Source organism: the organism of the source record quoted next, unplaced genomic scaffold, assembly GCF_019419815.1.
Source record: "Pyrus x bretschneideri cultivar Hongxiangsu unplaced genomic scaffold, Pyrus_bretschneideri_v1 Contig145, whole genome shotgun sequence".
Classification (NCBI taxonomy): Eukaryota; Viridiplantae; Streptophyta; class Magnoliopsida; order Rosales; family Rosaceae; genus Pyrus; species Pyrus x bretschneideri.
Genome location: NW_025999441.1, coordinates 1 through 65,900, shown reverse-complemented (window position 1 = coordinate 65,900; position 65,900 = coordinate 1). Strand labels below are relative to the sequence as shown.

Below are 65,900 nucleotides of genomic sequence, written 5' to 3'. Positions count from 1 at the left end.
TTGTCGCACTAGAGCTTATATTATTATTACACCCAGTCCCTTCGTATAAGTTGCATTAGGCAACTCCGACTTATGTGCTAGCATAGATTGATGAGCATCACTTCAGTTGTAAAGGCTGCATTAGGCGACTTCAACTTGTGTGCTAGCATAGATCGATAAGCATCTGATTTTATTATGCTATTGTTGAGATATTGTGATGGGCATATTTTTTGAATTTATTGTTGATTTACATTTGATTTCATACTTATACGTAGTATGATTTTTTGGAAACTATACTTGTTTTACGACGAGTGATTACAATGTTTTCAGAAACATTTTTATAAAACTTTATTTTCAGGCTCACTCATCCTTGTTTTTCGCCCCTCTATGTTTTAGTAGCTGAACTTTCTTATCGACGAGGAATTTTGACAAATCTTGGTGTAAACGATTACCTTTGAGGGTATAATTCTCACCCGATTTTACTGTATTGTACTTATGCTCCGACCTCATATGTGAAATAGGTTCATTCTCGCTCACAGCACACTCTTATACTTAGGCACTTTTAGGTTTAAATTTATTCACATTTTCCACATCACTACACTTTATGGCTTCTACACTTTATGGCTTTGTTACCTTCTAGATGTCAACCAACACAGCTCGATTCGGAGTCAAAATGGACATTTCGGGTCAAGATGTGTCACCATTTCTATGGCTTATCTAGATTAAAGAAAGTCAGATGCATAGAGATATGAGGTATATGTCTCCTATGGCCAACAGAAGATTGTAGGGAGTTTTAACGAAAATGGCTTCGTACTATTCATTCTGAATCAAAATGACATTTTGTGTATGAAAAGTTCATAATGGATCAAGCTCTTTTCTTTATTTACTCTTATGCCATTTTTGTTATTATAGTAAGGTCCACAATGATTTTGACATTTTTCTCTGGAAATACATTATTTTACATGATGCTATTCAACTTATGCTAATTTGCTATCAGATCTTCATGCTTCCATCATATTGTCGATGTTATGCAGCTTTTCTTCTGTTAAATTTTTTTCAGTACTGTTCGTCGCCTTCTACTAGCTCTGCATCTCTTTCTTTATCTTCTTTCACTTTGCAGTACATTTCTGCTATTTCTTCTTTGAAATTTTGAGGCTTCCAATAAGGTTGATGGCTGATCCTTATCTTACTGTAAATATACATTTCTTCTTCTTCTGCTACTAATATCATATAATACCTAAAATCTTCAAACTTATCTAAGTCTAGTATTTGGATTCCATGAAATTTTAGAATATTTTTGTATAAAGGAGTCTAGTTATGTAAGGAGATAGTGGATAATCTAAAGGACTCTTCATTAATCATTGCTATATGCCTAATTTTCTCCTTATTCATATGTACATACCAATCTGGAGGACTACTAATAAAACTTATGCAAATTTCTTTCCATCTTTCTAGATAATCTTCTGGCACTTTTAAAAGTTTTTCAAGAAAATAATTCTAGTTAGGAGACATGGTTAATAAATATTTTATCAAGATAGCCAAACTCTAATAGTAAGGTTGGGGTAACTTTTATCACATTATGCTTTTCTTGATACTCTTAACTAAAATGTCATAGTCTATAATCTCTCATGTTAATCATGATCACAGCTATGCTAACATCTGGTTTACAAATACAACTTTCTGTACTATCACAAAGACATGATGGATACATCTTTGTAATAATATCCATCCCCGGTTTTGGATCAAAGATGAACTGATACAAAGCACATTGTAATTGTAATTATAACTCTATCATGAATTGTTGCTTTTGAAATTTCTTCTAATAAGATATCATCTATTTTTAAGGCTAAAGATATATTCCTAAGAAAACTTTCATATCTTTCTTACTTTTCTTTGTTACTCAGATGCTGATACTACTCATTATTTTGGTGTTGCTCCATTTCAATGTCTTCATCTAAGAGCTCAATCTTAATCTCTTTTATGGGCTCATTAGCCTCTTGTTCTATGGATTCAATAACCTATTTTTCTTTATTTTTATGTTGATCAATTTCTAAACCTATTTTCAATTCTCTTTTCAGAATGTCACTTGTCTTTTGCTGCATTCTAAGAGATTGGAGTTATTGGTTCATTTTGAACTTACTGAGTAATGACTCATGATCTCTAGAAATGGCTTGGAGTTTGTACTCAAGAGAATAAGTATGCTGCTGGCTTTGATGAAAATTAAAATTAAAGCTATCAAACTCTTGTTCTAAGGCTCTAAGTAATTTTTCATGACCTAACCTTGTGCTTGGTTGTTTGATTTGAATGTTCCAAAAATTATCTAAGAGAACCTGTTGCTTATCAGAAAACCCTCGCACGCTTAACCTATACCTTAGGGTTGGATTTCTGATTCCTTCAACAATATTGCCATTAAAGTTGAAAGTGGGTACTGGTGGTGATGCTGGTTTGCTTATGCTATTTTGGAATCCACTGAATGGTGGAGTTTGATAGTGCATCATCATGCTCCTGAAAGGTGTTATTTTGCCTTGTGGTCTTGTGCTATTTGAGGATGATGGTCCACGATATTTCATTCATGTTCAACAAATTAATCTTGATAAGATATCGGCTATTGTATTGTCATTACCTTTTATATGTTCAAAAATTGGTTTAAAATCATTTTCTGTAATTGAATCAACAAAATTAACCCATCTTGGGACTGCCTGTTTATTAGCATGTATCTTGTTATAATGAGAAACTATATTTTGACAATCTGTTCTAATCATAAATACTTCATTATGTAAAAATAAAGAGAATGCTCCAAGTGAGTTAATTATTTCTAAATTTTCTAAATATGTTGATGGTAATCTTGACTGTACATCACTAAATTTTCCTTATGAATATCTACAAACTTGTTCGTAAGACTTTGGAGACTCCTTATGCTTTTTCTAGTATAGTATATCTACCCATCCTAATGATGAAACATTTATTTCGACTACTTTATAACTATCATCTAATGGTAATGTTAATGGCTTAAGTTTAGTAATTTCTTCTTTTATATTTTGAACTAATTTAATATCTTTACTATTAAAATACGTTTGTCATGTTTCCTAGTTTTGCTATGTAATACTGCTATTTTTCTTCTTAAATCAGAGATAAAATTTCTTACATAATTTAACAATCCTAAAAATGCTTGTAATTGTTTCTTATCTTCTAACTTATCCAGAAATTCTAAAACTTTTTTAGTTATATGATCTTGTAATTGTATTATGCCTAACTTGATATACATTCCTAAAAATTCTATATTTTGATTTTATAATACTATTTTATTTTTGCTAATCACAATTCCATTATTAATAAATTCTTGTAAAACTATCTCTAAATGCTTCCTATGTTCATTTCTATTTTTACTATGTATTAAAATATCATCTACATATATCATCTACATAAACACTTCAAAATTTATCATATTTCTTGAAAATTTTGTCAATCTTTCTTTGAAAGATCGGTGAAGTATTTTTAACTCCAAATAGAATAACAAGGCACTCAAAATGTCCTTCTGGACAAGTAAAAGCTATCCACTCAATTGATTCTTTTGCTAATCGTATTTGCCAAAATCTTGATTTACAATCAAATTTACTAAAATATTTACTCTCTTGAATTTTATGTATAAACTCATTCTTATTTGGTAACTTATAACTATCTTCATATGTATTATCATTTAATCTCTTGTAATTATAAACTATTCTAGCCATACCTCTTTTTAGTTTTGAATGTTCTTACAATAAATGTTGATGATCTATGTCTATACTTAGAGGGTCTAATTACTTTTAAATTTAAAAACTCTTTAATTTGCTGTTCAAACAATTATTTATCTATAAGGCATATCAGCTGTCTTTACGGTTAAATCTGGATTAATTATATTTAATTTTGCTAGTATCTTATTTCTATTCCAATGTAACTGTGGATCTTCTCCTATAATTCTAGTTTGTTCTACTAATTGTAATAATTCTTTTAAACTCTTTGGTTTATTTAACTGTAATATCGAATATTCATGTTCAAATATTTCTTCATCAAACTCTTCTATATTATTATGCTCATCATCTTCTTTTGAGTTTTCCAAATAATAACTATCTTAACTACTAGATTCTTCTATACTTATGCTTTTGTATGCTTCTACAGTATTACTTTGATCAGTTATTGTAATACCTTTTTTGAAAACTGTTATGCTAGGGTTCATAAATAAAAAAAACCTTGTTAACTTCTCAAAAAGTTTAATCCTAAAATAAATGGATATGATCCTACTGGTAAAACAAATGTTAGTAGTAAATTAAATTGTTGTTTTTCTACTTTAATGGACTTATTATTAATGCAATGTGTTAAGTAAACTGGTCTCTCATCAAATTGTGTTATTCTCACAGGTTTTATTAATTTTTGTCTATATTTTTCTGGTACTAACTCTTCTCTTATGATACTCTTTGTACTCTCTGTATCTATCATAGCTGTTGTTTGTATCTTATGTTATTCTGTTAATTCTATTTCACAATTTATGGTAATTAAAGAACTAATTTTTGGCTTTTCTATACTATAAACAATATTACCTAATATTTCAGTATTTTCTTGTGATTCTGCTGAATTAATTTCTAGTAACTTATTATTATAACACTTTTCGCACAATATTGAATATGTATTATAGTACTTATTTACAACTAACTTACTACACTTATGACATTTTTCTGACCAACCTAAATTAATGTATTTATATTCTTCTTCATGTTACTCTTCTATGAATGCACACATATGCTCTTTTAAATCACTATTTGTACTACTTGAATCTTCCGAGTCTGAATCTATCATATTTATACTTTCTATACTATAAATACTTTCATTATCACTTAAATCATCTAAGTTATATATTGACTATATATCTTTATCTTCTTATAACTTCAACGACTCCATTAAATGTACTTTTTCTGTCGGCTGTTTACCTAATTTTATTTATGTCTAATATGTCAAACTTCTCCATATGAATAACATTTACAACTACTCTTATCTTTTGATGCTTTATATTTTCTAATCTAAGGTCTGCCACTTCTTTTCCTAAATTGTTTTGGAATATATTTTCTCTTTCCATATGTTCTTGAAGGTCTTATGCTGAAATTCTTATGCTGTTTGTATTGTTTGTATGACTTATATTTCTTTTTGTATATTTTCTTATACTTATTCTTTTTATAATAACCATATTGTTGTGGTAAATCTATATTTTTACAACTCATGTAAAATTGTTTTCTAATTTGTCTCTTAACTTTTATTTGGTTACACTCATGTCTAAGTATATCATATATATGTTGAATTCTAAGTCCTATTGCAATATCATTTTTCTTTGGATGCTTTTGCCATTCATTCAAATCTTTTCTCCTATTGGTCATTTTATTTTTGTCATATAAGTATCTAATAAATTAATATCACTAATTCTACCTGATCTTCCTAAATATTTAAAGAAATCTGTTGTATGCTCATCTATATATTGTAAATCACAAATTTGTAATTGTTCTAAATTTCTAATTTCCTTTATTTGTTCTTGTTCACTTTTGCCATCTAACCTATTATATCTAAAAATTCTTGTTTAATTAAAGTAACAAAACTATCTATATTAAAATGTGTTTTAGCTGCCTGATGTTGTTCTAGATTTAGGACTTTCCATGACTATAAATAATAAAAAACTAAACCATCCAAAGTATACTCAAAGTAATCTAACATATTTTGTGAATTACTAAAATCTATCATTAATGTTGCATGCACACAACCATTTTCCCATTTTCCCATCTCTCAATCGTTCTTTCCCAATCTTGTGAATCTACATTATCTAAATTTAATATATTACTAGCTATATTAATTTGTTCTAACCCTCTCAAATATGGAATCCTATTTTTTCTAGGTGGTTTTATCATACTTTCTTCTATGTAATCTACTTTTGCTTTTTCATTATATTATTCATTTGTTGATCTTAAAAATTGTTGGTTAGTTCTACTTGCGTGTCCTGGTTTTTCTACTCTTGATGTACTACTTTCTTCTGCTGAGTTACATTCTTTTTTCAATTCTAATAAATTATTATATTCTTTTGATTCTAAAATATGTTCTACTCCTATTTCTAAAATTAAAATTTTCATCTCTTCATCTGAAATTCTGTGTAGTCCTAAATCATATGTCTTATATTTTTCTAAGTATTGTTCTTCATCTAAATGATCAATATCTTCTATAAGCTTATCTACAATATGATCAAAATTTTGCTCAACTAAATTAATATCTAAATTATCAAAAGCCATATGAATACTCTCATTTTCGATCTCACTTTCATCCTCTTCTATTTTTTCTAGTTGCTTGTAATTACTAAACCTAATTATTGCTTCACTTGTACTAGTTTCATATATTTGTACTTTATTTGGTTGTCTATTTCTTGCTACTTGTAAATTAGGTAATATCCACTGAGTTCCTTCTAAAAAGCTATTATCTACGGGTTTTGCTTCTATCATATTTACATTTTTACCACCAAATGTTTGAACTAAATTTTGAAATTCTAAATTAAACTTATGATTATATTTATCAGACACTTTACCAATATACATTAAGCTAATACACAAATTTTTATACTCTCCTTTCATATTATAATTTTTTGTTCTTATGTTTACTTTAATATATTTACTAAACTCATTAATTGTCATAACATAATTTGGCAAGCTTGAATCTGCTAAGTTTGAACTTAAATCTAGTTTAGTTGTTGCTATTGCTGCTTGTTGGTGATTATCACATCTATCATCATATATGTATACTAATGTTTTTTTGCCTACTTGTGCTCTGGTTAATCTTGCTATTCCAATTAATATTGTTCTTATATGAATTTGACTAAAATATGATTTTCTCAAATGAGTAACTGTTTTTTTACTAATTAAGTTAAGTGTAACTTCTTTATCAATACAACCAACTTCATGTTGATTAATGCTACTTACAATTCTGCTTCTATTTTCAAATAAACCTAATTGATACAAATTATATTTATTTTTCTGTGTTCTCTCAAAACCTCTTCGAATAAATTCTTGTACTTCTTCTTTATTTGGATAAATATTTTCAGCTCTAACTTCTTTTCCTTTTTTCCTAAAGAGTTCCATTTTCTATTATCAAAAGGATTTAGCTTAGACCTTCTAATATTATTATTTGCACTTAAAGTTAAATTTTCTAATTTATCCAGCAAAGATGCGTTATGTAAATTTGATTTATTTCTACTATTTGTTCTTCAACTTGATCTATTTTTTTAGCCAAACTTAAAACTAATTGAATAATTAAATTATTTTGTCTAATGAGAATATTACTACTGGCTACTTGTGTTGAAAAATCTGTTAAATCAACTGGTTCTTTATCTAACTTACTAATTTCTTTCAAAGCTTGGATATATTTTCTGCTAGTTCTAGAATCAGTCATTAAACTAATAATTTATCTATTTTATTATGTAACTTATGTACTTGTTCACTCAACTCCTTTTGCGCTATTTAAATTTTTTGAACTTCTAATTTTAATTGTTCAACTATTTCTAGTGATCTAAGTTCTACTTGCTTAGGCTTACTATCTATGAGGTCAATAAGCTCTTTTATCTCTCTTTTGCAAGAAAACCTTTGAATATTTTTATTATTGTTTTCTAGCTGAACTGTAATATAATCTAAATTTTGTCTAATTGTTTTTATGGAATTTTTCTGAAAATGATCTAACAACTGGTTTAACAAATGATTATGTTTATTATTTTCTAATTTTATATTTTCTACTTGACTAATAATAAGATCTACAATACTATTGGCTTGTGGATTTTCTTCACTATGCAAAATATGATTATGCTTTCTTAATGAAAAATAACAAACTAAACTATTTAAGTCTAAGATTATTTTTCTTTTTTGAGGTTCACTAATTTCTAAATTAAGATAATCTATCATAAACTACAGTCTAAGATTATTTAACTCTCTTTCTTCTCTTAAGGTCTCTAAAACTTGATATGTTGTTTTTTTTTGCTTTTAAAACTTCGTGTTGCACTGTTGTATTATTATATTTACGAATAAATGAAGGATGTTCAAGATAACCAAGATAAAACTTCTGCTTCTTCAAAGTCCTGCTAATTCTTTTGGATATATATGCTAATCTTCTCTTTATGCTATTTATAGTTGGGTGTCTGGGACAATAAATACCTGGTGGTTGTGGTTGACAAGGTTTACAAGAACAATAATATATGTTGTTCATACAAAATAAACAAGTGTGATATCAGTTGTGTTAATGACTTCTGTCCTCAAAGTACTTTACTATTATGATTATACTATTAAAATGCTAAACTTGGTTTTGATACCAGATTCACGAAGCAAGCCTGATTAAATAGTCGGATGACCATTATAACAACTGAACGTAAAACCTTACACATGAAACTTGACATGTTTCAACATGACGATCACTCACAGTACAAGTATAAGGCCTTAACGACTGAACTCAGAGGTACGAAGAACTCAGAGGTACCCTGGTTAAGGTCCAGTTATTTGTATGGCAAACATTCAATATAACAGAGTGCTCGAACAAAGTATGATCGTCAGTTTAGAAAGTTAATAATATAACTACAATAATGTTTTCCTTCTAGAAGTCTAATTAAACACACTAAAGAAAGAAAATAAAGCTTACTTAAGACTTGGAGATTGCTTGAATATGTACACTTGAACTTTTATTAATATATAGAATGTTTACAAAGATAGTTGTTTACAAAGAAAGTGTTTACAAGGATGCTATGAAGACTACGGATGCTTGAGAGTATGAAGATGGTGTGAATATATGGTGAGAGTAGGGTGTTCAGGTGTTGGGGTGCTGAGGTATTTTTTTTCAATGCATGGAACTCCACTTATATATACTGAATGAGGATACAACGGTATAAAAATTACAAATGGATGGTGTGGACATCTCCTTGGTACTTGTCACTTTGCTTCTACTATTGCTGAAAATATCAACACTTTTCTAAAATGTATCTGACTCTTGCTTTGTTTGATAAATGCACGTGAATTAGCTTGTCTCCTTTTGCTTTGCATGTGAACTTGCTTGTCTTTTGTTTTGCATGTGAACCCCCTGTATAGTTTTTTATCCTGGAGCTTTTATATTTGCTTTGATGAAAAGCATGTGACTTCTGATGGATATTGGGAATTGGGATACTTTTGATTTTTTCTGTCTTAAGGTTTTCAAGGGCAACATTGCCATTTTTGAAATTATTTGTCCTTAAGGTTAAATGAAAGTTTTCTAGGGTGTTTCCGTTAGTTTTCCCAAGATTGTATTCCTTCTAACCCTTTCGAAATCTATGGACCAAAAACAATCGTTATCACAAGTCTTGTAAATCCAAATTACATAAGCTTGTCTGTAAATCCAAATTACATAAGCTTGTCGATGAAATCAGTTCTACGTTTTGCATTATACAGACTATTTATTTATTTAAAATAGTCTAAGGAACATCTTCACTTCACAGATTTTACATAAATATGTTTGTATTTATTCAGTGATTTTCTTGTCCATCTCAGTTGTGAAACTGCACTCAACAAGGGCATACAGCTCTCCCAAAAGATGACGATTCCTCTTCCAGAATCTCGATGACAGAACCAAATGAGGGTATTTCCGAAGGATTATTACTTGTACAATCCTCTATCAACCTGCATACGTTAACATACACCAGAACTTACATACCCAGTATTGTCAAACAATGAAATGTCACGTATAAATATAATAAAAATAATAGCCTAAATGTCGCAAATCCCTCACTCGAACATAACCTGAATGTATTAGCTTAAATATAAAACTAAAACAGATAGTGATGAGAGATTACAAAGATAAAGCCAACTCACATATGTAAACACGCAGATAATAAAGCTTGTTATGACGACTGAATGTCAAAACTGGTGCTTCACATTTTAGCAAGACGGAAATGATAATGAAAATGTACACTTACTCATGAATTCTGTTTGTACATCGACTTAAGTGGAATTTCGGCTTAAAATCAACAGGTTCCTCATTTTTGGTGTCAGAGTTCGTGCTGTTCATGAAGTGCCTTCCTTCTAGCATCTGTAGATTACGAATCAAACTCGCAATGATGTTAAATTATTATTATTATTTATTATTTATTTATTTTTTGAGAAGCTACTTGATAAACAATAAACACGAAATATTAGTCCAGACTCTACACAGAAACTTTACATTCTCAAGCTTGCCAATGTAAAAAATAAAAAAAATAAAAAAATAAATTATTGAACTTTGTAACGATGGATTAAAACAATGTTAATTGAATTTGTATAATGAAAAACTTCTGATCTCTATGTGCTTGGTAAACACAGATACTAATGGGTTTACATTTACAAATACATATGCTGCAAAGATACTAGTTAATGGATAACTGACGAGATATAACTATCATACTAGAGTATTATTGTCTGAGAAATTGTGAGTTAGAGTTGGCATATAGCATAACTAAAAGGGCGACCCCAAGACAAGAAGACTCCCCACTTATATCTTGAATTTTGCTCTGAAATAATTAAAATTCTAAAAGTTACATGGTTTTAGTACCAGTACTTATATTAGATTTGCCTACATTTCCTGTCAAAACTAAACATGCTATATATTTTTTTTTTAGGCAGAGTGATTCAACTTATATTCTTTGAAGTATGATATTTTTGGATTACGGGAAACTCATTTCAAGAAAATGTCTTGCCAAATAAAATAACAAATCCAAACAGAAACATATGCCAATATAAATACCAAGTCCAAATATTAAAAACACGCACCTGATAAAATATGAAACCAAATGTACGAACATCTTTCTTGGTGTCGTCTATTAGGTTTTCGATGTTACGGGGATTGCTTCTTTTCCCTGTGAATTGAAATTGATCAGAAACACAACAAAAAAACTTTAAACAAAGTAAAATGGAATTTGACGTTCCTGTACAACCATTTTGATCTGGGTTAATTGGCTCGTACAACATTTGAACCCAATACTCGCCGATCTTCAAGTGTCCACCTTCGTCCTGCAACAAGTTTCTACCCCAAGGAGACAAAACAGGATTAGTAACGTTATCATATATGATTGCCTATAATAGCACACCAGGCAAATAAATCGTGGCACTTTTTGAAGGCATTAACCTTTTCTTTCTTTCTAATTTTTGTCTTCAACATTGTAAATTCGATTCTTGGAAACTGTTTATAAAATTGGGAATCTTAAACAACTAAGGGAGATAGGAATAGATGTTTTCTCTTGGATTGTCAAGCTTATATATTTTGATTATATTGGTGGCATAATACAACATGAGCAATAGTTGAGTTTGAGGAAAGGGCATACCTGGTACCCAAATGGTTGTGAACTATTGGGCAGGGCTTGTGTTGGTGAAGATAGTTCATTCCCCTGCCAATTTGTATGCGTATCATATTCTGGAATTCTATACTATATATTCTTAACAGCATGTAAGCTACAAAGCAACAGCTTTCTGAGGTGCAGAGACTGAATAACAAAGCATGCATATCAAAACACTTGGACGATCGACGTGATTTAAACCTTTGCTAAATGGAGAAAACGTGGCTCCCTTTGTGTAAATGAAGCAAATATGCATGTATGTTGCACATTGGATAGAAAGAATTGCAACGTGTGTAAGGACATGAACTCCTTCACATGATATACTAGTTATTACTGAAAAACAGCACAATCAATTACCTAGCAATATCAAGTGCGTAGCGAAAAGCAGTAGGCAAATCAAGTCGAGCTTTTTGCCTCAAAATGTTTTCCAGGTTACCCTGTAATAGCACCAAAGTTATAAATTGTGAAAAAAAAAAAAAAAAGAAAGAAAAGAAAAAAGAAAGACGCGAATAAGAAAGATAAATTGACCATCCATAGCAGCTTCACATTTCAGTACAGAGTCACAGACACGTGAATAACAAATGGTCTAGAAAAGAATATGCAAGAACAATGAGTTCGCTAACATAAAATAACCAATATACACTAAAATCGCTTTTTAATTTCACTTCTTAGTTAATACAACTCAGTAGATGGTTTTCTTTCTAAATATACTAGAAAAAGCATAATTTATTGAGATAACTGAACGACAATAAGTATGTCCTTTTCCTTTTAGTAGTGCTCTTACTTAAACAAAAGAATCAAAATTGCAGTGAAGCAAATATCAGGATTTTTATGGTGTATGTCAATATATAAAATAGAACAAAACCACATACAATCTAAAAATAGCGTATAATTGATAGCGGTATGTACTTTTGGTAGATACTCAGTAATCAGAACCATCTCTTCCTGCTGCACTATTGAACCAAGAAATTGCAAAATATTGGGATGTCTAAGTTCTCGCAGGAGAGTGTTATCCTTAGCAGAGAGGATCCTGTGTCAAGATTGGAGCAGCAAGCTATTATTACCTAAAGATTGTTCAAACTTTCGTCCTAAATTAAATGAAACAAATAATACACCTTGAAACTCATAAAGAAAAAGCCCATATATCAAACATACATTTTTACAGGATTGCATATTTGTCTCTTGACAACAGTTTTAACGACCCATGTTCCACGCCATTTGACCCTTTCAGATTCACCAAATGAACCCTGCAAGATTAATGGATTTTTAATAGTTACCAAAACCATTTGATACTACACCCATTTTGACATATTAGTTGCTTATCTATTGAACTTAACAAAAAAGGTTGTCTTTATTTCCCTACACTATGGTATATACCTGCCTAATTGTTGATGAATGCTCTGTGTTTAGTTCTGACATGTCAAACTTTACATCATTTGAATCTTCTTCATGTCGAACAGTCTGTAGAAATGCATGAAGATAGGTCAGCTGCTAAATATTATACATATATAGGGTGTCAATTTACTCCTCCAACGGAGGAATTTTGGACTTAAAACAATTCAAACACGCAAGTATAGGCCTTATCATTTGCTAATATTCGTAGTATGAAACCTTTTTTTTTTGTTTGCGATAGTATGAAACTTTGCTCATATTAAATATTTCCTCAAATAGACCTGTAAAGAGAAACCAATTGTAGCAATAACAGACTACTTGTTCCACAGACTGAACATAAAAGCTATTGATGCAAGTTCCAGTCTTGTGCAATGTTATCGATTGTTTACCCTGGACCAGTTCAAATCCCAGTATTGCACTGCAAAGCTTGCAGCAAAGGAATCGTGCAATGTTGATATTACCTCTAATGTAAAAATAATATATATGATAAGCAACTTGGGCACGAATCACTCGAGAATCCTGATCCTAGAAGCTAATCAGATATTAGGCTTCACTCTACATCTGTGTTGTAAAGTGATATCTCAATTACCATTAGTTGATCATTGGTAAAGTCATTGCCACCATTTACTTCAAGAATCCTGCATATATCTCGATGTCCATAGAGTCTCGCATCTGTCAGGGGCTTGACATCACGAAAAGAAAAAAAGAAGAACATGAAATGTAATTAGTAGCTATTAAATGTAACAATTTAGTCCAAGAGAATTGTCGAACATAATTGTTAACACTAAACAACTATCAGAAAACAAGTCCAGAAACATGTCACCAAAAGTATAAAATTTAAACAATCCAAAAAATTTCTAATTAACTGGTGATTTGGGCAGACCACCCCAGAATTGATATATCTACAGCAGAAAGTGTGACAAGTTCAGCATGAAAATTATTAATTACCATTCCGAGCGACTCCAAGGTAACAAGACTCCCTCTTTGCGAGGGTCGAGGAACGTCTATTGTACGTAGTCTTACGAGGCTGTTCCATGACTCAACCCTTGACCTTTTGGTCACAAGGAGCAACCTTTCCGTTGCACTAAGTCTTACCCACCATGACACATATTCCAGAAATTCTCAAAAATCACTTTATATTAAACAAAATAAACAGGCAGACAATTAAAGAGTTGTTCTTACAGTCCGTTTCCATCGGTCTTTGAGGTTAACATTGGCCTTGTAACACACAAGAAGCTCAACAATGGGGGTGTGACCTTCGCTCGCGGCGAGATGGAGCGCGGTCCTGTTGTCGTAGTCTTGGACATCAGGAGATATGCCCTGGATCAACATCTGGTTCAATCCAACCCTGTCGCCTCTGGAAGCGAAACTCAAGAACTTGCCTATCGTCTGCATATCGAAATCATCCGAAGAATCGGCACGCAGAATATCGCGCATGGTCTTCATTGATTTGATTCAAAATTGGAAAACCAATTCAAGAATCCAAACAGAAAGTAGGAAACTGAATGTCCAAATATTCCTGAGCTGCGGAATTTGAGGAACCAAACAGGGGGAGAGCAAGAGGGTGTGATGAAAGGGGGAGAGAGAGAGAGGGACGTATACAGATAGCATCTTTTCCGAGTGGCGTTTATTGATGGAGGAAAATGGGGCGGGTGTGCCGATGAGGGAGGCTTCGGGCTTAACGACCTCTTTGATCTTTCCGCTATTTGAATCTCTCTGCTTTTGTAATAGGCGTTGAGCGCCAATTTAAATTTCATTTTATGGAAAAGGATCCCCGTTGGATCATTTTTCTGGGATCCGAGATATTATAATCATTTTCGTTCTTTGTATATTGTGTGATAAAAAAAATTATTTAATATTTAAAATTAAATATAAATAGTACTTAACGAAAACTGACCGCACGATATACGATGAACGGACATGATTACGAGATCCTCCGGATCCCCAGGAAAAGGATCCTCACAGGATCCTTTTCCTCATTTTATGCCACTTAATACTACCCAGGGTGGGCACAATCCGGTTCTACTTCCAAAGCGGAATCTAAATCGAAAAATATCATGAGGGAAGAGAGAAAGCTCGAGAGGGGAAGAGAGATTCGGGAGAGGATTCTAGAAGATTAGGGAAGGGGACACGTGTCAGCTCGGGATGGTCCAAGGCGGAAAATATCTCCACTTGGAAAATTACCAAAATGCCCTTACATTCCAAATTCCATAGAATCTTCGTTTTAGCTTAAATTTTGATTATGCTCGCTCCCACGCGTTCGTAGTGACGAGACCTACAAGTATTAGCCAAGGAAGCGGGTCTTACGTGACACGATAAGGTAGTCAACAAAAGTCAACATTTTTGCATCGAAGGGCATTTTCGTAAATTCATGCTCTAAAATTATAAAAACCGTAATAATTGAGGACGGGTCGTTACACGTGAGGTGTGAGGGCAATATGAGAATGTATGTGGGATGTATTAAGTGAAACTTTAATTAAAAAAGTATAAGTGAGGTATATGAGGTGTATTCACAATATGTGGGTGTGAATAAAACAACCCTTATGTGAAATATGAAAAGCCTATGCATATTTTTTTGCGAAAGTTAAGGGTCTATTTCGTGGCGTTTTAAAAAACTATTTTGTAAAACAAAAAAGACAAATAAGATTTTTCATTTTATGATTTAAGAACAATGTTTTATAAAACAGCCTAGGCGCTGGGCAGTGGTGAGCCGAGACATTTTCTTGCAAATTAGTGGGAAAAATCGGATGAGCTCTAGGCGGCTAGGGGGGCTAGGCAAGGCTAGGCTATGCTAGGCGAAGCTGGGCGGTTTTTATTTATTTTTTAATGAAATAAAAAAATAAAATAAAAAATCCTATCTAAGTCTAAGTGGTTTAAAATTGTGAACTTGTTGTACATGTGTCATCCTACAATACTCCTCACTATGGTTATATGGCATATATGCTTAATGTGTTTTTAAATTTTGGACTTGTTGATTCTCTTTTTACATTTTATCATTCTTTTATTATCTTATCCATAAATTTCATACAAGTATAATTTTTTGTAAGTGTCAATATGCACTTATTTATAAGATATACAAGAAATTTACCTAAATCCGCCTAGGCCGCATAGCAGCCTAGGCGCTAGGCGCCAGCCCGCCGTTCGACTAGCACCTAACGTTTTTTAGAACCTTGTTTAAGAATGCTTTTAGTTATTTAATCTCAAAATAATTTACAAGAAAGAAAACATTAAAAATGTGTCTACAGCTAATCTAATATCCAAAAGGAGGAATTACGTTCCATTCGTCTTTTTTTATTTCATCAATTTAATGTAAAATTAAACGTAATATTTGAATGGTTAGTTTTGTGTCAAATAAAAAAAAATAGTAAAATTTGAACATATGATTCTCCATAAATCTCGAAATTGACTAGATTGCCCCTGTTTTCTTTGGTAGCTATATATGTTGTGATCGTGGAACTCCAAGTTTATTTAGTACTATTGAATTTTGGCATCTTATGTGGTAAATATGCTTAAAAACGATCTACCAAGCGTTAGGGACTTGTAGTTTGATTTAGTTTGGCTCTCAAACTGGTGGTGTTCTTTCCTGTGTATATATACATGTGAAGAATTCTTGTGGGACTAAATTGCCAAAATGTTCCAGGCACATGAAAGTGAAACTTCTGAAGATAGGACGGTCGAAATCCTATCCAGGTTGCCGCCCAAGTGTCTGATACGATTCAAATGCGTACACGAGTCTTGGTGCACTCTCATCAATGGTCCAAGTTTTGTGGCCAAACATCTCAACAATTCCATGAACAACAAACTCTCATCCTCCACTTGTATCCTTCTTAACCGTTCCAAGTCACACTTTTTTCCCAGACCAGATTTGGAAACGAGAAGTTTTCTGGTCCATGATTAATCTTTCCATTGATAGTGATGAGCACAACCTTCATTATGATGTTGAGGACCTAAATACACCGTTTCCATTGGAAGATCATGAATTTGTGCAAAGTCACGGCTATTGCAATGGGATTGTTTGTGTAATAGTAGGGAAAAATGTTCTTTTATGCAATCTTGCAACGGGGGAATTCGGGCAACTTCCCCATTCATGCCTTCTTGTACCTTCCCCTCCCAAGGGAAAATTCGAATTTGAAACTACCCTTCAAGGATTGGGATTTGGCTATGATTGCAAAGCTAAAGAATAAAAGTTTGTGCAAATTATAGAAAATTGTGAGTATTCAAATGATGAGCAAACATATTATCATCGTATTACTCTTCCTCACACGGCTGATGTATGCACCACGACTGCTAACTCTTGGAGAGAGATCAAGCTTGATATATCAAGCAAAACCTATCATTCTTCTTGTTCAGTGTACTTGAAGGGATTTTGTTATTGGTTTGCAAGTGATGGTGAGGAATACATACTTTCATTTGATTTAGGTGATGAGATATTCCATACAATACAATTGCCCTCTGGGAGTGACACGCCCGACCTTGATATTCCCCAAACATCAGGGTGGGCATGTGTTGGCCGACACCTGAAGATGACGAAGCCATATTAGGATGCATGAGAACTAGAAACAATTAACCAACATAACTAAAACTTGCAAATTTAATTATAATGAATATGCAATTATGGAACGTGTTCGGAGCATACAACTAATCCGAGACACTAAAAAGGAATAATATAAAATTGAATGAACAAAGAGATGGGTCCTACACTGAGAGGACTCGAAGATGCCGATGCGGGAGTGCCTTGATGCTGGGATTGTGCACCTCGATTCTAAGTCCTTGGGGGGGCGCAAAACAAAACATAAGTGGACTAAGTTGATAAATAAGTAATACTAAAACAGTTAATCTTTAACGTATTAACCCTTAGGTTTAGAAACTCATAGTATAATATGTAATAGGTTTTCCAAAAACCCTAGCGTGCCATAAAACCTTTCATAAAACATATATCATATAAAAAGTGCTTGGTAGTGGTAGTACAGGGTATATATATAAGTATATATATTAACATATATCTTCAATCGCCAGAAGGCACTACATCTCCCGACTGAAGCCAATATAATTATCTTCCACCCGTAAGCACTAACCAACGCTCGGCCGAAGCCAATATAAATATCTTCAGCCCGTAGGCACCAACCAAATGCCCGGCTGAAGCCATATAAGTATCATTTGGTTGTAGGCATTACCGTTCGTCCTTAGGTAGTATCATTCGCCCATAGGCAGGACTGTTGAGTAACCACTAAATAAGTACATAAAAACATTACAATAATATTTCTAATATATATATCATTCGCCCATAGGCAGGACTGTTGAGTAACCACTAAATAAGTACATAAAAACATTACAATAATATTTCTAATATATATATATATATATATATATCTCTTAATTGGAGTTTAGTAGCTAAAACGTCATATCGTAAAACCACGTTCACAAGTATGTATATATAGTCATTAATCATATATACCACAAGGAATGTAAAGTCGATAAAGCATGATAATTCATAAAGCGTGAAACCAATTTACTCATAAACATTTCATAAAATGTAACCAATAAATCATGATTTTCATGTATGCATTTCTAATAGTAAAATCATGCATTTTAGAAGGGGTCCACTCACAGATACTTCGCCATTGATGAGCCATGCAAACTAGTAAAGACAGAAACTCCACAATAAATGCACCTAAGCACATAAAGGGTCTCATTAATAAAACTCTACTATAATGATTGAATTTGGAAAAAACGAACGTCGGAAACAGATTCAAGATGTTGAATTACTCTAAGAGTGGTCCCGGGCAAATTTTGTAAAAGTCAACACAAAGAATATTCCAGAGAATATTCCATCCGGGTCAAGTTAGATCGGTCAATGGGTACATGGGTCGACGGGTTTGGGCCGGTTCAGCTGGGCTGGGCCGAGGGTTAGTGAGCTGGTTCTCATTTGGGTTGGGCTTGGGTTCTCTAAGTTGGGCCTCAAGGTTAGGCTCAGGTTACTTGGGTCTGGGTCGAGAGTATTAGGCTGGGTTCCATGGCCTAACGAGTTGGGTTGGCATAGGCTAGTGGATCGGGTTTTGACCCGTTCTCAACCATAGCCTACAATCTACCTACCAAAAGGAAGACCAAGGGACAAGGAAGAGATCTACACCAATTTAAAGACGAGTGGTGGCTGGAGTTGGCCAAAAAAGGGTTTGAAAATCACAATATTATTGCTAGAATCTGGGAAAGCCTTTCTGTGATGTTTCTTCATGGTTTTGTTGTCCAAAACATACAAATATGATCAGAAATGAAATATGAGGACAAAGGAGGAAAAATGTTTAGGTTGTTTCGAAGCTTACCTACATCGGACGTGATGGAGTCGGGAAAAGAATGAACAATGGCCTCAGCCACTATTGAGTTTCCAGGTCTCCTTGCTGAGGTTCATGACGACGAGGTCTAGGTGGTGAGAAGTGAGGCGCCTCGCCAAGGCTGTGATGGTTTTTCAAGTGGGGTTTTTCCCCATGGCACTATCTTGGTGCTTGCCGTGAGAGAAGGGAGAGAAGTAAGAGTGAGTCAGGAAAGAGAAAGAACTGTGAGAGAAAGGAGATGAGAGGCTTGGGCCCAGGGGACAAAAATCAAGGGAGGGCCTCTTGGCATACCTATTAAGACCAAAAGCAAAAACAAAATACCCTCGTTCCAAAATTCGTAAAATTAATTAGGACGGGTTGTTACAAGGAGAGAATATGGTTTTAAGCTTTATAATCTTTTTCTGTGTAATGAATCCATTGCTTCTTTTTGCTCTTGTTACAATACAAGTGATGAGGATTCTACATTATATGAAATATGGGTAATGGATTATTATAACGGAGTTAAGAGTTCGTTGACAAAATTACTAAACATTGGACCCTTAAAAAGCATTCAGAATCCATCGATATTTTGGAAAACGCTTCTTATGGTTTCCTCCGATGGAAGAGCCAGCTCTTATAATTCCAGTACCGGAAATTTCAACTATCTTCATATTCCTCATATTCTAAATAAGGTCTTAGATTTCCATGCTCTAATTTATGTGAAGAGTATTGTCCTAGTCAATTCACTTGAGGGCAAATTAGGTTCCATTTTCTCCTATTTGTATACATGATTTGTTGACATCATATCCACAGAAGTAGTACTCATAGCCTAGCGCTGTTCTGAATCTCATCTTGTGTTACGTTTAACTTTCATATATGATTTTTTACTATCCCCTCCTTATAGGGTTTTATTTTGTTTTATTGATCAATCGAATGTCTTTGCTTGGTCCTTTAATTAATCTCAATTCGTATACATAGTAATATTATTCTTACAAAAGTAGGAGGCTTCTCAAACCAAACTAGGAAGCGTTGTATTGAATAAGAGTAATATTATTCGTATACATATGTCTTGGAGTAGAAGGTCCTAAATAAGAGTAGGAGGCTCCTCAAACCAAACTAGGTTGTTGCTACTAGACAACGCAAACTTAGCAAGACGATGGGCAACCCCATTACATAAACGAGAAGCATGAATAAATTTCACTCTAGAGAAGGTGGAAGCCAACTGCAACAAATCCTTCGCGATCATACCAAGAGCCGATGAGTTCACCACAGTGCCATTAAGGACTGAAATAACATTCATAGAATCGTTTTCAACTACGATCTGTTGACACCCTTGCATCTGCGCAACCTGCAACTCGTACTGCATGACAAACAACTCCAGGAGTGGAATCGAAGTGACCCCTGGGAGTTGTTGGCCCCTAGCCGCCAAAAAACCCTCTCCCCAGTCCTGCAACACTGCTTCAACCTCCCCCCATATTCGTAGGACCTTTCACCGCACCATTCATATTAACCTTAACCCACCCTTGGCTAGGAGGAGACCACCTCTAGGTAGGTACAACCCCCACCCTAGCAGAAGCACAATTTGTTGCTTGAAACACTAATAGCCAAGACGAAACCTTCTGCCACACACCCATATGAGACATTTGAGCACCCCTTCATACCCGTGAGTTCCTTTCTTGCCATATGCCCCACATGATCACACAAGCCAAGTCAAAATCCACCTCCTTATTTTCCAGCACATAAGCAACCAATCCTTCAAAGACAGTCTAAAACTCTCGGACAACCGTATACCAAAGGGAGAGCTAAACCACACCGCTTTAGCAAACGGGCATCTAAGTAACACATAGCCGCATTTTCCTTCTCCCTTTTGCACACCCCACACTCCAACTCCACTTCCACTCCTTTCCTTTGAAGGTTGACTTTGGTTAGAAGAATATCATGACACACCCTCTAGGTGAAATTCTTAACTTTGGGAAGGATGTTAGCCTTCCATAGATTCTTCCAAAGTCTCGCATATGCACTAACTGTATTAGAGGAAGATGCACTGCTATCCGAAGATTGTAACCATTGCCGAGCAACCCAATACCCACTCTTCATAAAGAAGTGACCCCTCTCGTCATGATGCCACACCAACTTATCCTTTGGAGTACGAAAGTTGAAAGGAAGAGAAAGAATCAAAGATACTTCATCCGGGCTAAAAAAATTCCAGTAACAAATTGGTACGCCACACCCTTGTAGAAGTATCGATCAACTCCTTAACCTTCATGTGAACTCTTCCAGGAAGAGGTGTCGAGGCTAAGGTACCTACCGATCCAACCACACCCTTACTGTTCGTCCATCACCCACCACCTACCTAGACCCATGGACCAAGACCTCCCTCGCCATTACAATACTCTGCCAACAGTACGAAGAAGACGCAGATGCTTCCACTTCCCAAAAAGAAGAATTCGAAAAGTACCTTGCCTTGAAAATTTGCGCTACCAATGACGAGGGATAATGGAACACTCGCCACCCTTGTTTAGCTAGCACTACCATATTAAAAGCATAAAAATCCCGAAACCCTAACCTTCTGCTTTAGATTTACACATCTTATTCCACAACCTCCAATGAATTTTCTGATCCTCCGAACCATTCCCCCACCAAAAGTGGGCCATAAGTTGATGTAATTCATCACAAAAAGTCTTCGGGAGCAAGAAACAATTCATCGCATAAGCCGTGAGGGTTTGGGCAACAACCTTTATAAGAAGTTCCTTCCCCGCACTACTCAAAAGCTTACTTTTCCACCCATTAAGCCTTTGCATCACTCTTTCCTTGATATATGAGAAGGTTTGTTTTTTATTCTTCCCCACACATATCGGCAACCCCAGATATATTTCATGCCCTTCTACCAACTGAACACCAAGGAAACCTGCTAACATTTGTTTGTCATACTGGAGCACATTCGCACTAAAAGCTACACTACTCTTATCGAAGTTCACGGATTGGCCCGAAGATTGAGAGTAAATATCCAGTATATGTTGAATCACCGCACATTCGTCCACATTTGCTATACCAAAGAGAAAATTGTTGTCGTCAAACAAGAGGTGTGAATCGGGGAGCTTGCTCACGCAGCTGAATACCACTCAACTGCCTTAATTGCTCATTCTATGTAATGAGCGCCGACAAGCCTTCAACACATAAAAGAAACAAATAGGGTGATAAAGGATCCTCTTGCCGTAGCCCACGTGACGGAGTCAAATATCCACTCGGCTGCCCATTGATTAGGAAGGAGTATGACACCAACTTAATGCACGCCATCACCATTTTTATCTAATCGGTATCAAACCCCAACATTACCATTATAGCTTCCAAAAAGCACCACTCTACTTGATCATAGGCTTTACTGAGATCAAGCTTAAGTGCAAAGGAACCCTCCCTACCATTCCTCTTATTATGTAAATAGTGCTCAATCTCTGCCACCATAAGAGAATTATCCGAAATTAATCCTCCAGGCACAAACGCACTCTGATTAGTCAAAATAATCGTGGATGTCATGCCTTTAAGATCATTAGCAATCACCATAGCACCAAATTTGTAGAGCACATTACACAAACTAATGGAGCGTAATTGTGACATATCTTGTGGCTCGTTCACCTTTGGAACCAATACAACGTGAGTGAAACAAACTTCCTTACTTAAATAGCCAAACTGTAGAAAAGATCGAACCGCCTCCACCATCTCTGGACCCACAATATGCCAAAATTGTTGATAGAAGAGTGGGGACATGCCATCCGGTCCCGGAGATTTTGATGTGTGGGAAAAACAGCCACCTTAATCTCCTCTACGGAATAAGGTTGTAACAACACCTCATTCATTTCCAGAGTAACTCTCTACGAAACGGCCCCTATCACCTCTTGAACGGCATTAGAGAGAACCCCTTGTGTCCGGAAAATGCACCTAAAAAAATCCACCACCGTATCCTCAATACCTTTTGGCGAGTCATACCACACCCCATTATCTCCCCGTAAGCCCTTAATGGTGTTTTTCCGCCACCTATTCGAAGCGCGGTTATGGAAGAACCTTGTAGTCCAATCACTTCCTTCAACCACTGAGTTCTCGCCCTCTGCCGCTAAAAGGTTTCTTCTTTACCAAGTAAATTATCTAGCTCTTGCATCAACTCTCCCCTACATTCATGCAGATCCGGTGAAGGAGGATGCTCAAACAAAACCCTCAATTTATCTCTCACCTTCGTAATCTCCATTGTAGTATTCCCAAAGGAAGTACGTTGCCACTCTAATAACGCCATCCTAGTGGCTCTAATTTTGTCACACACACGGGTCAATGGTGAACCCCTCCGCTGCACACTCCAAGCAGCTGCAACCGTTTCTTCACAACTGCCCTCCTGTAACCACATCTCCTCAAACCGAAAACTGCAAGATTTCCAAGGGGTGCCACCCACCGAATTCCGAATCTCCACCACAATAGGCAAATGGTCAAATTTGGAAGGGTTGAGGTGACAAACCTTAGAATGCGGAAATAACTGTATCCAAGTCTGAGTAGCAAGCGCAAGGTCAAGGCGACACCGAACCTCATCCTCCATGTTATCTGTCGAAGTGTATTCACTACCAATAAATCCCAAATCCACCAGTTCATGGTCATGTATTGCCTCCTGAAACCCATTCATCTGACTCTCCCTTCTCCCAGCCCACCAAGTTGTTCTGACGAACTCAACACCTCATTAAAATCCCTACACATAACCAAGGAAGAGAACTTTCCCGACTTAACGTTGACAACAACGTCCATGACAAGTGATGCTCCACTTTATTCGGAAACCCATAGAAACCTAGTTTCAAGAATGAATAGCTTAATTAATAATAGTAATGTATTTTTGAATGCCATTAAGGATGACAGATCCATTAAGGGACCTGGATGGTCCTAGGACCACCTGGAAGTCCAGATAAGTGATTGTGAAGATCTTCCTCAATTATTTATTAACACATGTTTATAAACTCAACGCTTTTAGCTTTGTTGTCATAAATTTATTGTGTCAAACAATAATTGAGGCCACAAATAGATCATAGCCATTTTAAATGGAGAGGATTTGATTTTGTGAATTAGGTAGTATCTTAATAAAATTGTCCATCGTTTGAGAAAAAAAATTAAGTAAAGCAAATTGGTCGGCTTTTCTATCACTGCCCTTCGATATAACCGCCCTTTCCAAAACAACAACAAATCAGACATTTTGATAGAATTATGAAAATAAATACCAACCACTTTGTTCAATTCCATATCATCATTGAATGAGTTTAAATTTTGAAATTTATGTCTACCAACTAGATAGATCTTAAATTTTAAACTCGTCTAACGATGAGAAATATGGTAGCGAGCATCACCATCTATTAAGATTGATGAGAACAATATTCCCTTTCTTTAGGACAACATAGAATTAGATTAGACTATGTGAAAAGACAGAAAAAGTAGACTCTTTACTTCATTAGGATTGGTTTGAGATCAAGCAATCCCACATGGATGGAGCCCTTAGTACAACAAATCACGGTAGAAATCTACTTCACTTTGCACCCCAAAACAAAGAAAAGAAGCTATTTTAGTCAAAATAGTCTATGAGATTGGCATAATTTCTCACTTTGGTCTCTAAGATTTGAAATTTATAGAACTGGTTCCTGAATTTATCACCTTCAATCATTTTGGTTATTACATGACATATCCTCGTTAAATAAGGACCAAAATGACAAAAAGACCTTCAATTTAATAAATAATGGTCCAAAATGATTTGACAAAAAATTGAGAGTATTTTTGTCAAATTTTTTTCTTTATTTAACAGAGTTTTTTTACGTAAAGACCAAAATGATTGAAGGTGAACAAGTTAGGACAAGTTCTATCGATTTTAAATATCAATGATCAAAATGATGAGTTATGCCAATATCGGGAACCATTTTAACTAAAAAACCAAAAAAAAAAAAAAAAACCAAATATAGACAGCAACTGTTTAATTAAGAGTACTCTTAATTAATAACGTTGCAAAAATAGTGCACATGATTTTTCAGGATGTTGTCAATGGTCCTTTCATATTTGATATTTGAGTTTGAATGATTCAATTGGCCAAACACTAGTTATTTTATTTTATTTTTATTTATCAATAGGAATTTTAAATATTCTAGGAGAAGAACGAAAGAAATATCAAGTTCCTTTGAAGTATATATCGGATCCAATTATCCAACAACTCAACAAGAACTCGAAACCGGATGTGTTCGATTCAAAGATTGATGGGCCACTTGAGATTGTACGTACGACTAACACCTTCGATCAGTTGCCCAAGATCTTCAGGAAGTACTAGAATCGCATGCAAGCATGCCCGCAATGTTACTTGTTGATGACGTTTCTTTGCGGGTAGCCTTTCACTAAACCTGCAAGAAACATTCATTTTACTTTAAAGCCGAAGAAAAACAGCAGAAAAAAATTAAAAAAATAAAAAAATAAAAAAACCTTTCATCATGTACTTGTGAATTTCTAGTTGAGGAGAATTCGAAGCGCATACAAAGGGTGAAGATCATGTAAATCTTGTTCTAGAAAAGATGAGGATATTCATTAGGTCCCAGTGCTCCAAGAAAGTTTATATAGTTTTGTACGTGGGAGAACGAAACAAATATCAATTTCCGTTAAATTATCTCTTGGATCCAACTCTCCAACAAGTCATCAGGAAGTCCCAACCGGCCGGAATCTGGATGTTCGATGCAAAAATTGACAAGCTGATTGAGGCTGCATGTACGACCAACACCTTCGATCAACTGCTCAAAATCTTCAAGGAGTACTAGGTTGATTACTACTGATCGACAATAGTACTAGATTGCGGATCTCTTTTTTTTTGTTTTGTTTTGGCACATGACCCTTTTATCCTTTCGACAGAGTTGAAATCTTCCAACAGCTTTTATTGAGGCCCAAATAAATGTAAGTTATCCTCTTTAGTATACAAGATATTGTCGCAAAAATTAGATAACCAAAATTAGCCTCATTAAGTCTCGAATTTTAGTGCTTGCAAGTATACAAATTAGATGATGGTATAACTTTGAAACATGAATATCGTCTCACAGAGATCGAATTAATTCTAAAGTCTAACTAACTAAATTGAAACAGATTATAATTGTGAACGCACACTCCGGCTACAACCAAATAGCCATGCACGAGCCTGACAAGGCGAAAACCGCATTGGTGATCGAGTGAGGCACCTACTGCTACAAGTTCCTGCCTTTTGGTCTCAAGAACTCGGGAGCCACTTACCAACAACTAGTAAACATGATGTGTAAGAAGCAAATTGGAGTAACCATGGAGGTCTACGTCAACGACATCATGGTGAAGGGCAAGCAGCGATCAGACCACATCAACAACTTGGTGGAAACTTTTGACATCCTTAGAAAGTACAAGATGAAACTCAATCCCGCCAAATGCACATTTGGAGAATCTTCAGGCAGATTCTTACGGTACCTAGTAACCCAACGAGGAATCGAAACACATCCCAAGTAAATCCGAGCAATCCTAGAGACGAAATCTCTAACTACCTTGAAGGAGATCCGAAGTTTGACCGGACGAGCAGCCGTGCTCAATCGTTTTCTCTCGCTGTCCACCGATTGATGCAAGCCTTTTTCAAAGCTAAGTTTGAGTTCTCTTTCGGATCAGATCCTTCATATTGGTGGTGTGGATGTTATGTTTGAAGGGGACTCAAGTGTCTCGCTTACTGCAATGAATCGCCAAGAAGATGATAGCTCTTTGTTGGGTCCGATAATCAACGACATTCAAGTTTTACTTCAAGTCTTCGCTCGTCCAAAGCTGAATCATGCCTGTCGTGAGGCCAATCAAGCAGCACATAGATTGGCTCATCCAGGAGCTGTAAGACAGCTCGAGGGGTCATGGTTTAAGGAACCACTAGGTTTGGTCTCAGATATTTTGATTGATGACACTCAATGTAATTTGAATTGATTTTATGTGCTTTTTTTTTCAGGATAGTTATGTTTATGCAGGACACTCCTTTTTTCATTCGACCAGTTGAAATTCCCAACAAGATTTTTATCGAGGCCCATCTATGCATCCTATCCTCACTTTGTACGATATTGTACTTTTTCTCAAAAAAATGTAGATTAAAAGGTAAAATTTGAATGGCTTTGTATCGATAAAAAAAAAATTAAAAAGATAGTAAAATTTGAATGTTTTATCCTCCATAAAACTCGAAATTGACTGGATCGCCTTTATTTTCTTCCATAGCTAAATATGCTGTGGTTGTGGAAGCCCATGTTTATTTAGTACTGTTAAATTTTGGCATCTTATATGGTAATATGCTTAATAATTGAATCTTGATCTACCATGCCTTAGGGACTTGTAGTTTGATTTAGTTTGGCTCTCAAACTGGTGGTGTTCTTTTCTGTGTATTTCTATACATGTTAAGAGTTCCTATGGGACAGAGTTGCTGAAATGTTCCAAGTGCGTGAAAGTGAAACTCCTGAAGACAGGGTGGTCGAAATCTTGTCCAGGTTGTCGCCCAAGTCTCTGTTGCGATTCAAATGCATACGCAAGTCTTGGTGCACTCTTATCAATAGTCCAAGTTTTGTGGCCAAACACCTCAGCAATTCCTTGGACAACAAACTCTCATCCTCCACTTGTATCCTTCTCAACCGTTCTCAGTTTCACATTTTCCCGGATCAGAGTTGGAAACGTGAAGTTTTATGGTCCATGATTAATCTTTCCATTGATAGTGATGTGCACAACCTTCATTATGACGTTAAACCCTTAAATATACCGTTTTCTAGGGATGACCATAATCCTGTACAGATTCACGGGTATTGCAATGGCATTGTATGTCTAATAGAAGGGGATAATGTTCTTCTATGCAATCCTTCAACGAGGGAATTCAGGCTTCTTCCCAATTCATGCCTTCTTGTACCCCATCCCGAGGGAAAATTCGAATTGGAAACGACCTTTCACGGAATGGGTTTTGGCTATGATTGCAAAGCTAATGAATACAAGGTTGTGCAAATTGTAGAAAATTGTGAGTATTCAGATGATGAGCAAACATATCAACATTGTATTGCTTATCCTTACACGGCTGAGGTATACACCACGGCTGCTAACTTTTGGAAAGAGATCAAGATTGATATATCAAGTTCAACCCATCCCTATCCCTTTTCTGTGTACTTGAAGGGATTTTGTTATTGGTTTGCAACGGATGGCGAAGAATGCATACTTTCATTTGATTTAGGTGATGAAATATTTCATAGAATACAATTGCCTTCTAAGATAGAATCCGGTTTTAACTTTTGTGGGCTTTTTCTTTATAATGAATCTATCACTTCTTATTGTTATCGCTATGATCCAAGTGAGGATTCTAAATTATTTGAAATATGGGTAATGGATGGGTATGGCGGTGTTAAGAGTTCATGGACAAAACTCCTAACCGTTGGTCCTTTTAAAGGCATTGAGTATCCATTGACACTTTGGAAATGTGACAAGCTTCTTATGGTTGCCTCCGGTAGGAGAGTCACCTCTTATAATTCGAGTACTGGAAATTTCAAGGATCTTCATATTCCTCCAATTATGCATCAGGTTACAGATTTGCAAGCTCTTATTTATGAGGAAAGTCTTGTTCCAATTAAATGAGTTGAGGGCAAAGTTCCATTTTCTCTTATTTAATTTGTATGCATGGTATAAGGCTTGAGTTTGCATCTTCTAATTTTGCTTTATGGCCTTTGTACTATGTTTGTTTATTATGAGCTGGCTTTATTTTTCGGCTTTCCACATTTTGTCAGTGTTCTAAAAAACAGCCTAGGCGGCCGTCTAGACGCTGGGTGGTGGTGACCTGAGACGTTTTCTTGAAAATCAACTGGGCTCTAGGCAGCGCCTAGGTGGGCTAGGCGAGGCTAGGCAGTGCTAGGCAGTTTTTTATTTTTATTTTTAATGAAATTAAAAAAAAAAATCCTATCCAAATCTAAGGGGTTAAAATTGTGAACTTGTTGTACATGTGTCATCCTACAATACTCCTCACTATGGTTATATGGCATATATGCTTAATGTGTTTTTAAATTTTGAACTTGTTGGATACTCTTTTTGCATTTTATTATTTTTATATTATCTTATCCATGAATTTCATACAAGTAAATTTTGAACTTGTTGGATACTCTTTTTGTAAGTGTCAATATGCATTTATTTACAAGATATACAAGAAATCTATCTAAATCCGCCTAGGCCGCCTAGGCCGCCTAGGTGCCCGCCTAGACCTCGCCTAGCCGCCTAGGCGCTAAGTGCCAGCCCATTACCCGACTAGCGCCTAGCGTTTTTTAGAACCTTGCATTTTGTAATGCTATTCTAATTGAAAGTGTGATAACAATTTTTCAGAGTTAATTAGTGTTCCCCACTTTTTTTTTTTTTTTACTTCGAAATTCCCTTCTTAAAATCTAAACTTTTTACCCATTTAACATAATTAAGTTAAACTTTCTGCGCAAGAGTGCACACATTTATAAGTAAAATCCGGGGTGCTAAAGAAAATTTAGGCAATATATGAATTGATTTTATATTATATGTTTTATCATATTCTTAGTATATTTTAGTAATTATTTTGGTGAAATTTTGCTACTTTGATTTATATTTTTAACATAAGACATGCAAGATGAATTTTTGAGTGATTCCATTTGAAGGATATTCGTGAGTCTCTCAGCTTGTTCATAGCAAATTTTCAGATTTTTCTACCAAGTGAATAATTTATGGCGAAGAAGGTGTTTGGCCTTTTTGGCATCCAAGAAGGTGTTTTTTGACAGCAAGCCGTTCTTTAAATATTTTCAAGATATTTTAAGTTTTAAAAAGAGTCATCTTAGGCCTGTTTTGTAAGTGTCTAAGGCCCAGAATGCGGCTGCTTTTGTGGCTTGGCAAGTTTCCCATTATTGAACGTGGCTGCTTTTATGGCTGGGCAGATTTCCCATTATTGATTAGGATTATGCTTCCTAGTTTATCTTTAACTTATTATGTTTCCTAGTTTTGTTCTAAGACATTTTCAAGGACATTTTTATTTTGTAGTAGTATAAATAAGGCTATTTAGCCATTACGGTTCTTAACGCATTACTTTGGAGAATTCAGCTTAGAGAGCTTTTGACGATTCAAGTTTATTTACAAGATGTTTTTCTACCCATGTTCTTAATAATTTTTGCTTTATGGTTGTGTGTAACTAATCTCTTTTGCTAGGGCAAGGTGTGGTTTCTTTTCAGTTTACTTGTGATACTATGCATGCATGTTTTGAATTATTAATCGTCGTGTTTGAAACTATCTATTTGTGTTAATACTTAGCTACCATTATGATATTTAGAAAAGTAATTTGATACAATTTTGGTCGGAGTCAGTCCTTGAAATTGATGAAACTTCTTGTGGTTAATTATTGTAATTTCACTTAGGATGAATACCACATCTTAATAGTTGCATGGTTTTTCAAAAGGTTTTCATAAAACTTAATGAGTTTTGCATTTTTAGATTTGAGCTTAACATCATAGACGGATTGCATGTTTGATATACGTTCTATATTGGGGGTCCAAGTAGAGCATACTTTAGGAAAACCTAACCTTCAAAATATGCATATGTAAGTTATAAGTAATTGGAAAACTACATAGGATTGTTAACGTGACGATGAAACCCTAGTGCTTTACAACTTTATTTTCAACGACTCTTTTATTTTGTTTTCCTTACTTTCTCGATATCTTTAATTGTTTTAATTAAAATTTGTTTTTATTATTTTTAAAATGCCAAAATCAACATTTTTAAAACTTTGTTTAAAATAATTAATTAATATTTGGCTTTAATATAAATTGTTTTAACTAATCCATGTTGAGAACAATTTTGCATGAGCATTCTTACTACAACTACCTTGTTTTCTTGTAAGTATTTTTAAGTGTTTTTATTCTTACTTTTGCAGGTAGTAAAAATCCTATCAGTAACAAAGAATATTTATAGCCCTTTAGCCTTTGACAATAGTTTGTAAAATACAGAACGGATATAATATGTGAAAGATATGTTCGTGTGTTATTCAACAGCGTTGCCAAAAATTTACTTTGAAAAATTCTGCCATTTTTTATTTTAATATTTATTTAAATAAATTAATCATTTTAATTTATCAAAAATATGCATTGAATACGTGAATTTTATATGTATTATTGAAAATTGTGTTGACAATAACATGCACTAAATGTAAGATCTCACATCGTCCAGGAGAGTAATCCTTATATGTATATTCTCATCCTTACCTAGCACGATGCCTTTTGGGAACTCACTGGCTTCGGGTTCCATAGGAACTCCGAAGTTAAGCGAGTAGCGCGCAAGAGCATCCCAGGATGGATGACCCATCAGGAAATTCTCGTGTGAGTTCCCACAAACAAAACTGTGGGAACATAGTCGGGGCCCAAAGCGGATAATATCGTGCTACGGTGGTAGAAAAATGGAAGTATTTTGAAAATGTGTTCGAAAAATGGAAGTATTTTGAAAACATAAGTACATGCATAATGACCTCCTACCAATAAAACAACGAAAATTTAAAAAAAAAAAAAAAAAAAAAAAAAAAAGAAAGAAAGAAGAAGATAGATTTGATGAATAATAACATTTTGAGCGTCGAAAATGGCACGCATTTAATGAGTTTATTAATTTAAAATCTTCAAGCAAAAGAATGAGTGTATCCATCATCTAGTATTACTGCATTAAAATGTGAGAATGCGAAGAAATGACCCACATGTGATGTTTAGCAATGGCCTACTACTCCCATATCTAATTGGTTTTTAGATCAATACACAGCCCATAAGAAATGGTTGTTGAAACAGAAATAGTTGTGAATTGGTTTTTTGGCCAAAATGGTTTTAAAAATTGGTGTAACTCCTCAATTTGGTCTTTGACAATGAAATTCAATAAATGTGGTCCTTGAATTTGTTCATTGAAAGTCATTTTGATCATTTTGTGAAAAGTCTATCAGTATCCTCGTTAATTATCACGTGAATGGCCACGTAACCATATTTTAAAGGTATTTTTGCCAAACAAAACCCTCAATTTAACGAGGATATTAATAAATTTTTCATGAAATTAAATTTGTACATCAAGAAAATAAAAAATAAAGATGATTTTCACACATCATTCTTAACCTTTTATACACCCTTTTTTGTAATTTTGGCCATACAATTGAAGAAATCAAATAAACAATAAACAATATATATATATATATCAAGCAGTTAAGTAAATTGCATTCATAATTTATGAAATCACAACTGGAGGTAATCAATTCATATTGCAAATATAATCATGGTTTCAAAGTCTCCTCTAGCTAAAACGAGTTTAGCTCCTCATATTCGCAAAACAAAGATAATTAAACTTAAACATTGAAAATAAAGGATTGAATACACCTAGAAACGCTCCAACAATCCGATCTTGAATGGCAAGCATGTCCTAAGGTCCTCCTTCTTCTTCTTCGCTGCGGCACAAGGTGTGGGTGAAGGTTTGAGTGATGAATTGTATGAAAGAATGGCTGAAAGTATGAATTGGTATCTGAATGGGTGCGGCAAGGCTCTTTATTTATATGGGAAGGAAGGGCACGGCTAGGAATTAATTTGGGAAAGGTTTAAGGTTCCAAATCCTCCAAGAAAAAGGTAACAAATCAGAATCCCAAAAGGATTGTGCTGCAAGGGAATTGGGAAAGGTAGAAGGACTTGCACGGCAAGGAAAGGGAAGGAAAGGGATAGGTGGTGCGGCATCCCTCTTTGACTGGGATTAGTGCTTCTAGAACTTATATTTAAGTTTCCTAAATTAATTAGGAACCCCCCTTAACAGCTGGAAATTAAGTAGGAAAAGATGAGGATTGACTAAGTCAAAATAAGGAAGTTTGACTCATGTTTCCTTCTTTGTAGCTAATTCCTTCTCTTCCAAGTCTTGAATTAATTTCTTCCATCTCTTTAGTAGATTCCTAGCCTTTCTTGAACTTCAATTTCGTCCATCCACCTTGCTCCAAGCATGTGCTATCCATTCCAAGCCCAAAACTACTCCAAATTGCTTCAAATTGCCTTTTCTTGCCACTTTAGCCATTTGGACCTACAAACACACGAAAATAGCTTAAAATACTAAAATAAATAGAAACTAAGTAAATGCAAGGAAATAGGCTAACAAAGTCGCATAAATATGCTCCTATCAAATTCCCCCACACTTAGCTTTTGCTAGTCCTCGAGCAAAACAAAACAAACAAAACACAATCTAGACCTTCCAACATTTGCCTCAGGGATTTCAAATGAACATGACATATTAAAAATCACTACTCCCATAGAGTTTAGCTCTCTTTACACTTAAGCAAACACTTAATCGCAGTCACCACTCACCATCTCGCATTTCATCAATTAAAACAACATTTTGAATGTAGTAACATGCCTTAGAGAATTCCCCCAATTCCTCACTGGATATACTCTCTATTTTCACACAGATTTTCTGACTACACTCCCTACACTAGGTATATGTGAAAAGATTGATGTAAACATGTAGACTAACACTCACATATGTTATAACAAAGAAAGCATTTTCTGGAATTATTAATATGAACATGTATATGATCTCATGAATGGAATGTCACTACTTAGAAGCGAGAACCAGGGATTCCATATGCTCATACCAATTTCAAACTCCATATATTGAAACACATAACAATCAAGATAGAAGTTTAAGGGTTGTAACGGGGCTAGGGTATTGGCTAAAAAGAAAGGTTAAGGATAAATAAAGGTTCTTAAAGCAATAGTAAGCAAAGTAATGAAATTAAAACTTAGAATTCACTTTGGATGGCAGAAACTAACTTAAAAACAAGGGGAAAATGCATGTAACACTTAGGGTTAAATTCAAACTTTTGGACCCTTTCTTCAACAACCAATACTTGTGAGTTCATTCTCACTTATTTCTCAACTCTTTTTCTTTCTTTTCACGTTTTTTTTTCCGTGCCCTTTTACCTTCCCCCACACTAGTTTTTCTTCAAAATGTAAGTCAAAAGGAATTCCCTCTAAGTCATGCTCACTTATTCTTTAAGAACAAGGGTATGGATAGTCCTAATCTAGGTTACGTAAGGATAATGTGGCTAACAAATAAAATAGGCTAAATAAGTCTCAAAGGGGTTAAACCTACAATATATATGCAAAGGGTAAGGCTTTTTGGCTCTGGTTTAACTAAACAACTTCATCTTATTGTATGTTATGCAATCAATTTTATGCTTTGAATGAAACGGGCATGAGTTCTAGTATTTAGAACTATAATGATGAAAGCACATTCTAAGTAGCAACCAAGCAAAGAAATAATAAGATCATGCAACGACTTTAGAAAACAAGAAATCACAAATTAATAATTCTCCAAATAAAGTTTAGGCTCAAGTCTCTCAGGGTTGTAGCGTTAGTTTGAGTTCCTTCCTTCAAGCATGTTACCAAAAACTGATTTTTTTTTCCTTTTGTGATTACATATGGATTCGTAAACGACAAACTACAATTAAGCATAAACCAAAGAGCAAATCAAACTTCCATCCATGTTTCTAATTTTCTTTAATAGTCATGCAATTAAAAACCAAATCCTCATCATTGTGTTGGAAGGTACCTTAAGACACAAACAAACATCAAAAACTCTTTAAAAACGACTCTTTTTGGGTTTTTCAAAACTTTTTCGATTTTTTTCAAAATTTTCATATTTCCTGTTTAAGACACATTAAAACACTTCAAAACACTCTAAAAACACTTAAAACAATGAGAAACAACATTAGAAGTGATAGGTGATAAAATTTGACAAAATTCATTTTGTTTACCCCTCCCACACTTAAACCAAACATTGTCCTCAATGTTGCAAACAAAGACTCACACACAAACAATCAAAACAACAACTAACAAATATGACTATCATGGCAAAATAAAAGCAATAAGGAGTAGGGTTAAGAATGCAAATCTGGTTGTGGATTGTTGGAGATTCCTAGGTCTTCATTATTCAAATGCATGGGTTGCCTCCCAAGAAACGCTTTCTTTAACGTCTTCCAACCGGACGATACCTCTCTTTGAACTTCATTGGAGCCCATGGCATGGAATTGGTCTTTGAATGGAAGATGATACTTGAAATGATCCAGTAATGGTTTAAATTCTAGGGTGGGTGCCTAAATCATGAACAAACTGTTAGTAGAAAACGAAATTGAAATTGGAGGAGGTGGCTTACCTATGTGCTCCAACAAGAACTCAAGGACAAACACCACTTCTTTAAAAGTTTCAAGAACTTTGCACTCGGCCAGATTTGGTGTGAGGATTGTGACTTGTCCCGTGTCATAAAATCCAACTTCTTTGGGGTTGGTTGTCTTAAGTACATCCTCTTTGATGAATTCTTGATATTCCCTACTTTGCACCTTTGGAAGGGCTTCCAAGATGTCATTTTCACTTTCTTTTTCCTTGGAATTCATGAACCTGCAAGGAATAGAGACATTTGGTGGAATGGGGTTAGAAAGAATTGAATTTGGAACAATCTTACCTGAATTGGATGGTGTAGGATCTTTAGAATGCTGCGGCAATGGGTGTTATTCCCTTGTTGTGGTCTTGTCCACCTCTTCTTCTTCTGCAGCTTTATACTACTTCCCAAGGTGATAGCTTCGGCGATTTCAAAATCTATTGTTGAATTTACAATAGTTGAGTTGGAGAGTTCACTTTGTTCTTGAATTTGCCCCATGAATTCTGCAATCTCTCCAAATTGATTTTGCAATTCGCTTATCTTCTTAGCTTGGTTTTGTAAGCCTTACGTCAAAGAAGTTAGTACATCAAGAATTTTATCATTATCCATGGACATACTTGAATTCGATTGGATTTGTTGTGGGGGAGGCTGTGGCGGTTGCATAGGTCTTGAATAGAACTCCTCATATTGCTACCAATATCCTTCTGTTGAACTTGTTGAGGTTCCCTCCACATAAAATTTGAATAATCACTCCAATCTGAATTGTAAGTGTTGGTAAACAAGTTGTTCCTTGATTGATTATTGCCCTGATAACCCCAAACATTGACATTATCCCAACCTCCATTCTCAATTAATTGAGGATGTTGATTAGTTTGATATCCTTGCCTATAGGACACACCAAATGTAGGGACACATTGCATTGTGGTCCTTTCGATATGCTGTGACAAAAGAGAAGTAAGATTCGCCATTTGCGCTTGAATATTAGCAATTACCATGTCTTGCTTCTCTAGTACCTAAAATCAACAAAACAAAACAAAATAAAAATCATAAACTAAAACTAAAATACATGAATAGAAACAAAGGGGATTAGCAAAGTTGCTAATCCCCGGCAACGGCACCAAAAATTTGATGTGATATAAATTAGCACTCAAATTAAACCCTCTTATTAACAATTGTAGTAAAGATGTAAGTAGGGATCGTTCTAGGCCGGGGATTATGAGAGATTGCTAATCAACTCTAAACTGACTTTAAAACACAAAACTAGGCTTAAAAACACTTAACTAGACTAAAAGAACTCAAAACAATCTAAAAAGACTCAAAACAGCACAAAACAAGCAAATAGACTCAAAACAGAAACTAAGAGTGATTTTGGACGAATTCTAACTTAACTCTGACTCAAAACACTAAAGGAAACAATCTAAAACAGGTTCTAACTAAGTAAAACACGAAATATTAAAGGAGGGATTGGTTTTGACGAATTTAAAGTAAAACAAATAGATTTAAAGACTTAAACAACTTTGGACGAAATCAGGTGAATTTATGGGTGATAAGCTAGTTAGAGGGTCCTTCTCCACACATGACACACTTGCATACAAATTGATTTCCAGTTGCTTTTCTAATAAATCATGAACCTCAACACACCAGATTAACCGTGAACAGCACTAATTAACCCTCAGATTTTCCTTAAGTCATTGAATTGGATGGAATACGCATCAGCAACCAAATTATTCTTCAATAGTTCCCTACATGAACAACATAATAGAGATACAATCAAAGATCACTAAGCTTTGTGAAAATCATAAGCATTGACAAGGCATTCGTAACTATGAACAGCATGATACTCCTGCCAGGAATTTACTTAACACGATTGTGACTAGCAACCTTCACTACCTGGAAATTCATAACGATTAGGTGAAAATCCCTTATATTTTAGCATCAAATTCATGCATGCAAACTAAGTAGGTCTCCTTAATCAACATACAAGAATAAGTAGGGCTGGAAAAAAATCCCAAAAATCCCAAACCAAACCGAAAAAATCCCGATCCCAAACCAAAAAAATCCCAAACCAAAATTCCCGAAAATTTCGGTATGTCATCCCAAACCAAACCGAAATTTTCGGTACGGGATTCGGTATTGCATCTCCATTTTTTCGGTATTCCCATACCGAACCGAAATAAATATTATATATATATTATTTTTTAATTATAAGAGAATTATTTCAACCGTTCATTGTTTTAGATTTAATCTGTGCTGTTCATTTGTTTTTAGGTTAGATCCCCCATTTCAATTTTCACTTCCGTTCCATCAAGAGCTTGAAGCGCAGCCACTGTGCCACCAGCCTTCCTTCACCAGAATCACCACCCAGCCACCACCCAGCTTGGCTTATAACTATTATTTTTGCTTTTGAGTTTGTTACTTTATTTATTTTAAAACCTTGGCTTGTAACTATTATTTTTGCTTTTGGGTTTGGTACCTAATTTATTTTTATTGCATGCATGATGCATGTGTAGTGGGCAGATTGAAATTTTGTTATTATTGAAACTTTGTGCACAAATGGGCAGTGGGTAGATTGAAACTTAATTTATGAAACTATGTCAAATTTGTGCAATGGGCCGTGGGCAAATTAGTAGAAATAACAAATTGGCAGTTTGAGCCAAAAAGCATAATATGTCAAATTTTAGCCAAAAACATAATATGTCAAATTTTAGTCCAAAAGCCCAAAAGCATTTTGGGATTCCCGATTTGTCCCGAAATCCCGAAATTATTTCGGGATTCCCGAAAATTGGGATTCCCGAAAATTTGGTTTGGGATTGGTATTGAATTTGGGATTCCCGAAAATTTCGGTTTGGGAATCGGGACAAGGGTTTCGGTATGGGATCCCATACCGAACCACCCCTAAGAATAAGTTATCAATCAAGTAGTTAAGTAAATTGCATTCACAATTTATGAAATCACAACTGGAGGTAATCAATTCATATTGCAAATATAATCATGGTTTCAAAGTCTCCTCTAGCTAAAACGAGTTTAGCTCCTCATGTTCGCAAAACAAAGATAATTGAACTTAAACATTGAAAACAAAAGATTGAATACACCTAGAAACACTCCAACAATCCGATCTTAAATGGCAAGCATGTCCTAAGGTCCTCTTTCTTCTTCTTTGCTGCGGCACAAGGTGTGGGTGAAGGTTTGAGTGATGAATTGTATGAAAGAATGGCTGAAAGTATGAATTGGTATCTGAATGGGTGCGGCAAGGCTCTTTATTTATATGGGATGGAAGGGCACGGCTGAGAATTAATTTGGGAAAGGTTTAAGACTCCAAATCCTCCAAGAAAAGGGTAACAAATCAGAATTCCAAGAGGAAAAGGGTAACAAGGTGCGGCAAGGGAATTGGGAAAGGTAGAAGGCCTTGCACGGCAAGGAAAGGGATAGGTGGTGCGGCATCCCTCTTTGACTGGGATTAGGGCTTCTAGAACTTATATTTAAGTGTCCTAAATTAATTAGGAACCCCCCCTTTAACAGCTGGAAATTAAGTAGGAAAATATTAGGATTGACTAAGTCAAAATAAGGAAGTTTGACTCATGTTTCCTTCGTTGTAGCTGATTCTTTCTCTTCCAAGTCTTGAATTAATTTCTTCCATCTCTTTAGTAGATTCCTAGCCTTTCTTGAACTTCAATTTCATCCATCCATCTCGCTCCAAGCATGTGCTATCCATTCCAAGCCTAAAACTGCTCCAAATTGTCTTTTCTTGTCACTTTAGCCATTTGGACCTACAAACATATGAAAATAGCTTAAAATACTAAAATAAATAGAAACTAACTAAGTAAATGTAAGGAAATAGGCTAACAAAGTCGCATAAATATGCTCCTATATATAATGGAGGTGGTCTCAAGTCTCAGATTCCAAGCTAGCTGGAATATCACGCGATAGGATAATTTTTGAAGACATTGTTGTAAAGTTAGAAAGATGAGATGATTTTTCAAAATTCTTCTACTCTTCCTCGTCAACATTATTCCAACATATATGCTGGCTGGAAACTACAAGGAATGCACATTTCCAACATGCATAAAAAACAAACAAACGCATTAGACATTACATAAAATCTAAAAGTTCATAAAGACCTAATATATAATTATATATACACAAGCACACGAAGTAATTCGCAAGAAATTCAAGTTTAGATGTAAGTATAGTTTTCAATTTCAAATGGCATTTCAGTCAAAATGATCACTAAGATTAGCATAATTTTTCATTTTGATTCCTAAAATTAGAAATTGTCAGAAGTAGTCCCTGAGTTTGTCCGTCATCACTCAGGGACCACTTCTCTCAATTTCAAATTTCAGGGACCAAATTAAATAGTCATAACAATCTCATGGACTATTTTGGCTAAAAAAACCCATTCAAACATAGCAGCAGCGTGCCCATAACATATTCAGGCAAGGGCTTGCTTTTAATAATATGTCTGGATTATATATCTAAAAATTTTATCATCTTTGTCAAAAGCTACTACATGAAAAGAAAGAAAGAAAACAAACTTTAAACACCCTAGTGCTTTAGAACTTCATCAAACATACACAATTCATGAAAACAACGAAATCAATTTTGTATAGCAAATACGAGAAGAAATAAATCGGGTGCATCCTTCGTGGACCAAAAGGCCGAACACAACACATTGAAATAAATTCGGCCTAAAAAACTTTGACCACTAGTTGGATTCAATTGAATCCATTAATCCCTCTCAATTTTCTCAACAATCCATCATAAAAAATAAAAATTATCCAATGAATTACAGAAACAAAACAGAATCAGTACAAGATCAAACCTTTAGCTATTCATCTGACTAAATTGGAAAATAAAATTAAAAAACAAAAAAACAAAACCACCTAACTCACATTCATCAACGGAAATCCATAGCTCAATCCGAACATACCCAATCACAATTTTGAAATAAGAAGAAATATAAATTAACAAATAAAAAAAATTGGTTTTAGAGGGACTCACCGAGTGATCGGATACGGAGGAGGCCGATTGATGAAGGTGAATTACAGGTTTAAATTTAATTGAATAAAGATATTAATTAATTAATATGGAGTAAGAGATTTGCTTTCCCTTGACAGAGTCAAGCTCGAGGAGACCTAGGTTGAGTGACAGAGTCGAGCTAGGGGTGGTGGAGGAGACGACGAGGCAAGACAGGGAGAGAGAATCGAGTCGAGTTCGAGGACTCCAGTGACAAAGTTGAGCTCAAGGAGACCTAGGTCCTAAGTAAAACTAATGGTTCAGATTTGCTGGTAGGTTCATTTTCAATCTCATCCGTCCATTGTAATTACAAACGGGCTGATCCGGGTACCTGTTTTTCTATACCTTTGGAACCAGACCACCCCTAAAATTTCAAAGCCCCGGTTCGCCCTGCCCCATTTCTCTTTTTAAAAATTAAGAACCGACCCGTACCCGCCCGAACCCCGGTTTCTATACTCGTTTGCCCACCCCTATCATTGATGACTTGTCCATTTGTGATGAGTCATATGCCACATGAAGCTTTGTGATACATCATTTGTATGCAACGAAATTTACATGTCTACAATCATACACGTGAGGCTGAATCAAGGGGCAAATATAAAAAATCAAATAAGAAGAATTATACCAATGGTCCCTGAACTTTAATTCAACTAGAGAAATGGTTCCTTAGCTTTAACCTAATTGGAGCAATGCTCCCTCAACTTTAACTCAATTGTAGTAATGATCCTTTCAATATAATTTATTTTGACAAAATTTTGACAGAGATGACGAAAATGACCACAACTATATATTTTGATAAGTTAAGGAACCAATAGTATAAATTTTTAGTTGAAAAATCATTACTCTTAATTTAATTAAAATTGAAGAACCATTACTACAATTTATTTTAGTTTTATGCACGCATCCCATCCGATCCCCTAACCCGTTCACTGAGCCAGGTACAACGTCCGAATCCAAGATCCACAACCCATACCCAAACCCAAAAGTCCACCAGAACATCTCAACGTTTGATCACTTCGATTCTTCATTAGTCTTTCAGTCAGACAGTCCATCTCTCTCCCATTGTTTGTTCAGCAATGGCAGGATTTCGATTGGGGCAAGATGACTCGGAGATATCGCAGCAGAGCCGAGCCGCACCGGCCGATCTCGTCTCCGACGATGAACGCTCCGTCGCCGCCGACTCATGGTCCATCAAGAGTGATTATGGAAGCACTCTCGACGACGACCAGCGCCATGCCGACGCCGCCGAGGACCTCTCAGCTGCTAACCTCCGTGCCCCCTCCGAATACAGGTTTGCTCCCCTCCCCCCTATTTGGTTTCCAGCAAATATATGTAAATAAAATATTAATTAATTAGTGCAAAATTAAGTTATTAAGACTAAATCTTTGAATTTCTTGTTGTATTTATGCTTTTCCAGTTCTGAATTTCGAGGAAGAATTAATAGGCTATTAGTTTAGGAACAATTATTTCTTGTTGTATTTTTATTGATATTGTGGTACTTGCAGTTCTGACAAGGAGGAACCAGATGCTGAAGGGGTGACATCAATGCTAGGTCTTCAGAGTTATTGGGATGCTGCATATGCAGATGAGTTGGCGAATTTTCGGGAACATGGTCATACCGGTGAAGTTTGGTAAGCTTTTCGCAACTGTGCAAATTAATTTGTGATGCGTTTCTTCTGGCTTTGGGGCACCGTAGACAACAGCTAAGTGGTAACATCAAAATATCCGGAATCAAAGAGAACTCTTGAAGGTAGAGAGAGAAATTAGAGGGAGAAAGCTTTTTGTGTTGTTTGAGAAGATGAATCGTACAAAGTCTGGTATTCTAGAGGAATTATTATGAGCTTGTATATGTTTAAGCTAACTGTCTCTAACTAGCTAACAACCACAATTACAAAACTGTTAAGAATTAGTGAAACGCTATCTTGTGAAGATCACATGGGTTAATTTTTTTACTTGGTACTAATTACGTTATGTGCATTTGTTGCCACTTTTCAAAGAGCCTTAGGAAAAAGATATTCATATTAGTGAGAGGAGATTGAAGAAAAACCTTTCTTAACAATATTGATATCCTTTTCATATCAACGATATAAAATGAAAGGGGATGATTTTATAATATTACCAGCCCTGCGAGTCACTTTTTGTCGTGATTTACCAGAGTTTGTCAACCTTTACTCCTTACTTTTATAAATCCAGAGTAGTGAGGGATTCATATTTTAGTTCCCCTTTGTGTTAAAGTGAGTAGATACTGTAAGGCGTGGAGCGTTTGATGATTTCAGCCCTCTATTTCTGTAGGTTTGGAGCTGACGTCATGGAAGTGGTCGCCTCATGGACCAAAAGCTTATGCATTGATATTTCTAAAGGTCGCACACCAAATCATGTTGATAATAATAAGTCTGATACTGTGGAACAAGGTGATAAGTATCTTTCAGGCTGGAGTGTACTTGACATCGGGACTGGCAATGGTTTGCTTCTTCAAGAACTTTCCAAGCAGGGGTATTCTTTTATTCATTGAACTTTGTCTGGTTTTATATGCTGAATTAGATTGAATTCCTGTATGGAAGCAAATAAAATGCAAACTAGGTGAATCCTGTATCAGATTGGAATGTCTAGGCTGGAGACATCTTGTTTTAACTTTAAGGTTAACAAGTTGCCCATGGATGCGAGTCTCAGTATGTATGTGCCAATTGGTTAAAGTGATTTATGCATTTAGATTCTTTAGAATGATGTAGCAGTGAAGAAAGTTAACCATCAAAGATAAATAGGTAACAAACCTGATGGAAATGTGCAAATGCAAATGTCCTTAAACCCTTAAATATTTATTTGTAGTTTATAATAAGTTATAAGATTTAAATGTAGAAACTTGAAGGATCAGGAGGTGGACAGAATGTTGACTCACCCAATCTAATTTTGTGATCTCAATCAAATCATCCCTTTATTTATTTAGAACAAGTCTGCTATCAGTTTTTCACCAACCTACTTACTCTCAAGTGCCGTCACTGTCACCACTGCACATACGACACCTTTGCCGCTATTAAATCAGGCTTCCTTTACTCATATGGTTGGGTATTTTGATATGCTTCATCCTCCAAGAATCAATTCGGTCCTAAAGGGGGCATGATATTTTGAGAATGTGCATTTGGCCTTTTTATTTGTGTTCAGTACATTTGTTAATAAGTTAACATACTGGCTAAAGTCAATTAAAAGAACCTTCCAATATGTAATCTAAAAATCTCATAAACCTTCTTTCTTGAATTGAAACGATCTTAAAATCTTATTTAAATGGTATGTTTTGCTCGAGGATCATTCCTATGTAATTATTATTGGTTATTAGGCCCCAATTCACCCTCCCAAAAATACAATTTCAATGCTTAATGTCCTTTTTTGCCTCCCTTGTTGGAGGGTTGGTGAGAAGTGCTGGGTGCCAGAGAGTTGTAAATAAAAGTGAGTCCAAGATTTCATGAAAGTTCTTTGGTGAGTGAATTTCCATTGTTTCTCTAAATGTCAGAGACACCATAATGAATGAAATTCTGGTGTTTTGGGTTCAGGTTCTCTGATTTAACAGGAACTGATTATAGTGAAGGGGCGATTGACCTTGCTCGAAGCCTTGCTGATCGTGATGGATTGCCAAACATTAAATTTTTGGTATACCTTTCCTTTTGACCAATGTTTTCTGGTATGTTTAGGCTTCAGAAAAAAATTATTAGATTTCTATAATCCTTACGCCTGTATATTTCTGGATAACGAAGTTGTATGAAGCGAATTTCTCTTCTTTAGTGTTAAATTGTTAATGTCTTCCAAATCATTGCTTGTAGTTAAGCTATTATTTTGATACTTCATTTCTACAATATTGTAAAATGAATTGTGTCACTATTTTTTAGGTTGATGATATTCTAGAGACCAAGTTGGAAAGGCAGTTCCAACTAGTTGTGGACAAAGGAACCTTGGATGCCATTGGATTGCATCCAGATGGTTCTACCAAAAGGTAAAAGCCAGCATAGTATGCTATGCTGCATGTATTCTGTTACGATTATTACTCTTATCTATTTTCTGATTGATAATTCCTCTGTTTCTGTGTGAATGATTTGTCTAGTGACTTTAGTCTATCTAATTGCTCGGTGTTATTAAATAGAAGGAAAGTGGAGTCTGGAATTGCTAATTCATATTTTTTATACAGGGTAATTTATTGGGATTCAGTTTCACGATTGGTGGCTTCTGGTGGATTATTAGTAAGCATCTTCACTTTGGCTAATACTCGTTAATTAAAACTGCAGTTACCTTCATTTAGGGTGTGTTTTCAAGTGCTAAAAGGAAGAGTATAGATAATATATTTTGTTATGAACCCTAGCGCTTCTTGCCTGTTCACTTTGAAAGTGCTTGGTTTTGTTCTCTTTCTTTTCTCTTTAAATTTCTCTTTGAGAAGTTTTTGTTGCTTTCAACACTACCTGATGTTTCAATTGCTGTTGGGGAACACCATTGCAGGTGATCACATCATGTAACAGCACAAAGGATGAATTGGTGCAAGAAGTGGAAAGTTTCAATCAAAGAAATGCGACGCAGGTTCATGAAACACGCAAAGATCCTCCTAAGTTTCAATACCTTAGTCATGTCCGCACGTATCCGACATTCATGTTTGGTGGATCCGTAGGGTCACGTGTTGCCACTGTGGCATTTCTCCGGAACTAGAACACTAATCGTTGCATGTTGTAGTTACATGGCTGTATGCAGTCAATGGATTTATGTTCCCGCATCGAGAAAGTGCCCGTCTGACTTTGCAAGTTCTTTTGTTTGTTTGAACACCGTGAAACACTCTGATTCATTTTAAGATGTTTCTTCTGTCGGGTTTTCTGCGAGTTACGCAAAAATTATACAGAAAATGTACATTTCGTTGTTAGTTCCTGTAATGTGTTTTGGTCTAATAGTTTACAAACTAGGTTATCGTTTCTTCTGTTCTTTGCAATTGAAGTACTTTGTAAGCAGGGGCGCAGTTGATGAAGTTTTCTTTTGGGTTAAAAAGAAATATATAGTTTTTGGTCAGTTGACAAACCTACCTCAAAATATATTTTCCTCAATCCTTCTTCGTGAAACAACACAAATGCTAAATCACATTGGCCTCTTATACACCTTGTTCAATCCAACGACTAGGAATAATTAAGGGTATGTGGGGTTGGGAAAATTACTTCCCAGACAGGTCAGCATATTTCGAAAAAAGTTTAAAGTTGATCAATTTTCTTATATAATAAAAGGCCCACTAATTCTCCCTCTTCCTAATCATCTTATAAATTTGAGTCACACTGTTGCACATGTATGATTTAACTCTGTTTTATTCATTATAACAATATTGATCTAAAGACACAATTAAAAGGGCACTAGATGATGATGTACGCTAAATACACAATGGTATGGGTCGATCAAGTATTTGATGAAATGTCTCACTTAAAAAGCTGGAAAAAGAATTTTGGTGATGTACGCGCCATTGTTGGAATGCAACGAGAATAGTCTTGCTTCCATCACTAGTTAAATGTGTCGCTGATGAACTAACTTATGTTCCCCACATGTCATTAGGTTTTTTCTATTGCACTCAATTTGTTTTACTTGTAACAATTTAGTGTTAACCATGATGAAGACGGAATGATGGTGAGAAGTCGCTCAGCGACTTTAAACACCAAAATCATGGTAAACAAATCAGAAGTTGCTCTGCACACATCATTTCACCCTTTTGCACACTTTTGGTTATTTTATCTCTTGATTTTCCTTAAAATTTTTAATTCAAAATTTTAGTTGTGTTTTTATTTATAAAATTTTTTTATCAATGGGTAAAAAATAAAAAATAAAAACATTTCCATGTTCTGGAATGCTTATTCTACCTCCATTTCGACCATTTCATCACTATTCACACACGAGTAGTTTTGCAAAATTGCTAGGACTATGATTATTTCTGTTCTTATTTGGATAAGCAAATTAGCTAGTCGAATTTATAAATGTTGAAGTGCATATTGAATGGAGGTTTGCTATAGAGCTTTCAGCCTTACATGTTTTTTCTTAAAAGTGTTTTCATAGGTTTTAACATAATGGATTTTATACCACTAATAGGTTGTTTGGAAGTACTTTTAAAAAAGCAAGTATTTTTTTTAATTTCTAAAAGCACTTGAAGTGCATTTTGAAAGAAATATCAATTGTGTGCTTCTTGCACGAAATACTTCAAGTGTTCTTCTTAGAATTCAGTTGCATTTTTACTAAAAATATATAGATTTCAGAAAATAAATCCTAAGAGCATTTTCAAAAGTGATGTCAAATTTTAAACATAAAGTTTAAATTTGAAAGCTTTATGTGGCACTTTGATTTTATTTTAATTTTTTTTAATTTCGTCCTTCACTTAATATGTCAAATTTAAGCTATTATTTACTTTTTATAATTGTAACTAGCATATGGGAACACACAAAGTGTGTGAGAAAATTTTTTATTTTCATTTTTGAAATATCAGGAGAGAGGAAGGGAGTAATAAAGAATGTGGTCGTGAGAAGTTTTTTTTTTTTTTTTTTTCAAATAATTAAAGATATGTTAGGATTACATGTAAGTGAGGCTTTGAAAAAAAAAAACAACAAAATTTGATTGTGTGAAATGACATTTATGCCCCATATTTCTTATTTATGCCCCATATTTCTTATTTATGATCTATTTTAATTAGAAGGTTAAACTGATAATTTCATAAGATTTTTGTTTACAATAAGTGTTTTATTAATTAGTAGAGATAAATATTTTTAAAACAAAAAATAATAATCTCAACCAAAAAAAAAAAAACAAAAAACAATAATAAAAGTAATAAGAAAACATTTATTCCTAAATTAAAAATGGATTTAAAGTTGTTAAATTTGACAACAACTACCTTTACTGTCAATTCATATCATACCACATAATAATTGACGCTTCAGAAAACTTTAATATTATTTTGGATTACTATTATTGTAGACGTTGACCTTTTAACATTTTTTTAAAGATATTCTAAATAACTTCAGCATGATCTCAAACGTGAAAATATTTTTTTGTTCATAACTTCTCTCGCTACTTAAACTATAGCTGAGTTAGCATAAGTTTAAATTATTAGTTTTACCAGTCATTCAAGTAACCCAACAAATATAATGTACTAAATTAAACTGGTGAAATAACTACCATAAAAGCACTTTCCGTAAAAATTCATTTTACCCTACTTACGGCGGGCGCCCATCTTATAAAATTCAGGAGGTGCCCAAACCAAGTTTCCATTTAATATAAAAGTTCACAGTCTATCTGACTTGTCTTCATTTCCCCTCTCTCCTATCCTCTCTTAACAACCCCTACTCTACTGTTGAATGAAAACTGACTGTAAATTCGGGCATTGACTGGCTGACCAAGCTCCGACGACTCTCAGTCGTCTCACCGCCGGATCGGAGAGAGCTGAGCTGCCCCCTTTGCCTCCACTCATATACATTTTGCCATTACTGTAAGCCTTTTCACTTTTCAGAAAATCGAATATTCTCTGTAATTAGCATGTTAGGTGGGAGACTTGGTCTCTGAAAATTTTCCGGTTGTGTTTCTTGCCGGAATTTGAATGCCGATATGGTAATTCGTAGCAATTTCCAGGCATATAGGATACTGATTTTGTTATGCATTCATGGTAGGTGGGAGGGAGTATTTGGGCGTTTTGGCACCGGTTGTCTCCGGCAATGGGGATAAGAAACAGGAAAACCGGACGTTTTTCGGTTTTCAGCTGAAGTTATCTGATTAGAAGAAGACCAGGGAGAGTGTTAATAGAGACATTAATGTAAGAGACAAGTCAAAAGAGACTTGGATGGCTTGTGAATTGTAGGGGCTCAATCAAGGATGAAATTTGAAGGGGGATTGTTTATTCTCCGGGATGACAATTTACGGGTCGTGGATTCTTGGGTTCCAGTGACTCCACAGAAGCCGACTCCAGTGAAGCCTCATCCGGTCCCAGTCAAACTTTATGGGAACCTCCATCAAGGAGGAAATCGGCAACAACAATTGACTGGAATTACGAGGGAGCATGTACCGGTGGGGGCTAGTTACAATGGCATGACTCAAGCTGTTAGCCCGAATGGTCAGCTACATAGATGTGGTTATGATGGTAGTGTGGGGGAGAACATTCAAATGATCAATCACATTTCGGACTCCTACAATGCAGGATTCTTCACACAGTTGCTCTGTGATGAAGGCTCAAGTTGGAAAGATAATCCATTGACACAACAGTTACTACATGATAATGCTGCTTATGTTGCCTCTGCAAACGGGAACCCGAGCAGAAGTGTGGACATAGCAGCGAACACACCTCTAATTCCTAAGTTGCATCCTCAATTGAGAAACCAAGGAATCGACTCGGATAGTTTCTTGCTAACCAACCAAAATTTCAACAGTGGTTCATATCCTTCAAGTAGTGTGGACATAGCAGCGAACACACTTCTATATCCCAATTTGCATCCTCAATTGAGAAACCAAGGAATCGATTCGGCTCATTTCTTGCTAACCAATCAAAATTGCAACAATGGTTCATATCCTTCAAGTAAGGTGATGAGCACATCGTTGGTTATGGATTTTCCTTCTCAAGTTGACAACAGTCAGAGAGATTCCAACTCAGTTCATTGGTTATTTGGCGACCAAAATTACTGCTCAAGTTCAAATTCAAACCCTTTGAGTTATGGTGACAGCTTGTCCCAGATATGCCAGAGTAAGTATTTTTATTCGGTTCTCATATCTGTGTCATACACTGCAAACAAAGATTTCCATGAAATGTGTCACAAATCCATCAAAGTCTTACGTGACAAATAACTGATTCAAACATTTGGAATATTGTCATAGATGAGAGCACTTCCAAGCGGAACTTTCATGTCTTGAAATCTCTAATATTAGAAAGCCAGAAGTCAAGTTTGGTGTCTCAAGGCTTCACCAAAAATAATTGGACTAAAAAGCCCTTTAAACAAAAAAATCCAAAACTGAATGAAAATAATAGAAACAAATTTACAAGGGCAATTTTGTCACAAACAAATAGAAAATTTGGAATAAAAACAGCAAATTATTTAAAAAGCTGAAAAAAGGAAAAAAAAGAGACGTGAGTGAAAAAACTAAACATGGTGTTCATCATTTTCAACCGTATTAATCCCCCACTTTCTCAGTTACCTTCCACAATTAACCGGCTATTCCCTCCAGCGCCGCTTTCGTCCTCCACCACATTCTCAAGCACTCTCTCTCAGCGTCCCCACTCCACCTCTAATGCCGTCGTTTTTGTCGCCTTCGGCCGCCCCTTCTCCCACTACGATCGCATCCTCCGAAGACTCAGACTCGCTCTCTCCATAAAGAATTCCAGTGGTAATTTACTTTTTTTTTTTTTTTTTTTTTTTTTAAATTTTTCATTGCAGAAATAAAATTGGGGTTTCTAAATTTCGGATGTGTTTTTTGGAACAGTGTTGCAATTTTAGGTCTGTTGTATTTCTTCATTCGTGCACTGTGCGTAAATCGGCTTCAAAGGGCAGTCAGGTTTCTTCTTTATTGTGCACTGTGCGTAAATCGGCTTCAAGTTACCTTATTCTTGCTACTCTGTAAGTGAAGGAGAATGTTTTGCAGAGGTGCAATGAGTCACAAACTTTTTAGGCTGTTTGGTTGGTAAAGATAGCATAGTATGCGAGAAAAAAAACTGGGAAATATAGTAGTAAGTGGACACAGACTCGCTCTCTCCATAAAGAATTCCAGTGGTAATTTACTTTTTTTTTTTTTTTAATTTTTCATTGCATAAATAAAATTGGGGTTTCTAAATTTTGGATGTGTTTTTTGGAACAGTGTTGCAATTTTAGGTCTGTTGTATTTCTTCATTCGTGCACTGTGCGTAAATCGGCTTCAAAGGGCAGTCAGGTTTCTTCTTTATTGTGCACTGTGCGTAAATCGGCTTCAAGTAGTCACCTTATTCTTGCTACTCTGTAAGTGAAGGAGAAAGTTTTGCAGAGGTGCAATGAGTCACAAACTTTTTAGGCTGTTTGGTTGGTAAAGATAGCATAGTATGCGAGAAAAAAAACTGGGAAATATAGTAGTAAGTGGACATGAAAAAGATCATGATTAATGAGACTAAACCATTAAAACAGAGCATGATTAAAGAGGCCATGATTTATTAATGGAACCATGACATTACAAGTTAACTTTATGTTTTTGGATGTACATATTGTTTATCTTTTGTTTTGAATCAATGTATCAAAAAGTACCAGAATTTGGTCATGATATATTGAAGAAATGTAACCTACGTCGTATGATTAAACATTAACATTATTTCATTTACACATTTATCAAATACATTTAAAAAATTTAAGAGCGTCCAGCGCCTGTGATAAATAGAAGGTCTTTTGCACGTGCGTATGCACGTGAGTATTGTGTATGTTTACATTGAAATAATGTGTATGTAGATTGGTATGAATCAGTGGCCATACTATTTCAGTGTTTTTTGGTACTTCCCTAATCCTGTGATTGAGTGCAGGGTATAGCCGAAACAGAAAAAACTAATGTACACGAATTTCTTGATGTTAACGGCAGACCAGTTCTCATAGTGGATGCTTCTAAGCATCTTTCTGCTGTAAATTTTATATTTTTCGCCATGTCTGACTCCATACCATATAATCTTAATATTTTTGAGGTGTTACATGCAAATTTTAATCGATAAAATAGTGTTACTTTTAAACTTAAAACATGCAGACTCTAAGGGACACCATCCATCAAGAGTATCGTGATGTTGTCGAGAGGCGAGTTTTTACAGGTTTGAATCCCTCACTTGCCACTCATCAGTGGTTGCTATATCTGGAGCTTCTACTTGAATTTCTATGATCTGATTTTATAGTTTATTTCTCTTGCATTTTGTGAATGTCAGTAACGAGCATAAGAGCTGATGAAGAGGTAAAACTTATTGCACTGTCGAAATTACGGTATATCTATACCAATGTGAAAGCTCAGTTTCTAATTATTTAACATCGTACAGACAATTGAAAGATTAATCGACACACAATACAGTGAACATATTTTATGGATGGCAATCCAAGAACAAGGTGGAGGCCAGGTTTGTCAAATTTCCTTTTTTATTCTCTACCCCCAAATAAACACTTTTTACTATCGAAATTGTGCATTCTCTCACAAACTTGACAAATTTTTTGACATCTTGAACAATTAATTTTAAGCTCCTAACTCTTCTAGCTTGGGTTGTTGAAACACTTAATTTTCTGATTAAGATTGATCAGGTCCAAAATTGTGTATCAAATTGTAGATAATGGACACTTTGGCCAAAATTCAAGAGCGACACGATGCTGTTAAAGATCTTGAAAGAAAGCTTCTGGATTTACAACAGGTATCTTCTTAGTTTGTTCAATGATGTGTACTCTGTGATGGAAATGAAGTTGCTATATAATACAAATGTCTAGCATAGGCCTTACTTTTTAGAGTTCACTTTACAATTTGGTATTGCGGTATTGAATATAATAACATTAATCTGTTGAATCTTGCTGCCTGGCATTCTGCAAGAAAGTGTAGGATCGGTTAGATCATTAAGTTGTGTCATGATGTGTTAATCTGTGTCCGTCATGTAGCTCATAAGAAAACCAAGCTATGGTCCACTTTTAATGTCACGATTCATTGAGGCCAAGGCCAACCGGGAGAATAGCTGCAAAACTGAAGGGAAAACTTTCTATTTGTGTTTCGCCATGGGTATATGATATATGTTAAACACTCACTCTCTCTTATGCACATATATTTCTCATGTCTTGCTATTTTGTAGATTTTTCTGCAATTTTTTTGGGTTACTAATAGTGTTGGCCTAATTTATTTATCGTTTGTGTGTGACTAATTTACTTTAGAGCTATTAAAAAACAAAAGGTTATATAGTCTCTGAAAAACAAATTTTTTCAGGGGATATAATGTGATCAATTCCTTTGACAAATGCAGGTGTTTGAAAATTTTCAACTCTGCAAGTTGTGAAAAAAAGGGTTTCGAAGTATTGTGCTTTCACGTTTCGTCATCTTTCCATTTCTGTTTCAAGGATTTTTGCACTAAAGGTAAGTGATCTAAAATTAGGGATTTGTTAACATCAAATTTTAAGTATATGGTTTCATTCTATTTTTTAAGTTTGAATAAACTTTGATATTCCTTTTAGCTTTGATTGTGTTTAAATTTAAGTCCTAATTTCGGTGGTTTGTTTATAATTAGTGGATGTCTTTAGTATTTCGTGTAAAACCTTTTGGTAGTTTCTGCATTATCTTCACTTATAATTCTGCTTTATCAGGTCGAAGACTTCTCAAGGGAGCCACAAGTAGAACGTGAACTGATGCTTATCAAACTTAATGCATATCCAAGTATCCCTCCAGAGGTAAAATTTTCGATCATCCAACCAATATTTGGATGATCGTTCAAATATGTTTAAATGATCCACCCCTAAGAATAATCATCAGTAATATGTGGTGCTTCTGCAGACCAACATTTGTTATAAAATTTGTTATCTGTTTCATTTTTTATTATCACAGGTAGTGAAATTAATAGGAATGTTCTTTTCTGTTGTTTTCGATATGCCAGAAATACATTCGGGTGAGAGCGGGTCCAAGAGGTGTTTTCAAATAAAAGTTATCTCCAGTGGTAGGTATCTCCTTCTCTTGCTGTTTGCATTCTACTGGCATAATTGTTACAACAGCATAATGTCAGGTCGAGAAAGAGTCTTGCTCGGTACAACATTTCAACTCTCAATCTTAATCTTTTATACTCAAATCTCAAACTCATTTGTTTTGATCCTGTCAAGCTTAAATAAGGATTACAAACATGGACTATTAATCGGTAGTGGGTGGTTTGCATTACTAATATCAATTCCCTGTCTACATTCTGCTCATTTCTTTTTGGTTAAATAGGCTTTGGTGCATTGAATTAGTGGAGCATTTAAACAGAGATACAAACAGAATTACTGCATTACTAAGGTACTTCCTTCATTTCACTCTTAATTTGTTAGATGGTAGACAATCGCACATCATGTTTAATATTTACTTTGAATGTTGTCAAAGGCATCACCTTTTTATGCCTACTTTAGAACAAAACTCTAATTAATCTTCACATGAGATAAGACTTTACATTTTTCGTACTTGAGTGATTTTAACACCATCGTGATCAATATTAAGCATGTACGTCCAAAACAGAATAGGCTACTTTCCCTGCCAGAGATGAAATAGAAAGGGATGACAAGAATGGTCATCCATTAGGCCCTCAGGAAGGCAATGCAGCCGATGGCCTTTTAAAAACGAGGAGAGAGAGAGAGAGAGAGAGAGAGAGAGAGAGAGAGAGAGAGAGAGAAAGGGTATTTTCCCTTTGCCTTATGATTTATGGTTCAACTATATATAATGGATGTAAGCTTAATTTTTTTTTTTTTTTTTATGTTTTCATATTTTTCTTCAATTTTACCTTTATTAAGAATTATCAAATTGAAATTTCAGTTTTAAGATTTTTGGAGGACTACAACATATCAAGTATGGAGGGAATTGATAGAAGCGATATGTCAGAGGTTGTTACCTTATCTGCATTATTCCTCTTTTGTACAGATGATATATTTTTTCTTCTTTTTCAAAAATAAAATAAAATTCATTTTGTTTAGCAATTTCTCAATGTAGGTTGGCAATGAAGAAGTTGACTTTGGACAAACAAATGTTCACAATTTTCAACAGTCAGACCCAAGGTATCGTAGGAGTAATCAAGAAAGGCAAAATCATAGGAGCAATCAACAAAGACAAAGACGACAATCTATGAATTCATCACAGCGGGCTCGAATTTCAATACGACGACGTGCCAATTATCAAACCCGCTTGAACTCAATCAATATAGTCCAAAATCAAACAGAAGTAAACCAAGAAAACATAGGACCGACATCTGCGGGTAACTATGATTTCTTATTTTTTTGTCTCTATTCAATTCGTATGTTGTATTAACATTTTTGTACAAATTATTAAGACAAATATAATAAGATTGAACAAATCAGTGATTCTAAGTTGTCATTGCCTTTTTGTACTATCAATGCAAACATCCATTTAATAATTCTGTTATGTCTATAATAATTTCAACATTTGGATTGTATATATTTACCATAGTGACCAACGTTTTAACAAGTACTCCAAACAAGAAAAATAAATAAATAAATAAAAATTAAAAAAATAAATAAAAATAAACAAATAAGGAAAGGAATATTATGTAAACTTGGAATAACAGTTCAACTATAATAGTCAAGAGAAAAATATAAAAATAACATCACATAAAGATATAGTACATCGATACTAAATGGAAAAAATTGTGAAGTTAAACAAAAACATGTAGCACATAATTATACAGATGCAAAATCAAAGGAAGCAAAAAGCATAACCCAAATCAGAGAAATGAAATCATAAATCAATGATTCAGTGCATGAAATTCACTAAATTTTAGTAAACCCTAGATTCAGAGATATTGGCGTTGCATTCATTTTCATCCGAAAACGGCTAGAAGAAAACCACTCTCATCCAAAAAAAAAAGAGTTTTTCTTTTCTGTGATCAATTAAAATAAACAATACTATTCATCCAAGGTCTGGCATCCAAAACAATCCACAGTTTTTGCTTTTTTGATCACTAAAATCTACAGACTTTAAAGAGAAAATAGCTCAAAATACAAAACATTCACTTTTTCTTTGTTTTCTTCTTCCTCTGCCACTTATTATGTGACCTAGGCAGTCTCAATCAAACGAAAATAAAAAAAAACGTAATGTATACCAATGATTCAATTACAAAAACAAAAGGAAAAAAAAATACGTATGTAGGTACTTAAATAATATTCTATGCTTACTAATATTTTTCGTGCACCATTACGTTTCTTGGTTTAGAGCAACAAAATGCATATGTTACTGATGAGACACAAAGCCAACGAGAGCAATGGCGGGATCAACAACGTATGAGGCGGAATTCAATGAGTTCAAGCCAAAGACACGAATATTTAGCACGGCGACGATCCAATTATCGTGTTCAACAAATTCAACGCTCAAACATAATGCTATTTGGTGGTGATGCCGATCAAGTTCAACACCCTAACATAGTGCAATTCGATGAAGGCAGTAGCAATCATGTTGAACGACTAAACATAGTGCCGTTTGGAGAAGGCAGCAACAATCAAGTTCCAAGAACAATGCGCTTAACTCATATAAGGCAAATTGCCCGATCGAATAGGACACGCTTGCCTCGGGATGGACTAATACAAAGTTTCACTAATAATGGTAATCGCACAAACTACCATAGTACAACTTTGAAAAAGATAAACATCAATATCATCATTACTGTAAACACTACTTATTACCTTACTTCCATTTCATTTGATTATAACAGAAAATACAACAGCGCAATCGTTCAGTTCGAATACTCCAATGAGTCATTGTTATCTGCCCATCATCAATGAAGGTATTAGCTTTTGAATATTAATACCTACAATTTCAACTATGCTCTCTAAATCATGAAACACCTTTAATGTTTCCTTTTTAAGCAGATGCTTTTAATCTCATTAATGAAAATGAGATCCAGCCTAACGAGGACGTACCACCTCGACATCATACTATGGGAAGAAGGCCAATTCATAATTGTGCTAGAAACTTTAATGAAAACATGGAAATCCCAAGATTTCACATGCCAAATCCAACCACATGTCCAGATTGTCATGCCCGTTTGTTCTCTCATGAAACATCTGAAATGTGTTGCTTACGTGGAAAGCTTGCTCTACCATTGGCACCGTCCCCTCCTGAAATGACTGAGCTTTTTTGCAACCAATCTGCCGAGGGAAGACATTTTAGGCAGAATATACGAGCTTACAACCACATTTTTGCCTTCACTTCAATGGGAGTTCATGTTGACGAAAACCTAGCAACTGGAAGACGTGGTATTTACACATTTCGTGCTCAAGGTTCCATATATCATAAGATTGGAAGTCTTTTGCCTATTAGAGATAGTAGACCGAGATTCCTACAAATGTATATATATGACACAGCTCATGAAATAGACAATCGAATGAGAGAAAGTGAAGCACTAAACAGAGGTGTGGTTGAAAAAATCCAACAAATCTTGAATCAATATAATCCATTTGTGCAAACATTTCACCACCTTGCGCAACGTCAAGATTTGCAAAGTTGTAGATTGATTATCAAAGAGCAGCCCGCGAATCAACGACAATATTGTCTACCATCTGCATCTCAGGTTGCTGCAATCATAGTAGGTGGTGAAGGATCAGAAAACATTAGAGGTCGAGATATTGTTGTGCAAACTACAGATGGTCAACTTAAGAGTATCAAAGACTGTGTCGGCTACTATGACCCTTTACAATATCCATTGTTGTTACCTTATGGAACATATGGATGGGATGTGAATACTCGAAATAACAACAGCAGAAAAGTGACATGTTGTGACTATTATTCGTATCTTCTTCAGGTAACCTAAGACCTTCATCTCTATGAATACAATATAAATTTTTAAAACTTATATTGTGTTGAACAATGAATTTTATCATTTTAGATCCGTCAACATGACGAATCGCTTCTACTTCGTGGTGGCCGCCTATTGCAACAATATGTAGTTGATAACTACGTCAAGATCGAATCACAAAAGCTTAGATGGATGCGTAATAATCAACACACAATTCGATCTGAATTTTATCGAGGACTGCAAGACTCATTAATTGCAGGACAAAATAATGCAGGTATGAAGCTAATCAGTTTATAATAAAACATATATTCTTTAAGTTCATGTTCTGTCACATTAAATGAGACTTATTAAAGGGTTGAAACAAAACAACATATTTAGACTTATTAACGACTTATAACAAAACAAATACAGGAGACGTCGGTCGTCGTAGGACTATATTACCATCATCTTTTGTTGGTAGTCCCCGAGACATGTATCAAAGGTATCAAGATGCAATGACTTTGGTTCAAAAATATGGAAGACCAGACATTTTCCTAACAATGACATGTAATCCAACTTGGGAAGAAATAAGTGATGAGCTACTACCTGGCCAAACACCACAAGATCGACCAGATTTGCTTACAAGGGTTTTTCGTGCAAAATTTGAAGAGTTGAAGAATGATGTTATAAAAAAAGGTGTTTTAGGCAAAGTTCTTGCATATGTATATGTCATTGAGTTTCAAAAGCGCGGTCTCCCCCATGTTCACATGCTTCTCATGATAGAAGAAAATGATAAGCTTAATAGTCCAGATGATTATGATCAGGTGGTACGGGCTGAAATACCAAATCCAAATGAAGAGCCTGAATTGTATGGTGCCGTCTTAAGGCATATGATACATGGTCCATGTGGAATACACAATTCACGATCACCCTGTATGAAACGTGGTAGCTGTAAATGAAATTATCCTAAGCCATTTGCACCAACTACAGTTCAAGGAAATGATTCTTATCCAGTCTATCGTAGAAGAGACAATCATGATCCAATCCCATTAGATCATAATGCACGTATAATGGTGGATAATCGGTGGGTCATTCCGTACAACTCATGGCTACTCCTCAGATATGATTGTCATATTAATGTTGAGATTTGTTGCAGCATTAAGAGTGTTAAGTATCTGTACAAATATGTTTACAAAGGTCCCGACCGAGTAGCTTTTGAAGTCCATCATGAACCTATTCAAGATGAAATAAAGCAGTTTGTTGATGCAAGATGGGTTTGTGCACCTGAAGCTTTATGGAGAATATTCAAATTTGTAACTAATCGACTTTATCCATCGGTGGAACGATTACAAATTCATCTTCCTGAAGGACAAACTATTCATTTTTACCCTCACCAAAGAGTAGCAGATATTTTGGCAGATGACACTAACTCGATGACTATGTTGACAGAGTTTTTTATCAAGAATACCACTTGCCCGGAAGCAAGACAATACTTATACCGGGAATTCCCTGAACGGTTCAAATGGAGTCAAAGAGATAAACTCTGGAGTGAGAGGATGAATAACCATAAAGTTATTGGCCGGATATATGCAGTCTCGCCGAATGAGGGTGAAAAATTCTACTTACGCATCCTTCTTAATCATGTTAGAGGACCAACATCATTTGAGAACTTAAGAACAGTAAATGACATTGTACAACCAACATTTAAGAAGGCAGTGGAACAACGAGGTTTGCTAGAAGATGATGATAGCATTAGACAGTGTCTCTGTGAAGCCACTAACATTCGCATGCCGTCAGCTTTGCGAAGGTTGTTTGTTACCATCTTAGTTTATTGTGAGCCACATGGAGTAAGAAGATTATGGGATGAATTTCATTCATTTATGGTGGAAGATTATTCTATTTCAAGTACCACAAATAATACTTCTATCTTGAACAAGCTTTTGCAAGACTTGAACGGACTATTAGTGCAACATAGTAAGTCTGTATCTGATTACGATTTACCACAAATAACACAAGATTGTGTTAGAGACAACACAATTCCAAGGATAATACAAGATGAAGTTTCACTTGACATCTCTGAAGCAGACCTCAATGCGGTACAAAATCTAAATGAAGACCAAATGACAGCGTATAACTCGATTGTGTCTGCTATTGAACAACGAGACAATGCCATATTTTTTGTGGATGGTCCCGGAGGGACAGGAAAGACATACTTATATCGTGTTTTGTTAGCAACCTTAAGGAGTAAGGGTCATATTATATTGGCAACAGCAACATTTGGAATTGCAACAACCATATTACCAGGTGGAAGGACAACACACTCTAGATTTAAAATTCCCCTCAGTCCAGATGCATCTTCCACATGTTCTATTAGTATCCAGTCAGATTTGGCAGAATTGATAAGAAAAACATCAGCTGTTGTTTGGGATGAAGCACCAATGGCACACAGGTTTGCATTTGAGGCTCTCGATCGAACGTTCAAAGATATAATGGGCGTTGACCTACCATATGGAGGAAAGGTCATAATCTTTGGAGGAGATTTTCGACAAGTTCTTCCAGTTGTTCCAAAAGGTACAAGATCTGAATTGATGCAAGCAAGTATGATTAATGCTTCATTTTGGGAACACGTGAAAATCATTCGTCTTAGGCATAACATGAGATCCATCAATGATCAAGACTTTTCAGAGTTCTTACTTCATGTTGGTAATGGGGAACAAGAAACTATGATAGACGACATGATGCAATTACCATCATCTATGGTTATTCCATGGAATGGTGAAGAATCCATTTTCCAATTGGTTAATGAAGTTTTCCCCGATTTGGAATGTCATGTATGTGATGCAAGATACTTGGTGGAAAGAGCAATTATAACACCAAAAAATGAGGATGCTGACAAAATCAATAAAATGATCATCGATAAATTTCCGGGGATTGAACATATCTTATACTCTTTCGATTCAGTTGAGGACGATGTGAGAAATTTGTATCAACAAGAATTCTTGAATTCAATCTCACCTGGTGGAATGCCCCCTCATCAGTTAACTTTGAAAAAAGGTGCCCCGATAATGCTTTTGAGAAATATCGATCCGAAGATGGGGTTGTGCAATGGTACAAGACTGGCTTGCCATGGAGCTTACAATAATCTAATTGATGCCGAAATCTTATCTGGACAATTTGCTGGAACTAGAGTGTTTTTACCAAGAATCTCTTTAAAGACCACAGAAAGCGCAGGACTCCCATTCGAAATGATGAGAAAACAGTTTCCAGTGAAATTGAGTTTTGCACTAACTATAAATAAATCACAAGGGCAAACAATACCAAATGTGGGTATTTATCTACCAGATCACGTATTCAGTCATGGACAATTGTACGTGGCTTTATCAAGAGGAGTTTCAGCGTCTACAACAAAAGTCTTGGTAAAGAAAGGAGAGTTACACGGTAACGAAGGAGTCTTCACAAGAAATGTTGTGTACAAAGATATTTTGCTTCCCTCGAATTCAACATAAGGTTACATTCTTTCTTTTAATGTTTAATTCCCTTTTTCAACTTTTAATGCACTTCAATTACAAATAATGCTAATATTTGATTTTAACCAAACGCATTAAATTTTCAACATGACGGAATGATATGAGTTCATGATATTTTTTTGTGTCATGTGTATCAAGGTCAATTAAATTTCTCGGATTGTTTTTATACTTTTTATTTAATTTTTAGTTGCAACTAAGTTATAAGGATCTTCTCTGTTATTTATTACTTTTTTTTTTTTTTTACATATTCTAGACAAAATACTTTAGATCCCGCCTGTATTATTAGAGATGATAATCGCCTTTATTTTATGTTTCTATACTTTGAACCAATCCTCGCATGTAAATACATCTAAAATGTGTAAGTTGCGTGTAGCGTGCCGTGATTTAAAAAGTGTCTTTCGCACGTGCTTGAGAACACCGTAATAGGCATTGCTGTGTGTGAGAGAGTATCCACGTCAACAACTTCAATTTATTGCTTCCAATTAGGTGCAGTCATCTTCTAGATTTCATCCCTCACCTCCAAACTTGGTATCATACTTTCTAAAGCATATACATTGACAACCACAATGGAACAAAACTAACACAATACACATTTAGGGGCGCGTAGCGCCCGTGATGCAAAAATGCCTCTCGCACGCACGTTAGTGCGTGCAGAGAGGCTAGTTTCAACTTAATTGCAAGTATCTTTTACATTTAACCAATGATCTATATGCACTATAACTTGTTTGTATCTTATCTTTATTTTTCACTTAACCAACTTCATTTTGGCACCCAAACACTACCTAAAAGTAAAGACTTGACGCTGTTGGATGATGTTAACCAAAAACAAAAGAAAAGCAGGGGAAAGAGGGGCAAAACAAAGCAAGAACGTTACACTTTTTGAATGCCATTAGATAATAGTGATTCTTAGTATTAACCTCCGTAAAGTTTACCCACTTTAACTTAGATGTGGTGGTTGGCTCTCAAAATCTAGTGGCTTGTTGTACTTGAAAGCCTAAAACATTTACCTTTGCACAATTCAACGGCTTAAGGCAATAGACCAATATATATAAGCAATCCATAAAATATTTCAATTTTAATTGGAAAATCACAAATTGATGAAGGTGAAACATTTATAACTTGGGTGTGTCATACTGCATCTAAATGGTCTTGAAATCATGATGAATTTCACTCCAGTGGACAATTTCTTAATGGCCATATATTGCCAAAAATCCCTTCACTGTTAAAATTATTTGACAGAAAAACTGCTTTCTGCACAGATGATTTCCCTGTACCATTCATGTCAAGCTGTGATCTAAACTCCTTACCAACAATAGAAGCCGATGCTGCCTCATGTGTTGCCAGCCAACACCAATTCACAACAGACCAGGACAAGAATTTGGAGAACGACCAGCTTTCTGCATTACTGAAATTCTTGATGGAGGAGGGTTCTAGCAAGGAAAAAGATGAGCAGGTGAAACTAACCACGTCTATAGGAGATGAAGCAATTCAAAAAAATGGTTACGAACTCTTGCAGAACATTGTGAAGTCATCAACATCAGCAATTTCTACACCATACAAGGGAAACAAAGATTCTGACAGGGAAGGTGACAGAGGGACTGATCTAAACAAGACACCGCAGCAGAAACCATCGAAGCGAAGAAAACACAGGCCCAAAGTAATCAGAGAAGGCAAACCCAAGGGGACACCAAAGCCTACAACTCCAAGCAATACAGAGTCTAAGGAGAGCCAACCAGCAAAGAGGAAGTACGTAAGAAAGAATGTTCAAAAGGAATCCCCAAGTCCACTGGCAAATGGTATAAGGGAGACAATAGACCCTAATGCTGGAAAAGGTGCAAAATCATGCAGAAGAGCTCTAAATTTTGATTCGGAAAATACCATGGATGAAAACCAATGCAAAGCAGGTGGTCAACAAGATGAGATGCAGCAAGGGATCAAGATGAATTTTGATTCTCAAGGGACACCTATTGTCCCTGTAACTAACCAGGGTTTAAAAGCCAGACCAGCAAAGCAAGGTGCCCTACAGAACGAATTGATGGTAGAGAACCAGATTCCAGGAACTATGAGTAACTGTACCTCTTCCATGAATCTCATGCCAAATAACTTTTTATTCCTGCCAGAAAGGCAACCATCGGCATCCCTACTTGCTACAACAAAAGACATGCATCTGAAAAATTTGCATGTTATGGGTAGACATGTAGAAAATGGGAATTATGATTTATGCCAGAGAAGATGCAGAGATGGATACTCCCTTGCAGCAACTTCGCCATGATGAAGTAATGTGTCAAGATGTCATTCGAGCAAAAACTAGTGGTAAGAGCCGTCAGATGAAAGAAAATATTACCCAGGGTGACTCTCACTCGGTACTAAAGATCTTCTCCCTCTCCCTTCCAAGTGAAGTAAGGGGATCCAAGAGGGAGTATTGTCGAACCGTGGAGCATACACATCTTTCTACCAATCATCCACCTAGTTCACTGTCTTGCCAAGAGATATATCAAATGGATGGCCATCAGAGAATGCTAGGCCAGGATTTTTCACCACGTCATAAGAAACAGAAATTCGAGAATGGGTATTTGGGCATCTATAATACGCCTTGTGAAGTTACACCAATTGAGAAGCGTCTGGGAAAATTTGAAAGAACAGGGCAAAATAAAGTCAACTCAAATGGATTCGCATCAAAGAAACATACGATATTGAGTTCTTCCATTGAAAGTAACAAAAGCATGGATAGACAGAACAAAGGAGTGGACAAGTTTACGAGTGACAGATACACTTACTCAATCACTTCTGGGAATAATTTTCTAAATCCGCAGATCTCATCCAAATCACATTCATGCCACGATTTCACCCAAGGTCTTGGTTTTTCCACCCATTCCACGATCGAAACCTGTAACCAGCTAGCCTCATCATACCCCAAAAAATCCGTTGAACCAGGAAACAAGCAGGTATCTCGAACTCACCATGATAACATGTTAAAAATGAAGCAGACTGTGGGACCCACACAGGCAGGTATAGATAATGTCCTGCTAGAGAAGGATGCCTCGTACAATTATCAGCAGCCTTCTTCAAAAGCAATCGGTACTTCTAACATAAAAAACCTCTTAAAAAAATGTATCATCACAATAGTTATTTTCAACTCACAAATAATGACATACTCTTGATTTTGATGCAGGATTTCCGGTAAGTGGACATATTATATCAATAGATAACATCATAAATGAGTTTAATAATCTGAACCTCAATGGAAGATGCAGCAAAATTTTAGAGCACGAGCAAAATGCCCTTGTCCCGTACAAAGGAGACGGTGCAGTTGTTCCCTACGAAAGATTTATCAAGAGACGTAAGCCACGGCCTAAAGTAGAGCTTGACCCAGAAACAAATAGGATATGGAATCTTTTGATGGGCAAGGAAGGAAGCGGAGGCATTGAAGGAAATGATAAGAAAAAGGAAAAGTATTGGGAAGAGGAAAGAAAGGTTTTCCAAGGCCGAGTTGAATCATTCATTGCACGCATGCATCTTGTTCAAGGTACAATAACTTATATTTTATTCCTAAATTGTATTGTCAAGAACTACCACGTTGCATATGTTAAAAAAATTATAACGTCAACATTGCCGTCTACATGCTTGAAAGCTCTTTAACAGATTTAATTGCAAAGTATTATTAAATATTGAAGCTCTGAACTAAAGAGGACGATCATCCTTAGATTCATTACTATACTGTATTGCCTGTCCAACTGTGTGAACTGCAAGTTAAGCCACCCACCTAGTAAGCTAGAAAAAAAACATGTACTTCCTTCTTTTTATTCTTTTCTCTTTCTTTTTCTTTTTTTTTTTTTTTTGGGTGAAAAAAGAAGGGTTTTTCACACAATCACACCTGAAATAATGAGAAGGTAATAGAAGACTGACATTTTAGGGATTAAAAGGTCTTTTGATTACATAGACGTCTTGAGAAGCAATAGCTTTAGAGAAGATACAATTGTTTTGTAATTGAGTGAATATGTACTGTAAATTAATCAGCTCTAAGCACTTGATGTAGCCCTTTCTTAATCTATACTCCATTATAAACAATGATTAATACAAAAGCCTTTTCATTACATCAAAAATGACTGACTAGGAAGAATTCAAGTGCAAAAATGACCAAAATATGAATAAAAAGAATTAGCATTGTTATGTTGGCAAATACATATTTTTCCAAGTCAATTTGAAAATCTACTAAAAAAAATGTTTAGTAAATTATCCAGAAGACCAGCGCAGCCTTGACCAAATGGTTAAACCAGTGAACCATAACCTATTTATCAGAGTTGATGGCCGGTAAAATTTTGATAAATATGCAGTGAGGTTCTATCTAGCAGAAAATCTTAAATGATCACAACAATGGTACACACACACACACACACACACACACACATGTACGAAAACAAAGATATGAATGTTTTAAATTTCATACCACTTGCTAGGCTGACCCACGTTTCCTTTTCTCCTAAAGCAGCAAATTTTCTAGCTCACATAAACTACTTTATTGGCAATCTGCAGCACAAAATACATTTTCACCTATGTCAAGAATCCACAAGGTTTCAATTTTATATTCAATATGGAAAAATTAAGCTCAATCTAACTTGACTACATATGAAACATATATAAACCAAGCTGATGCCATTTTTTGCGAAGAAGTTTTTCATTGTTAAAGATTGCACAATTTGTATTTCTCCCAATTAGACAACGGGTAAGAAGTACTTTTGCTTCTCATGTACCATAAAGACATAATTCATTATCATTTTCTCCAATTAGTTGATGGGTACTTCAAGGGTAACATGCAGAACCTTTGATAAAATTAATCTATACAGGAGACAGACGTTTTTCAAAATGGAAAGGATCAGTTGTTGACTCAGTGATTGGAGTTTTCCTTACTCAGAATGTTTCAGACCATCTATCAAGGTACGTTCACAACTTTGGCATGTATATACATTATACAACCAGATTTCCCATACGTGAATGTCTTGAAAGTGAACAGTATTCTTTTTGTTCCTTTAACCTTTGTAGCTCTGCCTTCATGTCTTTGGTTGCACGATTTCCGCTTAAGTCAAGCAATCACGAAGCTCAACAGAAGGTTGGGACAAACATATTGGTAAAAGAACCAGCAGTTCGCATGACAAGTCCAGATGATGTCACCAAATGGCATAAAGATATGTCAAGTCAGCCAATCTATCACCCGATTTCTAGGACACTCCATGAATCTGAAGATAACCAGAGAGACAGTGATACCTCAGGGACAGAAAGGAACTTAGTGGAGGCACACAGTCAATGTTTGGAGGAAGAATTTGTATCATCTCAAGATTCTTTTGAATCCTCAGTCACTCAAGGCGCTGCAGGAATCAATTTGTACTCGGGCTCCAACTCAGAAACAGAAGATCCTATCACTGGGTGCCAACCCAAGAAGGTTTATGTTTCCCTTTCAACAGATCAACAGATGGAGAAAGCAACCAAGTTTCGAGACGTTTACAGTCAAGTAAATGTGAAATGTGAGGTCTCGTGACGAGTTGATTGTATTCTGTACAGAATAGTTCAATAAATTCCGAGAAAGGAGTAATCCATTCAATAACTTCCCAGAAGGTCCAAAACATTCTTAAC

At 35.3% G+C, this 65,900-nt stretch overlaps 4 protein-coding genes, 1 long non-coding RNA gene and 1 pseudogene across 5 annotated transcripts; 5 read left to right on the top strand and 1 right to left on the bottom strand.

The window, feature by feature from the left end:
- Positions 1-9,347: 9,347 nt before the first annotated feature.
- LOC103933348 (integrin-linked protein kinase 1-like) lies at positions 9,348-14,447 on the bottom strand. The gene is made up of 11 exons (XM_009343038.3): positions 13,931-14,447; positions 13,338-13,430; positions 12,734-12,817; positions 12,512-12,603; positions 12,266-12,386; positions 11,714-11,793; positions 11,345-11,407; positions 10,958-11,046; positions 10,794-10,879; positions 9,965-10,077; positions 9,348-9,668 (listed from the first exon to the last, which is right to left on the bottom strand). Exons 1-11 carry the CDS (start codon positions 14,192-14,194, stop codon positions 9,554-9,556), a joined length of 1,200 nt encoding a protein of 399 aa, XP_009341313.2. The 5' UTR covers positions 14,195-14,447; the 3' UTR covers positions 9,348-9,553.
- A 1,932-nt stretch (positions 14,448-16,379) lies between these two features.
- Positions 16,380-19,847, top strand: LOC103933363 (annotated as a pseudogene).
- Positions 19,848-27,457: 7,610 nt separating this feature from the next.
- On the top strand, positions 27,458-28,698 carry LOC125475393 (putative F-box protein At5g15660). The gene has a single exon (XM_048580114.1). The coding sequence runs from the start codon at positions 27,517-27,519 to the stop codon at positions 28,696-28,698; it is 1,182 nt and encodes a 393-aa protein (XP_048436071.1). The 5' UTR covers positions 27,458-27,516.
- Positions 28,699-41,351: 12,653 nt separating this feature from the next.
- On the top strand, positions 41,352-45,231 carry LOC103950518 (EEF1A lysine methyltransferase 2-like). The gene is made up of 7 exons (XM_009361740.3): positions 41,352-41,581; positions 41,796-41,921; positions 42,583-42,783; positions 43,836-43,932; positions 44,169-44,272; positions 44,465-44,516; positions 44,770-45,231. The coding sequence occupies exons 1-7, from the start codon at positions 41,367-41,369 to the stop codon at positions 44,971-44,973; spliced, it is 999 nt and encodes a 332-aa protein (XP_009360015.2). The 5' UTR covers positions 41,352-41,366; the 3' UTR covers positions 44,974-45,231.
- Positions 45,232-47,577: 2,346 nt separating this feature from the next.
- LOC125475390 (transcriptional activator DEMETER-like) lies at positions 47,578-65,796 on the top strand (the record flags this gene model as incomplete). The annotated part of the gene is given in 7 exon segments (XM_048580112.1): positions 47,578-47,767; positions 47,946-49,009; positions 61,532-62,519; positions 62,521-63,350; positions 63,445-63,798; positions 65,117-65,207; positions 65,313-65,796. Coding segments are annotated over 6 exon segments (3,609 nt in total), but the record flags the coding sequence as incomplete, so codon positions are not given.
- On the top strand, positions 49,980-54,629 carry LOC125475391. The gene is made up of 11 exons (XR_007256789.1): positions 49,980-50,919; positions 51,016-51,076; positions 51,188-51,213; positions 51,296-51,373; positions 51,578-51,658; positions 52,252-52,361; positions 52,589-52,672; positions 52,876-52,935; positions 53,202-53,267; positions 53,778-53,845; positions 53,952-54,629. It is a non-coding gene; the product is annotated as an uncharacterized LOC125475391 (long non-coding RNA).
- Positions 65,797-65,900: the final 104 nt, after the last annotated feature.

Bases quoted from the DNA above. Each gene is read 5' to 3' on its own strand.
- LOC103950518 (XM_009361740.3), top strand. From the start codon at position 41,367: ATGGCAGGATTTCGATTGGGGCAAGATGACTCGGAGATATCGCAGCAG. The intron at 43,933-44,168 runs GTATACCTTTCC...ACTATTTTTTAG, and splicing joins TGCCAAACATTAAATTTTTG to GTTGATGATATTCTAGAGAC. The intron at 44,273-44,464 runs GTAAAAGCCAGC...TTTTTTATACAG, and splicing joins CCAGATGGTTCTACCAAAAG to GGTAATTTATTGGGATTCAG.
- LOC125475393 (XM_048580114.1), top strand. From the start codon at position 27,517: ATGTTCCAAGTGCGTGAAAGTGAAACTCCTGAAGACAGGGTGGTCGAA.
- LOC103933348 (XM_009343038.3), bottom strand. From the start codon at position 14,194: ATGAAGACCATGCGCGATATTCTGCGTGCCGATTCTTCGGATGATTTC. The intron at 11,794-12,265 runs GTACATACCGCT...GTGCTATTACAG, and splicing joins TTACTGAGTATCTACCAAAA to GGTAACCTGGAAAACATTTT. The intron at 11,408-11,713 runs GTAATTGATTGT...ACAAATTGGCAG, and splicing joins TACGCACTTGATATTGCTAG to GGGAATGAACTATCTTCACC.